Genomic DNA, 72,089 nt, shown 5'->3' on the forward strand with positions numbered 1-72,089 from the left:
TAGTTAATCTGTTGGCATATTGACAGGCATGTATTGACTGCTTTAACTATTGAAAAATAGCAGATATACAAGCTGACAGCACGGCACCGAGTGCCGCGCTGCAAGCTTGTAGATCTGCTATTTTTGAAAAAATCATGAAAATTTGTGCTAATTTTTGAATATATGTATTTTTAAAGCGAACGTTTGTAACTCAAATTTTGCTTCTGGGTGGTTCCTGGAACTAAATATTTTGACCTGGGGGTCCTTGGCCAAATAAATATCAGTTTTGGGGTCCTTCACATGAAAAAGTTTGAGAACCACTGACATAGCAGTCTCTCAAGAACAGACTAACTGAGCTCCATTTAAGTGAAAAGGACCTTTTCTTTGACGATGGCTAGCCAGATTGCTGACATAGAATGCTGACATAGAAACATAGGTTTTTCAAAAAATCTTAGAAGGATTCAAAAGACACTTATAGAATCGGGTCAAAATTCTAATTTTCACAATTTTTCAAAAATAGCAGATCTACAAGCTTGCAGCGCGGCACTCGGTGCCGCGCTGTGAGCTTGTATATCTGCTATTTTTCAATAGTTAAAGCATAAAATAATGATACACAATAATGTGTACCCGTTCTGAATGGGTTAATGTTTGTGTCCAGCATGCCTGATGCTGTAGTCCACACATGTTTTACACCACATTGCATTGTGTATCACAAACTGAATCAGAAGTGCAAAGTGGAAGGCTATTATAAGAGAAGGAGTTTGGTTAGGGTGAGTGTTTAATTGTATTCGGGGCCCCTCACAGATGTTTGAAATAGGTAATCATAGGTCGACCTGAGACAAATACTTGCGAAAACTCTGGAACAGTCCATAATAATTTGAATTTAGCCCAGCTGGTTGAGATTTCCATTTTGGACTCAACATAATTTCCTTTAGCTGACAGCAAATTAATCACCCTGATGGCAAAAACCATCTTAACCCAGCAAGCATGTCTGGACCTGGACCAATCAGTGACGTCTCGTTTGGGGCCAGATCACAGCCCATATGGGGATGATCTATGGGGATGATATCACCTGATTTCAACCAACATAAATCCTGTCAAACAACAAAGTCCATATGACGTCCTGGTAATGACGTCAAGATCATCCCCATATGGGCTGCGATGTGGCCCCAATCGAGACGTCACTGATTGGTCTAGGTCCTGACCGTGCTAGCTGGGAAGTGCTCTATTCTATTTTTAAAATAATTAGAAAAGACTGTTAATTCCAGGTATGTCATAGCTAGAGCTCTAATCCCTCTTGAGGTAGTTAGTGGGAATTACCAATTTTGTCAAAGAAGCAGCAGTTTCAAGTAGAATGCCACGTATAGGGCTGTCACAATTATTACATAATCGTCTAATCGTGATTATTTGACATTATCGCAATTATTTTGTCATAATCGTCATAATCGTGAATGTTGAAAAATTTCCGAAATAGTGGAAATAGCAGATCTACAAGCTCACAACGCGTCGCATCACTATCAAAGTTATTTTTTAAGTAGTACGTTGTCAAATATGTCATTCATTTCTTTGTATATTTAGGTTATGTGTCATATCTACCATGTACAACTTCAAAGCCTAAAAGCCAAACAGAAATGTAATTATCAACGACAAAAACACAATTAAATCGTTAATCGCCAATTATTTAAGTGACAATTAATCGTTATGTAAAATGTCATATCGTGACAGCCCTAGCCACGGAGGAGTATTGGAACACCTTGGAAAGACAGAGAATTGGAAAGCCATGGGATGCCAGGTTGTTTCTATTTCAGTTCTGGATTGCGTTGTCTTGGCACGACAGCCGCTTGCTGGCGAGCTTAGTCAAAGGCTGTTACTGCTAGTCAGCCTGTTACTGTCTGCCAAACAGCATGTGTAGGCTAATTGGAGCCCACACTGTAAACTTCAGAATGGAGAGGTACCAACTGAGGATCTGGTTACCAGTTGAATCCTCATATTATCATATAAACTGCCCCGATAATTGAACAGCCCCACAGCCTTTATTCGAAACATAATTGAATTGGCTCATAATTAAATGTCACAATGAATGTAAAATGAAAACACTTTTTAATGTCTGCTTGTAGGCCTATTGAAAAGAACATGTCCTCAAGTTAATTCTTTGATTCTACAATCATCCAAATTTCACTTGTATCTCAGACCTGATTTGGTCTTGGTGATCTATGCCAGTGGTTCTCAACCTGTGGGTTGGGACCCCAGGGGGATCCCCAAATTATTTTGGGGGGTCCCCAGATGATTAGCTTTTTTTTTAAAGATTTGTTTTTGGGCATTTTATGCATTTATTTGATAGGATAGTAGACTGACAGGAAATGGGGAGAGAGATGGGGAATGACATGTGGCAAAAGTCTTTCGGATCGGGAATCGAACCGGCGATGCCAGCAGGCATCATAGCCAAGTATGTGGTATGCGCCTTGACCACTAGGCCAGCAATATGATTATTTTGGGGGTCGCAGCCTGAAAAGGTTGAGAACCACTGGTCCTATGCCACATGTCAAGGTTTCAGCATTCATCAGTAATGAACCTTTGTAATTATTTATCTATGTGCTAAGAATTGCATCGTGTTATGCGACCCCATTCAGAAGGAAGAACGCGTTTAATTCACCTTGTTCTTTTGTACTGCCGTCTATCCACAGGGGGCAGCGTCAGCCTGGCCGAGGTTCTGTCAGAGTTCTGGTCCAGACTAGTGGAGCGGGTCTTCTCTCTAGTCAACCCTCAGTACCAGTTCAGCGAGGACTACCTCGAGTGCGTCAACAAACATGCGGAACAGCTGCTGCCTTTTGGAGACGTCCCCCGGAAGCTTCGCGTACAGGTGTGTGAACGTCTGATGATTCAAGTTTCTTTATTAGGCTAAAACCCTATTTAATGGAGGAACCATGGGTGTGGGGTAGCTGCATTTCCTCTGCAGTCATTTGTCCGGCCTTACGGCATAGGACTCTGGGTGTAAATAGTGTAAATAGTATATGTGCCCTTTGTATAATAATTATGTAATACTCTTATGTGTTGTGTTAGTGTCAGTTTTTTTTTCTTTTCTGTATGTTGTTGTATTTTCTTTTTTGCTTGTTTCGTCTGTATGTAGCATATTATTGTCCTGTATATTATGTTGTTTTGTATGTCTCTTTAAAAAATGAAAAACAAAAATAAACATATTGTTAAAAAAAAAAGAAAAAAAAGAACTCGAGACGTGCTATCTCGTTTTAGAGGGGGGCCCCAAAATAAATACATGTTACAATTGGTACATGTATACAGAATAGACAAGACAAAATACATGGACAGAACAAAAACAACACACATACAATAACATTATGAACCTTGACAAACATCACAGCATTAAATCAGCATTAAATCCTATAATATCACACACTGAGAAAAATGTTATGTTCAAAACAGTGAGTTTACCGATAACAGGAACATACAACTTCCAAGTAAAAATAATGATTCCAATCTGAGGGAGCTTTGAAAGAAAAGGCACGTGTACCAATTTCATTACTAACCAAATCAACAATAAAGTAAACCTGAGTAGAATGTCTGGCGTTTAAGGTATGGGGGGTAACTGAAATAAAATCCAGTTGAATACCAGTTGAAGCCAGTGCATGTGTCTTCTTTACATTAGGGGGTCTTTATACCAGGACGATTGGAAACGCTGCCGGTCTCGTTTTGGGTTTAGTACCCAAAAAACGTCGCGTTTACACCTGGTTGTTGGTTCGTTTTTCTGTGTTTATACGACAAGTTGACAACGCATGAATTCAAGCAAAATGTGTCATGTTCCCAGCCTACATAGGCCTATACTGTGTATTTACCCTTCAACTATAAAATATATATTGTTTTTAATGAGACATGCTTTGTAATTAGGCTATGCTCCCAAATCCATATTATTATCGTCTGTTCGCATATTCAATGAGTCCCGCAAAAGGAGGTTTTTAGCGAGGTGAAGTGAAACACCAACAAAAGTCACCTGGAAGATGAAGGTCGGAACATTTATAGCCTATGGAGCATATTTCTGGACATTATCTACGGGGATGGGCTATATAAAGTGAGTTCTGTCTTCTATCTGCAACACAGAAGTAGACCTATAACGCAACATGCTGCGAGGCAGCGTCGAACGGAGTAGCCTACAGAGGCACATATGGGTATGGTAGTCTACCATACCTTGATTACAAGGGAAAATAATAAAATGTACTTCTTAAAATAAATTCATCATGCCTGTTGCTAAGTATTGGCAACATGACTGTCTTGCATGCGTGCCTTACACGTGTAAGACCAGACAACAGTCATGCTGCCATACCTGAACTGACGCACTGGTGCACTGGGACGCGGCGCATGGGGGATGATGAGCCGTCGCAAAAAAAACTAACTGACGCCATACACACTGACAGTCTGTTATGTGCAAAATAAACTAACGGAATAAATTGTTATGGCTTTAAGTAAATTGCCTACTTTCTCTCTCTCAGTCTTAAACAAATGTCAAGTTTAGGCTACTGAGTCTGATGTTGATTAGCAAATACATTTGTTTAATTTCGCTGTTTTAATATTTAAATGGTATGATGATGATGAAAGCAACATGCGTGCCTTAAGAGGAGGCTGGACGCACTGGAGAAAAAAAGCGAAATAGCCGATCTGCAAGCTCATAATGGACATGATTTATTTCAGTCTAACAGTGGACTGACACTGGACTGTTTATTCTGTCTGTCTGTCTGTCTGTCTGTCTGTCTGTCTGTCTGTCTGTCTGTCTGTCTGTCTGTCTGTCAGCAAGACTCAGCATATTACAATAACTCACTCATTACCTGAAGTCCGCTCGCTGCTTCTGTGATGTGATGCGGTGCCGGTGCATGAAGAATTAATCCAGTATTTTTTGGTGAGAAGTTGAAAAAGGGGAACGCAAAATAGTCATTAATCATTAGTTTGCTTAGAATTGAATACCAATCCATAGCCTAATGGTTTAATTTAACTTTGCGGAGAGGAGAGCTGTTGCAACTCCGTCAGGCCAGCGCAGGTGCGACTCATGCGTAATTATTGATCTGACCTTCTGCTGGCAGTTGTAATTGATTATTTTGTCTATAAACCAATAAATGTTTTATAGCCAATAGGCTATAGAAATTTTTAAAAGGCTTTCATATACTCCTGACATTTTTCAAATGAGGTTTGGGCTAATAGATCACTATGTGTTCAGTTTAGGCTATTTTCTGGGTTTTAATTAGGCCTACAACAACACAAATAATAATAATAATACATTTTCGGTTAGTCTGACAGACTGCACTGTTATGCAGCAGGGAGGGGGTGCTATGACATCATCGCACTCTCCCTCGCGGCCGATTTCCTATATTACACCGGTGCGAAAACGATGCAAAACCGCAGGAATGCACTTTCAGAGCCGAATTCCGAAAAGTATCGGTTAGGGTCACGAAACCGCGTCTCCGTGTGTCAAAAGGGCCGAATCAATAGTAAAAACTATCGTCTACAAAAAAATCGACCTCATGTAATGACCCCCTGCCATTGATGTTGTGCGAACTACTGAAAACTGTTTCTGTTTGGCAGTTCATTGCTGGCAATTCTTCCTTTGGTTGATTTGCGCCCTATGCTCTTTTGATCAGATGATTGTTTTGTCATGTTTGAACATCTTTGTTCTTGTCTTTGTTTTATTCGTATGCAGGTGTCCAGGGCGTTTATTGCGGCCAGGGCGTTGTCTCAAGCCTTAGCCACTGGTCGAGACATTGTGAACAAAGCGACAAAAGTAAGTTGCTCCAAGAGTGGTCTATAACGGATGTTTGGCTGAGCTGGTTATAGGGGGATGCCACCATGATGGGCGAGTGACAACCAAAAGGGGGAGATTGTTAATCGTATTGTTGCATCTTCCTCCTTGATAATACAAAGAAATATATCTTCTTTTGTGGCTAGCAAGGCATTAAAGAAAGGGAAGGCAGAAGAGATAATAGCCTAATCTCTTCTAAAGATTTCTTTGGAGGTTTTTATGCCTTTATTGATAGGACAGTAGACTGACAGGAGATGGGGAGAGAGATGAGGAGGGACACGCAGCAACGGGGGAAATCTCGCTCTTTCGAACGACCGTCATTTCGACAAAGGAGCGTCGGGAGGGTTAGCGACTCACCCCATGGAGGTTAGGGTAAGGGTTGGGGTTGGGTGTCGAAACAGCGAAGCGCTCCCGCAGTGAAGGTCGTTGGGAACAGGATTCGAACCCGCGACATGCTGTCCGGCTGGCATTGCAGCCTAGTGTGACCAGACAACCACGCCGGCGGCCCGAGTCAAAGGCGCTTGGATCGGACTGAAACCTAAATATAGAGTCACACGTATAGACGACAGACGCCACAGCCTGGCCACACTGGAGCCAAGCTGTTCCCATGTGGATGCCGAGATCTAGCATCCATATGATCTTCTTTGCTGCCAAGTGCTTGCTCACAAGGGAATGTTGGGTCTCTGTAAAGCAGTAGTTCTCAAGCCTTTTCATGTCAAGGACCCCGAACGGACAGGGACCCCATAACAGAACATTTGTGTTCAAATATTTTAATAATTCCAACTATTTCACAAAATGTGAAAATACTGTGACTCATGAGCTTGTACAGGGATTGACATTAAGGCCTCAGAGGCACTTCCCCGTCGGGCAAGTACAGGTCATGTTCTACTTGCCCAAAGGTCATGCCCACTTGCTCGAAAAGCAAATTTAATCCGTTATAATTGATAGGGCAAGATTTTAATTACAGCTACACTTATTTCTTTACTTTCTGGGGCTGTGCGATAAAATGTCATACCTCAATACCTCCAAATCCCAAATACCTACATAGCTATGATTGAATATGTCTATGGTTTCACACTTATTTTATATTTTTAAGTGTAGCAACAGTAAAAACAGCACAGCACTCTAGGTAAACGGTGCTCTTATTTTACATTTCAGACCAGAAGACAGAGCGCTCTGGCCATTTAGGCGTTTAGACAGATCTCTCTTGTTGTGTTTATAGACAGTTGCGTCCCCTCTCAAATTAGCACTTGCCCGGTCGGGCAAACCTGAAAGCCAACTTCACCTGCCCCAAGGTTTTATTTACCTGCCGGGGGCAGGTGGGCAAGCCTTAGTGTCAATGCCTGCTTGTAGATCTGCTGTTTTCACTAGTTTGGGTCCCGGGCAAACGTCTAATTTCTCTTTTGGGTCTCGAGCTAAAAAGTTTGGGAACCACTTGCACCATCTAAATAATTGATTCATTGATTGATTGCTCTTTACTGGCTCTTCAAAACACCATTAGGCCTCAGTTATTGTTTGCCAGAACCATTGTAATTGGCATTGGTAAAAACATAACGACTTAAATGTTTCAATTAAACAAAAGCAATTTCTTGCTATAATATTTCACTTGTATATTATTTTGAATGTCTGACTCTGATACTTGGTTTGCAAAATAACCTCAGCGGTGGGGCCCTGCAGCATTCTTTTTTTGTTGTTTTTGTTTCAAATTGAATTTTGGGATTTGCTGTTCTGACAGGCAACATACGTAGCTAGGGCTGTCACGATATGACATTTTACATGACGATTAATTGTCACTCAAATAATTGGCGATTAACGATTTAATTGTGTATTTGTCGTTGATAATTACATTTCTGTTTGGCTTTTAGGCTTTGAAGTTGCATATGGTAGATATGACACATAACCTAAATATATTTAGGTTACATTACTGACATATTTGACAACTTACTACTTAAAAAATAACATTGATAGTGGAAATAGCCGATCTACACGCTCACAACGCGTCGCATCGCGACGCGTTGTGAGCTTGTAGATCTGCTATTTCCACTATTTCTGACATTTTTCAACATTCACGATTATGAAGATTATGACAAAATAATTGCGATAATGTCAAATAATCACGATTAGACGATTATGTAATAATTGTGACAGCCTTATACGTAGCTACCAGAGGTCACAGTGTCACCAAAAAGACTGCTAAAACAGACGTTAGACATTGATTAAGATGTTAATTGCAGTTTAGTCATCTGTTCATTATTTCACACATTACTCTGCTCATGCTGCTGTTTCTCCAGTTGAGTGCAGGCTCAGAGTGTGTGCGTGCACTGATGAGACAGTGGTACTGCCCGCTGTGCCGGGGCATGGCCACCCTGCGACCCTGCCACGGCCTCTGCCTCAACGTCATGAAGGGCTGCCTAGCCAATCAGGCGGACCTCGACACCGAATGGAACAACTTCATTGGTAAGTGATCAGACCGCAGACCCTATATGGCACTAGCCTGGCGTAGCCAGACTATATACTAATGCAGCGAACTAACTGCAGTATAGTATCCTGCCTTGTTTTAACATGGGTGGATTGTTTAGCGGTGCTAGGCTACTATGGCACACTGTTGCTGTAGTTGTTCATGTGCTGAGTTTTCCTAAAATGAAACTGTCCTTGAGCTCAGCGGTAGAGAAACATATGCTCTAACGTCATTAGAGCATAAAGGGTTCCCGTAGGGTTCCCAGTTCGAATCCAGGCTCCCCTTGAGTTAATGTCGAAGAGTCCTTGAGCAAGAATCTGAATCCCTAGTTGCTCCCGGTGAGCAGGTTGGTGCCTTGCATGGTTTCCTCTGCCATCGCTGTATGAATGTGTGTGCTGTGAATGGGTGAATGTAATGCACAATCTATGTAAAGCACCTTGGATAAAAGTGCGATATTATAAATGCACCATTTATAATATCCTTTTGGGCAAGCTCAGGGATTTGGGTTTTAACCACGCAGCTTCAAGGTACGTACTCACCGGGAGCGTGAGTGTGATTAATTCGCATACATTTAAATTGCTGTTTGTGTTATGAGAGCATGCACACTGAGCACGATTATAACGAGGCGATGAAGCCATGTCATTATTCTTCGAATAAAAGACTGATGTGATTGTGAAATGATTACGACGTGTTGTCGTATCGTTTTATTTACCCGGGGGCAGAGAACAGGTGGTGTGGGTAATTTGCCTGAGAGTAATGTCGTCTGGCATCCAGGAGATATAAAAATATGTATTTGGGAAGAAAATGTATTTCCCCTGGGAAGCAGACAGGACAAAGAGTTATTTTATTTATATCCTTTTGCCAACTGCACAGTGCACACATCACAGCCTCAGTGAGTCTCACACATGTTCAGCTGAACACTACTGTGATATTGTTGCACTAAAACCCAAATACAAGATGGTACGCCACTAAGCCAGTCATCCATGCTGGCATTGATTTCACTGAGTTCCGTGCCGTGACTCCGTCTGTAAAGGACGAGAGAGACAGACAGAGAGAGAGAGAGGTACTGGCTCCAAAAATGGCATTACAGTTAAGTCTCTCAATTCTTCCTCCAACCAAAACAACATGCAGGCATGTCGTACTTCTAAAGCACTGCTGGTTCACACACCTTTTACCTCAGGACCCAAAATAGATTAGACGTTTGCCTGGTAAACAAACCAATGAAAATAGCTGATCTACAAGTTCACAACGTGACACTTCACGCCGCGTTATGAGCTTGTAGATCGTCTATTTTCACTACTTCTTAAATATTAGTTTTCTAATTCATGGAATGTCTTAGATTTATATATTTGTTTTTTTGTAAAAAAATACATTTTATGGATTTCTTGTCTTGACATTTACTCGTGATCCATAGAAATGTGTCCGTGACCCACAATTTCGTCCCGACCCAGTGTTTGGGAACCAGTGTTCTAAAGGACTAAAAATAATAATAGAAATGACAATAAGACATTAATAAATACATTTGAGGACGGTTCTGGGACAGCGGTGAAAAGTTAGTCTGGAGCCCTGCCGCCTGCCACACATGAATCTAGCATCCTCTTTGGTGCTGCTGTGCTGTCTCTTCCATATTCCCTGTGTGCTCCATTTGCTTTCTGCCCTGCCTTCCCCCGATGATTTGGCCGTTCATTAAACATTCATGCCTCCCTCCTCCTCCTTTACAATTGATCCGTCTTCCTGCGTTTGCTCTGCGCTTTCATCAAACCGCTCTGCCTTCCTCCGTGTCCCCTCTGCCTCCACAATACTCCCTCCTCCATCCTCATGCATCACTGGCAGGGGTGTCGCACCAAATTCTGGGCCCTGGGTACAAGGATTCACTGCGGGGCCCCCCATGAATGTTCTTCATAGGGGGAGCGGGTTTAACCCATTTAGCCTGGGAACGCGTTATTTTGTGCTTTAACTATTGAAAAATAGCAGATATACAAACTCACACAGCCACGCTGCGAGCTCTTAGATCTGCTTAAAAAAAAGGAAAAAAAAGTGTTTCTATGTCAGTGGTGCTCAAACATTTTCATGTGAAGGACCCCCAAAATGATATGTATTTGGCCACGGACCCCCATCTCAAAATATTTAGTTTCAGGGACCCCCCAGAAGCAAAGTTTAGTTTTTACAAATGTTCGCATGTTCAAATATTCAATGATTTTCACACATTTTCACGACTTTTAAAAAATAGCAGATCTACAAGCTCACAGCGCGGCACTCGGTCGTCTCGGTGCCGCGCTGTGAGCTTGTATATCTGCTATTTTTCAATAGCTAAAGTACAAAATTATTCCAGGCCCCTCCACCTTGGGCCCTAGTAACTCAGTCTCACTCCCCCTCCCCCCTTGTGACGCCCCTGCATACATCACTGGCTCCATTTTCAATGAGCCAACCACCCTCCCTCCCTCCCTCCCTCCCCCCCCTCCCTCTCTCCCTCCCTCCACCCTGCTCTCCATTTCTTTCTTTCTCTCTGTTCTCCACCTCTTTCTTTCTTTCTCTCTCTCTCTCACTCTCTCTGTCTTCATCTCTGTTCTTTCCAGTGAGTTCTTTCTCATAAGCTGTCAGGATTCATTCTTTCACTACATTATTTAGCCTAGAATTCAGTTCATTTCAGGACAATACACAGACAGAACAATTCCTTTATTTAAATCTACAATCAGGAACTAGCTCAGCTCCAGCTCAGTGGCCTTGTGGTTAGAGTGTCTGCCCTGAGACTGGGAGGATGGGGTTCGATTCCCCGGCCTGGTCATACCAAAGACTGTGAAAAATAGGACCCAGTGCCTCCCTGCTTGGCACTCAGCCTCAAGGGTTGGATTGGGGGTAGGTCCCTGTGACATACTAGTGTCATGTCCAGGGTGTGTAAGTACAGTACATCAAGCTGCCTCACGCTACAGAAACAGGAGATAAGCTGTAACCCTAGTTTCAAGTTGGACCCCGACAATACATTTATTTGAAGCAGATGGCATTGAGAAATTGTGGTTGTTTGGTCGCTTTAGGACCACTATACTGGTTGACAGAAGGTCATTAAGCTCAAAGCGTAACACCTACCATGCGCTGCACACAGGCTTTCCGGCTTAGCTCAGCGGTAGAAATGTTTTGAGCTTGCGCAGGTTCGAATCCTGTATAAGACATAAATCTTATAGACATTGTGCTGTGATTCCCCCCCTACAACATAATCATCAGGTATGATTATTCTTGGAGAAAGATGTTTTTCAAAAAAGCGTACAGAAAGTTAAAATTATGTTTTTATGTGGCCACACCACCCTCTTGTTCACACCCACACAGCTGTTGCTGGATGTAGAAAAGGGGAGGGGATGATTTTACCATGTCATTATATCGGTGTATTTCAATTGGGCCTTTTGACTCAGAGGCTTTCAGCTTTCAGGAAGTAACCAAAGATACAGTTATAACCACACCTGGGGGTCTATTAGAGTAACGTTAACTCCATAGACACATACCAAAACATAAAAAGTACAAAACTATGGCATCACCTCCTTTAAATATTTCTGTTTGAATTTAACACTTTATTACTGCACTGCAAACAAACTAGAGAGATGTCTCTCTCTCTCTCTCTCTACCTCTTCTCCTCACCCCTCTCATCTCTCCTCTCATCTCTCCTCTCATCTCTCCTCTCATCTCTCCCTCAGATGCGTTATACCAGGTGTCAGAGAAGCTGGAGGGGCCCTTCAACATAGAGCTGGCTGCAGACTCCATCTCTGTCAAGGTGTCGGAGGCCATCATGCACATGCAGGAGAACAGCATCACCATCTCTACAAAGGCAAGGATAGAGGGAGGGATGAATAGATGGAGTGAGAGATGTAATGCAGAAGAGGGGGGGGGGGGGGGATGGAGGTGTCACGGGAGGGAGAGATAGAGGTGGATGCAGGAAGGAGGATGGGGAACAGAAAAGTTGGAGGGATGGGGAAATGCACAGACAATGAAGGCATGCTTAATTATTATTAATTATTATTAATTTTACTATAATAAATATAGATATCGTGTTAGTATTTTTGAGCGGCTCTGAAGTGTGGCCAACATCTGGCCTACGTCTTGGCACAAATCGCTCAAAGTTTGTTGTCTGGCCTCTGAAGTGTGGCCTACATCTGGCCTACATCCCAGGGTCACATTGGCCAAGCTTTGCGGGACGCTTAATGAAATTAACTCATAAATAGCTATAATGTGCTATAATAATGTCTTGAATTAGCTGTATGGCTGCGAAAGCTGGACCCTGACACCCGCCCTGCAGAAAATAAATCCCTGGAAGGGTGCTACACCAGAATGCTACGAGCTGTTCTGAATGTGGACCAGAACATCCACATTACCAACAAGGACCTGTACAGGCAACTGCGAGGCTCAGCAAGAAGGTAGCAGCTAGGAGGATGAAGCTGGCCGGCCACTGCCACAGACATCGGGAGCTCCCGGCCAGCAGGCTGGTCATGTGGCAACCAACGCGCGGGCATCGATCGCGAGGACGTTCCACGTTAACGTATGTGGACGTCCTGAAGAAGGATGCCGGAGCTGAAAGCTCTTTGGAGCTGGCCGGGTGTATGGAGAACCGGAAAGATTGGAGACTCCGATGGAAGCTCGTCTGAGGACGACCGAGAGAGAGAGAGAGAGAGCTATTGAATTTCATGTGGAATACGTAACAAAATCCATGGCAAAAATAATCACTTTTCCATGTGGGGTTTCAATCATCTGAACTCCCCAAACATCCCAAACAGTTCAGGAACATGTAGTTCTTCCTGTTTCTGCTCCCTGCTGGACAGGCACCCCAACTAACCTGCAGGAGTCGCTAAAGCAGTAAAGTGATGGAGCACATTCATTTTTATTGATAATGAGCACTTTATCGATCCTGCTTATTGAGCCAGGCTTTTATTGAGCCCACTATTGGGTGTTTTCTAATATTTAGTGGAAAGATGTGGGCCGACAAATTCTGAACAGAACTGGTATCTTTTTCTATTGGCCAGTTGCTGTGACCGTGGGTTTGTGGCTGACCACCATCTACTGTATGAAGATGACAATTGACAAATGTAACAAATACTATCATTAAATATCATTAAAACAATCATTCATTCGTGTGCAATACGTGTTAAATGGCTTTATATTATGAATAGTACTTTCTTGATCGCCTCTTGTCTTGATTGTTTCAACATGACGTCTTGGGCAGCTATGCTCAATAACAAGCTATATAAGCCCAAAGCTTATTGATACCGGGTACTCAATACATCTGTTATAGAGTTTCGAGCTCCATCCCTACTCCTTAACCAGCCAATTATGTTTGTCGAAGCCAGATTCACTGCAACGGGTTCGAGCCACGGTTTCCTCGAATGGTGGGCACGAATCCCGGAACCGCTGTAATATTTTTGACACTATTGTTGTTAATTGTTGTTCCCTCCAGGTGTTCCAAGGCTGCGGAAGCCCCCGGCCGGCTCCGGGGCGGTCTAAACGCTCCCCCAAAGAGCCTGGAGCCAACCGGAGGCCCTTCCACTCCTACAGCCCGGAGGAGAAGCCCACCACGGCCGCCGGAACTAACCTGGATCGACTGGTGGGTGGAGGAGAGAGAGAGAGTCCATTCTTTATACATCCTTGGCACCAACGCAAACATACATGCAGTACACTCGTAAACACTGCAAACAAGTGATTTTAATAAGCCTTCGTGAGTCACCGACTGCAGTTTTATGCTTCCTCCATCCCATCTCCCGCCTCCGTCCTCCAGGTCACGGAGCTGAAGGAGAGACTGCGGCCGATGCGAGGCTTCTGGGTGTCCCTCCCACACACCATCTGTAATGACGACAAGATGGCGGCCGACATCACCAACGAGGAGCGCTGCTGGAACGGCCAGACGCGTGGGAGGTTTGTGTGTGCGCGGCGCGTGCTCGCTCGTGTGTGTGTGTTTGTGTGCGTGTAAGAGGGGATATTAGGGGTCGGGTGCATTGGGGTGAAGGAGGTGCAAAGGTGCAAGGACATAAACAGGTGGAGAACAACAGGGTTTATTTGACCCACACACCCACGTGCGCGCGCTTATAGGAGGGAGGGAGCGAGAGAGAGAGCACTTGGGTAACTAACAGCATTGCACATGGAGGTGTTTGAGGACGCTTGCGTGGGCGCGTTAGTGTGAAAAAGAAAACACCAGGACCGCATTAATAATTCAGTTTGTACATTTTGCATTCGTTTGTGTGCACCGTTTATCTGAGTCAGAGAGATAGAGCATCATTAAATCGCCAAAAAATCACAGCAGTGTGCAACCAGCTTTACTTACGGCTGTGTGTGTGTGTCTTTCCAGGTACCTCCCCGACGTGACGGGCGACGGGCTGGTGAGTCAGATCAACAACCCGGAGGTGGAGGTGGACATCGCCCGGCCGGACGTGCGGACCAGGCAGCTCATCATGGAGCTGAGGGTGGTCACCAACAAGCTGAGACACGCGCAGGCCGGCCAGGACACCGACTTCATAGACAGTCAGTTTGTTGTTTCTTTCCCTCTGACTTTTACGCATTTTACCTATACATTTTGCAGCAGGATGTACAGTATGTCATCACACACTCGTAAACATGACATTCTAATGTTAGGCAGTTAGTTGTTGGTTCTTCCCCACTTGACTCTTGGCACGTAAATGTGCACGTACACACACATAACTACCAGTAAGACTCCCTAATCGGGAGATAAGCGACTGTCAGGTCGGCGACCTCATGGTGGCGCTAGAAGAGGGGCATGTGAGAAATGAGGGGTGGAGGTTGTGGTTTGACAGTCAAAGGGGTGTGTGTGCAAAGTCGGGGCAACGGTGGTGGAGATATGAGTAGGGGAAAGGTTTGATGTGACGTGACGTGACTGACAGACAGACAGACAGACTGACAGCCGGTGGAGGTTTTGATAATAACCGCAACCCCAGTGTCCCATCGTGCATTGTGCAGAAGGTGGGCGACGTGAGCTTGTATGTCAGCTGTTCTCTACACGGTGCGGGTGAATACCCGGATGTGTCGTGTCCCACACATATTGTAATTCTACAGTAAATTCCCGGTGAAACGGGTGGATACATTTTGCTGCAGGAAATAATGTCATCACACACTCGTACACACAACATTCTAATGTTAAAAAAGAACTTTTATGACCGAGATTCCTTCCCGTGGTCTGTCTCTCTTCTTGGGCACTCTCATATCTCGCTGTGTTCACACATTCTCACCCCAAACCCCCATTTAATTAAGTAACACTTTAATATTTTCTTCTTTTCTCTAGTTTCTCGATCTTTGTTGACCCTCATTCTTGTTGGCAGTGACAATGTACAAAGAAACATTTGTGTCTGACTTGTGTACACAACTCAGTCTTAGACCTATTTTCCTCTCTTCTCCTTCCAGGTGAGGAAGGGAGTGGCTCGGGGGGCCTAGACCAAGGTGAGAGGTACAACGATGACTGGCCGGGCTACGGGCCCTACTCCCCGCCGCAGAGCAAACCCCCAAGAACACCAGCTGCCAACCCCGGCAAGCCCCCTCGCGTCAGAGAAAGAAACGGCTCCAAGTGGAACAGGAACAATGGACACGGACGAGCGAAATCGTCCAGCAGCCGCCTGGCATCGTTGTCCCTGCTTCCCATGCTGTTGCCTTCGTCCGTCATGGTCATTGCTGCCCCCGTGTGGAGATAGCTGCTTACTGCAACCTGGAGTTGAGAAGAGTTGATTGAAGGTGATGAGAGGCAGGGGCGTCACACCAAATTCTGGGCCCTGGGTACAAGGATTCACTGTGGGCCCCCCATGAATGTTAACTATTGAAAAATAGCAGATATACAAGCTCACAGCGCGCAAGCTTGTAGATCTGCTATTTTTGAAAAATTGTGAAAATGTGTGCAAGAAACCCATGTTTCCATGTCAGTGATGCTCAAAATCTTTCGTGTGAAGGACCCCCAAAATGATATGAATTTGGCCACGGACCCCCATCTCAAAATATTTAGTTCCAGGGACTACCCCGGAAGCAAAAATTTGAGTTACAAATGTTCGCTTAAAAAATACATATTCAAAGATTTGCACACATTTTCACGACTTTTAAAAAATAGCAGATCTACAAGCTTGCAGCGCGGCACTCGGTGCCGCGCTGTGAGCTTGTATATCTGCTATTTTTCAATAGCTAAAGTTACTAGGGCCCCTCCACCTTGGGCCCTAGTAGCTCAGTCCCACTTTCCTACCCCTTGTGACGCCTCTGATGAGAGGTCGAGTAGAGGGGGGATCTGGGTCTTGTTTGGTATAACTTAAGCACATGATTTCTAAAAAGAAGTCTATTTGGTCACACCAGCAGATGAAAGTCGACATATTGACAAGAAAATTCAAGTTTTTATGGGTTAGCAATAATTGAAGACAACCAGCTCACTCACTGCGCAAAAATATTCAAATAGGATTGTTCCCTGCATATCAGTAGGCCTATATTTTTACCTCCCTTATAAGCTAGAGGGGATGATAATACTGCCATCCATTCAATTAAATGATTGTAAAATAATAATAATAATTAATTGAAATGTAATATCTAATGCTCAGGAGGAGGAATAATTGAAGATTCATTTCACGTTTGAAAGTGTTTGAACACCAAGGAGACAATTATCATGTGTTCATTGTCATTGGTGACAGAGTAAAATGCAGCCCCAAGCAACAGTCTGCTTTGACCACATTGATCAAATTCACATTGCATTAGTTTTCTACATAGTGATTGGAATGTGAAATGCAATACACGCGAGCATAGTTTCTTTCTTTTATACAGTATAGAGTTCACACAATGTGAAAAGGGAAGTAGGGTTGCAACAGTTAATCAAACAAAAATTGATTTAATCGATTAGAAAAAAATATTGATTTGAATAAATATTCGAATTTGGGGGGGAATCTTTACATTTAGTTTTTTCAAAGTAAATAAATGCCAAGCGAGTTGTGAGCGAGTTCGCTGGTCACGTGTTGTGAGCTTGTGGATCTATTCACTTTTTTTCAACAGCGTTGAACAACAAAGTATAAAATAGTGCTTAAGTGGTTAATCAGAGTAATCGGTTTATTCGATTATTAATCAAAAAATGTAATCGATAGAAGAATCACTGATAAAATAATGGATAGTTGCAGTCTTAAAGGGAAGGGACAAGGAATGAGTTTTTTTTATATAAGGATTTCCACTGACGAAGCATGGATTGTTTTGTAGGTGAGATTCATCACAGCACCAGGACACAGAACAGCATGCCCACCTCCCTCCCCATACACAAGTGATATTAAAACATGCATTGCAATCTTATGTTTCAATCACAATATTCACGACAAATAGTTTTGTGTTGGTGTCATGATGCAGCCCTGTTTGGTTCATAGGGTCACCGACTGAGACCTCTGAGACCACGTGGAAGCCTTATGCCGTCCACACTAAGCACCATAACTACGTCATAAATATATTGTTTAAAAAGATCACTCTAACTAGGGGTGCGTTCGGAAATGCGCACCGGGTGTGTGCTCAGTTTCGTGAGTGCAGTGGGCGGTGACGTAGTAGAGTGCACCATTTAAGGAGCAGCGGTGCGCCTTTTCAGTCTGAACCCTGAAAGAAAGAAACTTTCTGAAAAGCAGCAGTTGCTAAGGTAACGCTGCTAATTTAATTCATAACATTGGCCTATACCTGCTGTTAGTTTACACGTTGATTCGTGTGTAACAATAAAGCCCAAAGGACCAATCAAGCCGAAAATGGTGCATTCACCGCCATGAAAATCAACCAATCAAAACACCGCACTGATGCACCACACCGCCAAACCCCAACTTCTGAGAAGGGTCGGTCAGTGTGTGCACTCGGCACACCCGGGGGCGCGGCGCACTGGATAAACAAACGACAAGAGGGCACACCAGTGCGCTGAGTGAGCATTTTCGAACGCGCCCCATATGGCAGGGTGAGAGCGAACACCAAATACAAAGACAACATCGGTGTGGATGCTATATGCTCACATGAATTATCGTTATAATTTAGTTATCGTGCTTTGTGGGGGCGGCCCTTTATTTGGAATGTACATAAAGGATGCCCTCTCTTGGACTGTCCATGTGTAGGACAACTGACTGATCCATGTATATTGACGAAGCTGTTTAATTTATTTATATTTCTGTGATATTTTAATATTTATTTTTTAAAGGCAAGGTTTGACGAAAGTGTTCTTATCCTCTGAATGGAGTGCGTGACCAAACCCAGCCCTGAAGTGTCTCTCTGCTGGTTAGTCTTTAAAACTGTTTCTGTTTGAGAAAAAAATGGAATTGGAAGGATAATGTATTTGTTCATGCCTTTTGAATGTTATTAACTCAATCACGTGAAAACTAGTTATAATATTGGGCCACATAACCAGCTATATGTGTATTCCACTGGTATTTGGAATAATTCTATACCAGGGATTGTTAGTCGTGTGTGTGTGTGTGTGTGTGTGTGTGTGTGTGTGTGTGTGTGTGTGTGTGTGTGTGTGTGTGTGTGTGTGTGTGTGTGTGTGTGTGTGTGTGTATGCATGTTTGCGAGTTTCTTTTCTATACGAGGGATTGTTAGTCAACTGTGTGTGTGTGTGTGTGTGTGTGTGTGTGTGTGTGTGTGTGTGTGTGTGTGTGTGCGCAGGGTTGCTGAGAAGTGTTTTGATGGTTTTGTATCATTCGTCTTTGTTCTTGTGTGAACAATGTTCGGGGTGTTTTTTTGTAACTGTTCATTCTGTAACTTCAACTTTTCTACGTATTTATTTTATTTGGTTGGCTGAGCTCATGGATGCTGTGTAGTGGTAGGAGGGCTTGAATGATGCGAGTATAGAGCAAGAATGAGAGAGCTTCATGGAGCATTTTCCATTTGTGTTTTTAATGACTTGTCTGGAGAATAACGCTAAGGACTAAAGGAATGTCATGGAAAAGAAAAACCTCTGAAGGAAAGAACCCACATTGTTGGAAAAGAGACTGACAAGGAGTTCTACAGTCAAGAGGTTCGCGTGAGCAAGAAACAAACCAATGGAGAATACAACGTATAAATGTGATGCGAGGACATTTTGTTGTTGAATGAGCATTCTTAGGTCTGTAAACACATCTACTCACTGTATACATGTCTTGTCCAAAGTAGAATAGCTGGTGGAAAGTTTCATTCTAAATCACTGTGCATATTTCCATGTTTGTTATTAGCTACAAAAATGAATGTCTGAAATTGAAATTTGTATGTGTTTTAATTGCTTATGATAGCTGAGCCGGGAACCAATCAGACATGGTCGATGCCAAATATTTTGAAATGATGGATGGTAACATTTGGAATGAAACTTTTTAAGTCTGTTAAAAATAATCATGAATGTATGAGGTATCAATTCTAATGTCACTCTTCCACAAAAGACAGCAAAAAAAAAGAAAAGAAACATTGGTCAACATTGCACTTGGTCAAGGAAAAGAATACTAAAAGTAAACGCAGCAACATTGTAGTTGCTTGTGACAATGACATTGCAAACAAACTGAACGATTGTATTAGTCATGCACTGAGAATAGATGAGCTACAAGCTCACAACTCATTGCATCAGCAGTGTGTTGTTTTCTTGTAGATCGGGTATGTTTGGCTGACACCCGACATTGTCGTATGACGGAGTCAGGCCTGGAATTTCGTCATTTTAGGGGCAACAAGGCCACTTGGCCTTTGATTATGTCCATTTTTTGAGGGCACAAAGGCCAAATGCCAGGGCAGGAGGGCCATCAAATAAAACAAGATTTTAGTCCATTGAAATAATTGATTGAATTTAAGGATAAGGAAGGAGTAAATTGGTAGTTACACTGATCCATGCTCAGCCCTGCACAAATCAAAGATACTGGATTGGTTTACAAATGGGGACTCAACAAGACACTGGTGTCTACATGACAAGAAAGAGACATTGGTGTCTAAATATTGACAGAGACGGAGGAGACAGTAGTACAGTCAGCTGGGCTGGGGCATTAAGGCCACAGTGCCACTGTATCCTCAGGTCAAGCCATTGGTTTGAGGGGCACAAGGCCAAACTGAGGGGCAACGATGGCCATGGCCTTCATGGCCTCCCTGAAATTCCTGCCCTGGACAGAGCATAAGTCAAGCTGTTATCGTCTTTTAGTAGAAGTGTTTCTCAACCACTGGGTGAGAATCCAACAGCCAACAGATCTGATCCAGGACAAAGAGAAACTTTGAATTGCAAATGTTACTTTGAACTGACTGTGTATCCTACTGAGAAATCACTTTGATCCAATCCCACTATAAGCACATTCCATTATGGTAATGAATAGCACAATTTTGTTTGGAAGTTGTAACAGTTTTTGGTATTAAATCATCAGACTTTCTTCTACATTAAAAACAAAGGTGGTTCAGCAAATCATTTTATTTCTTATTTTTTTAAGATTTGTTTTTGGGCTTTTATGCCTTTATTGATAGGGCAGTACAAGAATTTAACAAAAAAATGGGGTTAAAATTGTTACAGCTGATCAGCCAAATGAGATAAAGGCATATAAGTGATATTACACTGAATGTACATCTGTTCTTGAGCTAATTTGGCCTTTGGGCGACACAAATAAGTCGGTGTGTCCAAAAACGTAGTTACTGCACTCTGCCTTTGTAGGGCAGAGTAGACTGACAGGAAATGGGGGGAGAGACATGCGGCAAAGGTCGTCCGGATCTGGAATCGAACCGGCGATGCTGCAAGGCATCCATACCTATGTGGCTGGCAGTGCCTACATTGTATGCGCCCACCCCAACACCACAGAGAAAACAATGAAAACATAAAGTACACAAAACTAAATTCAAGGGGAAAAGCAAAGGCAAATGTTCAACAGTTCAAAAGCTGCATTCAAACCCATGCAGCTTTTGAACAGTGCCCTGGAGTGGCCATTGAGAGAGAGAGAGAAAAGATACTAACTCGTGGCCACAAAATACTAACTTGTGGCACTCCTGGGCTCTGTACTAACCCAGTGTTTCTCAACCACTGTGCGTGGGGACCTTTGGTGTGCCCCTGAGAAGGGTCAAGTGTGCCCCTTGAAACTGCTTGAAAGCCAGTATTGTATTTATCATTTTAAAAATGATTTAAACTAGTGAAAACAGCCGATCTACAAGCGCACAACGCCTCGCGGTGCGAGGCGTTGTGTGCTTGTAGATCTGCTGTTTTCACTACTGTTGTGCGACAGCCTTGTATGATGAAGCAGGGCTTTACTCAGCGAAGAAACGTACACATTTGAAACTTGGAGATACAAGATTTCTTCCCGGCAGTGACGATATATTTACACCCCCGTATTATGTTGGTTTGCCCATGGATTCTTGGGACATGAAAAGTGTGCCCATGCAGAAAAAAGGTTGAGAAACACTGTACTAACCTATGGCATGACATTAACCATGCTTGGCATTCTCCCCAGCCCAATGTGCCACCAGATACTGTATGTCCAATGACATTTCTGGTCAGGCCTTATGGCGCCTGTGTGTTTACATTTTCATCCCCCTTCTTGGCATGTCCGGGGCAGTTGATGCAGCCACACTGAGAAGAACATTGGACAGAAATCAGACGTCACAGTATCGTTCACAAGTCAGACATTCAAATGCATGTGTCGAGATACTGTACATAGTGTCCAGACCAAGGGTCTTCAACAGGGGGTCCAGGACCCCTAGGGGGTCCTCAGAGTTACTACAGGGATCCTCCAAATCTTTGAGTGATATAACATTTTTTCTTCTTTTTTTATATTAACCACTTGTACCCTAGCCTAGAGAACTTTAGCCAAAAATAGCTGATCTACAAGCTCACAACGCCTCGCAGTAGTAACGTTCAAGTGGCGGTTCAAGTGGTTAAATATCTGAAAACACAAATTGACATGAATCCAAAATACACTAATAATTGTGCTGAAACTGCATGGAATCTCTGAAAAGGTTGTGATACCTTCCAAAGCAGGAAGCCGATTGCGACCAGCAGCAGGAGCGATGTGATGACGGTGAGGAAGATGATCCACCAGGCCACCTTGGTGAAGTATTCATCCTTCTTTTCAGGGAACACAGTCAGCCTCACCTAGAAACACACCAGTTATAATGTGGGGTGGAGCTGTAGTCAGAACCAGCCAGGCATGTGGCACACATACTGTAGTAGGGCATTAACGACCCGTAATTTTTGCAAGTCGACTCGACTCAGTAAAAAGTTGAGTTGAAGTCGACTTTATCGTTTGATGAAGTCATCACATCACACACAACCCCCCAATTATTTTGGGGGGTCCCCAGATGATTAGCTTAATGTGCAACATTGTTTTCTCACTCAACTGTAAACAAACCAACCTAAAGTTTAAGTGTAAAGAGGGTATCTGCATATTTCTAAAGTGATAATTTAAGGACTTTTTAACACCTCTAAAATGGAAATTAAACATTGTCCAAATTGTCAAGTAAATAGAGGCAGAAATTGTGAAAATAGCCCATCTACATGCTCACAACGCCTCACATCGCGAGGCGTTGTGAGCATGTAGATCTGCTATTTTCACAATAGAAAGTATTTTTTTTTTCAACTTCGACTTTCAACATTCTCTGTTGGCAGTCGACTTGTGTAATGAAGTCGACTGAGTCGTCGTGTCGACTTTTTCGTTAATGCCCTAACACATAGACATCAAAGTGGGCTTTAACCTCTAACCCTTTTATCCGTCTGTAAAAAGTGCCCTCACCAGACCATGAATGCAGTTACCTGAAGGCAGCATTCAAGAGAATTGTCCAAACTCCTGAACTTGAATGCAGTGTCTTATGTTGAAAGAATTGCCCTCTCTGTGTAGAAGTCCATGCCGTTACGCCTCATCTCAAGTATTGACTTGATTATGATTAGTTCTGTGTGGTATCAAGCACCGAAAATAGCCCACCTCCAAGCTCACAACGCGTCACAGTGTGATGCGTTGTGAGCTTGGAGGTCTGCTATTTTCAATATTTTCACCAAAAGGCCCTTTTAGAAATTTCAGCCCCTGCGCCTCTAACATTCTCTGCACGTCCCTGTGTGTGTATAATGTTACATAAATGATCAATTATTAATTATAAATCTTTAGAAATAGAAAGACATGTGAATGGTCTATGAATGTATAACGACCGTTCTCCCTGATTGGCCAAAACAAGAGCATAAACAAAACCTTGTGTGATCATAACCTGTCTGTGCCTTACCTGGGTTACTGGTTTCTGTGCTTTCAGTCCTATATTGGGTGGGGAGTCAGTGAGGCTGAGGCTGGCATCCACAACGATGTCCAGATAGTTCAGTGAACTGTAGTCCTGTCCAGGAAAGAAACTCTTGTGTTATTATGTTTACAGCTGACAGTCACGGGTGCCTACACTACTGTCCCTCTTGGAATACACTTTAATGTGTCTTTAACCATTCAATGCAACATCTTTTATAATAATGGACAGTCAATATAGAATATAGATGGACAAAAGCAACAAAGTGAGCCTCAAGGTCAAAATAGTCATGTTAGCAATTATCATTGGCAAGATCTTAAAGGAGTAGTTCACCCCCAAAATGTTTTTTTTTCCTATTGATTACTCACGCCATGGACTTATTCAATAATATTTTTTGCTATTTGTCGCACTCCTAACACAAGACAGACATTACAATAAATGTACTCCAATTGATTCCGGATATCCACAATCAATGGGGGTAAATTTACTGTAATCCATTTTTTGTCTAATGCGTCAACTACAAAAAAATATTATTAAAATGACGTGAGTAATCAATAGAAAAAAAGTATTTTGGGGGGTGAACTACTCCTTTAAGATCTTGCCAATGACATTTCAGGTCTTCAATTAGGCTACAGGGACAAGTATGAAATGGGGTCACTGGTGAATTGAGACAAAGTAAAAAGCAAGGAACATTCAAGGGAATATTGGGAGTCCAGTGTTAAAAAGAAGAAGTTTAAAGCACCTCTGCCAGTGTGCTGTTCCAGAGACGAGAGTGGAGATATACAACTGCAGTGCTGTCCAGGCCCTGCAGAGGGCAACGTATCTCCACACATTTCACCTCATCTGAGCATGTCTGGGAGAGAAAATCATAATTGAAACATTCACTCACTGCAAGCTCTTCCATTATCCGTGTGTGTGCGCGCGAGCGCGCGTGTGTGTGTGTGTGTGTGTGTGTGCGTTCATGAACTTGCAGTTTATAATACTTTAATTATAAACTAATGGCAGTATGCAATAACAAAAGGCACTCACCAAGATTTTGTATGTCCTTTTTTTGGGAAGAAATGGGATACCATCAGAGGAGAAGGCTTCAAGTTCCGCTTCACGCTTTCTCCTCAATGTGTTATGCCATCCCTTGATAGAAAATAATAATAATAATGGTTAACGGTTACACAGCTTTAAGCCATTTTAGGCTTGAACGCAAATCAGTTTCACTTTAGATTTGAAGCACTTTAACAATTATTTTATGCTTTAACTATTAAAAAAATAGCAGATATACAAGCTCACAGCGCGGCACCAAGTGCCGCGCTGCGAGCTTGTAGATCTGCTATTTTTGAAAAAAGTGTGCACAACAAGTCTTTGAATAAATCCTTCTAAATCCTTCTTCTAAATCAGTGGTTCTCAATTTAACTTTTTCATGTCAAGGACCCCCAAAATTACATGTATTTGGCCGCGGACCCCCCATCTCAAAATATGTTGTTCCAGGGACCACCAGAGGCAAATATTTGAGTTACAAATGTTGCTTTTAAAGAGATATATTACTTTTTATTTTTTATTTTTCAAAAATAGCAGATCTACAAGCTTGAGCTTGTAGATCTGCTATTTTTCAATAGTTAAAGCAGCTCCAATTAGAGTTGTAAGAGCAAAGCTCCAATTCAATTTTCAAGTCAAATGAGAGCTTAGCACCTTTAGGTCTTTCAACGGGTTGATTTCTTTCCCAGGTGAGCAGGAGACGGGCTGGATTCCCTTACTGCTGGTCTGGAGCAGGTAGAGCAGCCACTTCCCTGTGGACGTCTCCTTGGGCCAGAGGATGTTGAGGGACGCATTGGCAAAAGATTTCAGCGGCCGGCCCAAGTTTGTTATCTGGTAGGAAAGTGTGAAGAGGCAGCATTGAATAATCTTCTAAAACATTCTGAAACCTTTTAATTTCAAGGACCCCCATAACTCTAGGAGTGTACAAATGCCATTGCCATGTCCATTTGGTTCCATTTGTACACTCTCAGAGGTACATACCTATAAGGTTCCATTTGTACACTATCAGAGGTACATACCTATAAGGTTCCATTTGTACACTATCAGAGGTACATAACTACAGTATAAGGTTCCATTTGTACACTATCAGAGGTACATACCTATAAGGTTCCATTTGTACACTCTCAGAGTTACATACCAAGGTTACATTTTGAACCCCATCAAGGAACCCTTGAAGGTCCCTGTGGTGATGTGACTCAATTTGCGATCTCCCCCTTTTTAGTATTATGTTAACAACTACATATGGAAAAATCCAGGGTTGTGATTTTTTTTTTTTTTTAGATCTGTTTTATTTGGCTTTTATGCCTTTATTGATAAGCCAGTAGACTGACATTTAAGTGGTCCTTGGCCTGAAAACGTTGAAGACCCCTGTTCTAAACTATTGGAATGCACTGACATGGTTTCCTCCAGATGCCGTCTCACCCTGAATTCATACTGCACCAGGGTTCCAATCTCCTCCTCTGTCTTTATGGCACTCTCACCCACGATGTCCCCTCCAAAAGACACCTGAGAGGGTGAAGCAAGCCTGACACACACACACACACGCACGCGCGCGCACGCACGCACGCACGCACGCACGCACGCACGCACGCACGCACGCACGCACGCACGCACGCACGCACGCACGCACGCACGCACGCACGCACGCACGCACGCACGCACGCACGCACGCACGCACGCACACACACACACACACACACACACACACACACACACACACACACACACACACACACACACACACACACACACTTGTGTTTATGAACTTTGTACAGATTACACTACATGCTTGTGTTAAAGCCATGACATTACAGATCATAGGTTTTAGGGTCCTGGAATATTACTTTCACATTGTTATTTGTGTACAATACCTTCCCTGGAAAATACAGAGCAGTAGGCCTATACTGCCCTAGAGTAAATACATTTTACACACTACCCCAAAGGTCAGATTAGCCTTCATAATTTTGGGGGATAAACAATTACCTTTTTTATAGCTTGTCCGAAATTTGTACTCATTTTATGGATTCTATCTAATCTATTCTCTGCCCATGCAGGCAGGCATTGGAGAGTAAGTAAGTAAGTAAGTAAGTAAGTACATTTTATGTATAAAGCACCTTTCAAAACAAAGTTACAAAGTGCTGTACAATGGACAAAAGTATACACAAACAAGTTAAAATAAGGCACATATATAGTAATAACACAAGAATAAAAGAAACAAAAGGAAAAAAAAAAAGGACTGCACAAGTCGGTCAGTAAAACAAAATGCTGACGGAACAAGTGTGTTTTACTTTGATTTGTCCCTGTGATTGGATTGTCAGCTAGGTTGCTTCTTCTGACTCAAAGGTGATTTGCATAAAGTTCTGCATTAATGTATTTACTGTAGGCCAATCCCCTCATTGAACAGTTATATATTGGATTAAAGTTACACGTGTTGCCAGACTTTCAAGGTCATCAAGGTGTTTTATAGATACTTACCCAAATACTTGGAGTTGTAGCTCAAATACGACTTTAGCAAATGCCTCGACTGGTTGTATACTCTGTACACTTGTCCTGCATCACATGAACATTTGACTTCATTAGAATTGCAAACCCCCGGGTCAACAACATGTTTGGGTTTCAGCTTTTATCAGTAGTTATACAGTGCCTACAGTACTTACGTTTCAAGTTTTAGGGTAACATTGACGTGAGTTGTACTCAGTGAGATGCGGGTTGTTGATAGTATCACATAAAAAGTCACCTAAAAGGAAGCAAATAATCAATAATGCATATTAGTGCCAAAGATGCTTACACAGACACGCACACACACAATACTGTTAAAATAAAAATACTCACTTCAGCGTTCCTTTTGAATGGGTTTCCCAGTTCACAGTCTACTAATGTTCCCTTGTCGTTAGCTGTACATCTAATGTCTGTTTCCTGTTGGCACAGTACGTACACACATGAAAGAAATGCAAATGCCCTCTTTCCATGCCATACCTGAAGAGAATTGCCTTGTCCAAACTGTCCTGAACTTGAATGCAGTATCTTATGTTGAAAGAATTGCCCTCTCTGTGTAGAAATCCATGCTGTCAAATGTAACATCTCCAGTATTGACTTAATTATGCTTAGTTCAGTGTGGTATCAAGCACCGAAAATAGCCGACCTACAAGCTCACAACTGTGAGCTTGGAGGTCTGCTATTTTCAATATTTTCACCAAAAGGCCCTTTTAGAAAAATGTCAGCCCCTGCCTCTCTAACATTCTCTGCACGTCCCTGCTGTGGGCCCACTGAGAGAGAGAAAGCATAAACTTCATTTATAGGTCGTACAATGGTGTCACACTCTGAAAATACCTGATCTACAAGCTCATGCGACACAGTGTGATCTTGTAGATGTACTGTACAGTGTGCGACAACGGTGGACAATGAAGTATACAAATCAGGCTTCAGGGTGGTTTGATCCCAGGCCAGCAGGGTAGGTAGGGCTCCAGAGGCGTGCACTCCTGGTGAAACCACCATGACATTGAAAAAGCCAATCTGTATTCTGTTACAGATGAGATCCTCAATACGGCAGGCTTTCTCAATACGCCCAAGGGCGCCCAGAAGAAAATGGTGAGTGCTGCTGCTTTTATATAAATTCTGCTCATAAAATATGGAAAGTCCTGCCTGAAGACATTCGAGAGGCAGACACAGTAGGCTAGATGTTTTTAAACATTGCCGTTGAAAACGTCTGACTTTATTCGTTAGCCCCCAGTTTATTGTATTTTCATTTTTATTATATTTGTTCTGTGACATATCTGAATTGCTTTGGCTGGTTTCATATGATTTGGTTTGACTTGTTTTTATGTTGTTGTTTTTTTGGGGTCCAATTCGTAACTAGCACTTTTGAGCTACATTTGTTGTATCACATACAGTATAACAGCCGTTTACTAAGTATTATCTAACTATTAATTTACAGAATGTCTGTCCGCCGTCCGTCATCTGACACTGTAGTGACTGACAAGTCACTAGGCCCCCACACAAAAACATGCAGTAGTCCTGGTTTCTATACTACCTCCCCCTAGCCAGCCGGGTGCTCCCCAATGTCCCCTGGCGCGGCAGGGGGAGAGCGGAAACCAGGACTACAGGTTAGGTAGTCACCGGGTGAGAAAAATGGGTTGCAAAACCGTGGGATAAAAAACATTAAAAAAAAAGAGTGCCAGTCAGACAGACGGATAGGTATATTGCACAACTGGACATTGATGGGTGACTATTCTGCCCAACAGGCACCGGTCTGGATTCTCCAACATTACTTCTTACATTCAATTCCTCATCGCACACCCGCAGGCACAGGACTAGTAATAAATAAAGGACTGATTACTTACAGATGCCTTATTGTAGATAAAGGAAGAATATAGCAGTGAGTCGGGCAGTGAGATGACAGAGTGGCTCTGGTGAGCGTCATCTCCCTCTCTGTTGGTCACAGTGATCTCCAAGGCAATGTCCTCGTCAGAGGGGGAAATGACAGCCATGCCATCCTCACTGCACACAGTCACATCCTCAGGGTTAGTTGACCGTTTTTACACTCTCAGAGTTGACTACAGGAACCGTAGCATGACAATTTTGGGCACGTCATAATAGGCAAATGTTTGTTTGTTTTTTGGAAATAGCGGATACAATGCGGGAAAGAGATTCGGTGCAGAGGCTAAACAAGGTCCGGTCAATTGAAGTAAAACATTTTAATGGTTTAAGAAGTGGTTAAACAAACAGAGAATTGTACTGTGTAGACATGAGGTGATCTTTACTTTGCCAGTATACAGTGTGTTGTTAGTATACTATACAGTATTTATACCGTAGGAAAGACATACAGTATGTCTGAAGCCAGGCTAAGAAAAAACATAATTTCTTAACGTTGGCAAAAGTGCCATACAATAACATCACTGCAAATAATACAAATAACACATTATTAACCGATTTAGACCTGGTGTAACCTATAGGTTGTTATACCTTTCAATCTGGGAGCCACCTGTGTGTCACTAGTTGCTGCTATACATACAGTACATATATATAGGCCTAGCAACTTAACTTATTTTACATTTTTTGAATAGGAATTTGAAGGTTTTCAGAAAACCTATGAGGTTTTAGAAGGCGTTTTTAGAATCTGCATTAGGTCAGGTCTAAACGGGGAAAAAAAATAAGTAGACATGATTATTTATATGCGTCAAGGCAGTTTTTCATCTGACCTGTGCAACGAGCTGAAGACATCTTGCTCGTGTTGTGTTTGTCTGGAGCAGAACTTGTACTGCAGCTCCAAGTTGCTCTGGCAGATGTTGTCGCTGCCGCAGCCTTTGTTTATGAACACTATCTGAAAATGAAACCAGTAAATACATTGGAACAGTACTTGTAATGCATGCACATGTTTGCACACACACACACACACACACACACACACACACACACACACACACACACACACACACACACACACACACACACACACACACACACACACACACACACACACACACACACACACACACACACACACACACACACACACACCTCAAACATAACTAATCCATGTGTCCCAAACTAAAAACATGCACACAGACACAGATACCTCAGAGATGTTCTTATTCAGCTGGTAGTGGTTGAGGACAGGGGTGATGTGGGGCAGGTCACCGGTCTGCCCGCTGGTGTGACTGGAACTCAACAAGGACACAGAGACGGACACAGGGATACTGTGTAGTCTGTCCTGGATCTCTCTCTACAGCAGGGTCAGCACAGAAAGTATTCGAAAGGAATGGAATTAACTGATAATAATCATGTCAAGACTTTTACAAGACTGTTAGATTAGATTTGCTCACTTCGTGCACATGTCGGGAAGCCAGTGTATGTTGTATATACAATATGTTTATGGTGTGCCTGATTTGATTTGTGTGCCATGTTTCTATTTTCTAATCTAGATAGTCTGTGTGCCATATCAACATAAATTTGATGCTGGCATATTTTGATTGTCAGGACATTGTTATTATGCTCATTAGGGCAATAACCCATCTATCTCCCCCGACTCCGTCTCCAGTCAATAGTCAAACAGTTGCTCATAACCGATGTGACACGTTGTGAGCTTGTACATCTGCCATTTTTGCTTATTTTGAAATGTTTTGAAAACTTGGACAATAATTTAAATGTTTATAGAATAGAAATACATTTTTGCATGACTATTTTCATTTTTTCTCATGGATGCCCTGGCACCCCCTGGTGGCGCTATGGTAAGGGACCATGACACAGATATACATCTATGAGTGAGTACTAGCCTACCTGGAGTCTGAGATTGATCTCTGTACAGTTTCCTTTGCCCTGCCCTGGTAGATCTACAAGTCCTCTGGACGGGCTGGTGATGTCCACCCTAGGAGGAAGTCTCTGTTTCCTCCTCTCAGCATCCGACTCAAAGGTAAAGTTGAGAGCTAGAGAGGAAAAATAACTCATTGCTGCTAATACTGCTATTAACGTACAGTACATGCCTGTGTTAAGATAATGAAGTCTTGTGGACTGGAAAGGATTTTAATAGACAAGTTTATAAAGCGTAGCAAAGAACTTACTCAGTTTGGGATTGAAGGATGCTGGATGTGCGGTGTAGGCAAAGCATGCCCGTGCTGTGAAATGACTTTAAAATGCACACCAAAATATAATGCAGGATTAATAAACAAGGTTATAGCTTTCACCTGACGGTTGTCTCGTTCTAGCTAGGTGTCTAAACCTGGCCCGGGAAAGCTACGTGTATGGATGGATTATTTTTCTACCAGTGGTCTTCCTGTGGCTGTGAGCCAGGATTGAACAAACATTTTCCTAAATCTGACTTTCTCTTTTAGTAGATTATTTTTTGTGGCTTACAAAAAACGAAACCATACACATTGCTGATTTGTTATGTTGAGGCACATCTCACCATCTGTGTTTATCGCAGTGATCCTTACTGATGTCGACTTGACTTGGAGTTATGGTCAGGTCAGTGGTGACACTGACCACTGGCCGTGCCCTGCACGAAGAGAAAGAAGGTTTTTAGGTGTTTTTGCCTCAAGTAACATCCATGCTGAAAGGAATTTATACTTTCTGGACTATTATTGTGTCCTCCATGTTCCCCTTTTGATAGGGGCTCAATGAGCTTGCTACAGACACAATTCACAACCTTTTTTCGTATTAAAACTGCTAATAAATGTCAGGTAGAGTATATGAAAAGAAAGGCCTTTGCAACGTCATCATTGCTGACAGTTAAGTGAAATGTATATCTAATGATGACCAATGCTTTGGGGAAATGTAGATTAAATACAATACCAACATGCAGACTTCAGAAAATCTTAATGCCTAAAACAGGATTTATAATTTCTATTCTCTTGAATTATCTTGATAATTGGAGATTCATATTGTGCACAATGTGCAGAGCATGATGTTTACTATACTGTATATGATGAGAATACAGTGAAACAAGAAGAAAAATTAGACCCAAAAACTGATAATATCAACAATTGGACAGTGAAGTAATTCAACCAGGGTAGAATTACCTGTAAACAAAGACAGAATCTGAGAGCGAGCCGACAGCCAGATCTGGGTAGTGATTGTCATCCACGTCCAGGTTCCCAGACAGAGAATATCCAAATAGAGTTACTCCAGTAGAACCTGGGGAGAGGACCTACAGCACAACACAACACAACACAACACACATGATGACAACAAAGTCTTCACTGGAGGTCTGTAGCTAAATATTTAGGGGTCTTAAACATTTTCAGGCCAAGGACCCCTTAGTTGAGAAATAGATGAAGCAGGGACCCCCACAGCCTGTTCATAGATTCATAGTTTCATTGTTTGACAGTAAAATTATCAGCTTATGTTGGATTCATGTCAATTATTGTTTTCAGATATTTAACCACTTGAACCATCAATACTTAGTAAACTTGACCTTTCATAATGTACTTAGTCTGCTTTTCCCCCCAACACACCAAAGCACTTAGGTGAGGTGTTGTGAGCTTGTAGATCTTCTATTTTTGGCTAAATGTCTCAGAATATGGACACTAGTGTTCAAGTGGTTAATATAAAAAAATATATATCACTCAAAGATTTGGAGGACCCCCTGTAGTAACTCTGAGGACCTCCTATGGGGCCATATTCATACAGTGGCCATAGCCTATATAATTCGCGGGGGATAGGAAGCGTTAAAAAGGTCAATGTTAGAACAGTGAAGAGTATCAAAAAAGGATACATAGTAATGCTAAATATTCACATTATACACCATTATTATCATTGTCATACACTTAAATATATGCCTGGTGGGTGTTATTGGTAGATCTGAGGGTATCACGATCTCAGCCCCATTTTCCGAGACAGTTTGGGGATTCAAAGTGGTCAACCTTCCTCACCAGACCATCCTGATACATCATCCTCACCTGAGCTGGCTTTTTATTGATGCCACCAGAAGAGCCATAATAGAGGTATACTCGACCAGAACCCTCATAAGGCGCTCCCACTGCAATATCTGTTAAGAAGAGAGATCCATATTCAAACTCCCATGACAAGCCACACTTTCTACTTACACACACATAGAAAGACTGAAATTATGAGAAATTAACTCATAAATAGCACCGCTCATTTCACACTTGGTGTACTAGAACCCACTTTGAGAGCCACTGATTTAACTGGACAGTTGTGAACGCATATCATGATATATACAGAAAGCCAACAACCTTGGTAGCCATCTTGGTTGGCATCTCCTATGTTTTCCACTGCATGGCCAAACATGGAGTCTTTATGTCCAGTGATCTGGATGGGACTGAGCCGGTCCCAGTCCTTCCCTTTGTTGTTGATATAGACGTAGACGGCCCCTCCAACCTCACCCTCTTTGACGAAGAACTCAGGCGCTCCCACAGCCAGGTCCTCCCACCTGCAGGGGGAAGCACAGAGCAACAACAACCATACTGTTCACCAGGATGTACTGTAGTTCACCTCCATGGATCTTGGCATTACAGGTAAAACCATGAAGAAGGTAGAGGTAACTTACTGGTTGATGATCACACAATAAGTCTGTGACTAAACGTCACATATCCAAGGACACTGAAGACTCACCTAGAGAGGTAATCCCTGCTACCCAGCAACCAAATAAGATTCCACAAGGGGTGACATTTCTGTCTGGACCTCGCCAGGCAATGGTGTTAAAAGTAAACGTTCGCATCACCATTAAAGTGAGAATCAAACCCAGTACAAATTTGCAAACCCATCATTTTTCAGGAATTATGAACCCATTCAGACCTGGAAAGCATCTGTGTCACTTTAACCATTATTTTATACTTAAAAATAGCAGATATACAAGCTCATAGTGCGGCGCTATGAGCTTGTAGATCTGTTATTTTTAGAAAATCTGTGCAAATCTTTAAGCAAAGCAAACTTTTGCAACTCAAATCTGGGGGTCTCTGGAATAACATATTTTGAGATGGGGGGTCCGTGGCGAAATAGGCTACATATAGCCGCAAATTGCAACACTAGATTTTTTATAATCGGATGAATCTAGGGTTGCAATACCTCCCATAGGCAGCCAATGCATGAAAACGTTATTTTGCTATCTGATTGTATTAAACGACGTCAAACTCACCAATATTGCGGCTCTATGGAAAGCTTGGAATTTACTCTTGCTATCTGCAAAGTGTTTGTTTCTGAAAAATCCACCGTATAATTGTTATGATTTATTTTCTGTCAAGAAATCCGAGCAGACATGGTTTATTTTCTAAGTGTTGAACTTCGGAAGCGCTTTTCTTCTATAACGCCATGTCCCGCTGCCTCCTGCATAATGTGACATTTAGAACCAGGTGGTCACAGGACCGTTGAGGGATTTTCCACGAGCGCTTCCAAACTCCAGGACTTAGAAAAAATTATCACCTGAACCAAATTTCTTGGATAGAAAGTAACTCATAACATGTCTACTGTGGATTTTTCTGAAACAAACACTTTGCAGATAGAAAGAGTAAATTCCAAGCTTTACATAGAGCCACAATATTGGTGAGTTTGAAGTCGTTTAATACAATCAGATAGCAAAAAACTGTTTTGATGCATTGGATGCCTATGGGAGGTAGGCTATTGCAACCCTAGATTCATCCGATTATAAAAAATCTAGTGTTGCAATTTGCGGCTAGGCTACATATAAGTGTGGGGGTCCTTGACATGAAAAAGTAGCACTAATCATAGAAACATACGTTTTTCAAAAACCTAGAAGGATTTGGAAGAAATTTGTGAGAATCGGCTATCAGGCCTTAATGGGTTGAAACATTTCTTCACATCATAGTGAGAAGCCTCCTACCCGTCTCCATTGAGATCCACCACCGCTATGTCGTATCCAAAGGAGGAGGCCAGCCCGGGACCAGACAGAACCAGCTCCACTGACAGGCTTCTCTCAGCCAGAGGGTCCGTCTTCAGAAAGGTCACCTGGCCGCTGTATCCTCCACGCGGAGCTCCTGAGACTATGGTGAGCTCCCCCTTCCTAACGAGAGCCATCCCAGAGTCAGTGGAGAATCCTGGGTAAAAAGGGAAGCAAAAAAGCTTGAGTTATATTTAGTTGGGCACGGACGTCGCGTACCAAGAATTGCTGATCTACAAGCTCACAACATGTCATATGACGCATTGTGAGCTTGTTGATCATCTATTTTCTGTGCAGGATATCCGCTTGCAACTACGTGTAAAACAGGCATATAAAAGATGGAAGTTTCGAAGTTGTAAGCAGTGGCTGCACCTGACAAAGATTGGCTTGTGTCAGAGGCGCAATTTCAGAAAGAAATAGGGGGTACGTGGCAGAAAAATTGGTTACTAGAACTTACCACTTTAGCCTAATTTCTGAAATAGCTAAAATAGTGGATCTACGAGCTCTCAACGCGTCGCTTGGTGACGCGTTGAGAGCCTGTAGATCCACTATTTTCGCACATTTGTTTGGGGGCGAAAAGAGAAAATGTTTGAAGATGTTCGCCTATAATAATTCCAAAAATGGGGATGCCACTTTGAAAGTGGTTGATAAATGAGTTGGGTACAATATGAATGAAATAACTGAATTTGAGGGTAAATGTGAACAATAGGGGGTGGCAACTGGCTGCCATCGCCTGATGCCCCAAATCTCGCCCCACTATTGACCTTATTCACACCGTGGCCATCTTGGAGCACATGACCACAGGTGGCAGCCTGCATTACAAACCATTGTAAACAATGGAGCGATGGTCCTGCCATCATATTCATTATTTGCTGTTACAATATGCAAAAATCATGATACAGTAAGTTAATATGATGGCAGATCAAGCACTAGTCTGCACAGATACTGTAGCAAGTCTTTGTACAGAGTAACATTGCAACCTAACTACCGAATATCGTGGATGTACCCTTCTTTTGAATCCTTTTGGGGATGCTGATGTTGTCATCTGCCCATTTGTCGATTTGGTCAAAAGAAATTGATTGAACAGAACTCATATTTTGGGACCATCGCTCCATTGTTTACAATGGTTTGTAATGCAGGCTGCCACCCTATGTGGTCATGTGATCTAAGATGGCAGTGGTGTGAATAAGGTAATAGCTTGTGTTTTTGAAGCCTTGCTGCAAACCAACAGAATGAATCTGACCCAGATAGCTGTTGTTCTGCAGAGGGATGATTTTGGGGTCAAAGCGGTCCATATCACCAGCCTCCCGAGGTTCTTCGTTGGAGACCACCAGGTTGTCCAGAAGTTCCATTCGTACAATTCCTGTTTTGATGGTAGAGCAGAAAGGGGAAATACGTTTAAAAGAAATAACAGAACATGAAAAGATAACTGGTGATAACTTTTGGTCTCAGTCACCTTTATTATCCAACTAGTCCTTACCCGTTCAAAGATATGAGCTCCGAAATGATGTGCAGTGTGTGGGTTATGGGGTGTGCACTGTGCACACAGTATATGAGGGATGGAAAGTAACTTTCTGGTGCTTGCATGATAATATGTAGGAGTATCAATGTAAGAAATACCTGTTTCGTTTAAAGGCTACAGAGATACTGTGTACAATATGTAGGAGCATCAATGTAAGAAATACCCGTTTCGTTTAAAGGCTACAGAGATACTGTGTACTAGGGGTGTAACAATATAGTAACTGTATCGAAATATCGTTTTTAACTTGAAAAATCGAAGTATATCGAAATAAAAACAGCTAAAATCGAATCGTATCGTTTTATTTTGTATCGTATCGAATCGGCAGTGCAAAGAATCGATTGTATCGATACTACCTACTTGTGCATTATATTTAGCATTTTAAGAAAAAATAAATAAAAGGAGGGGTTTAAATACTTTTCCATTCCATATAGCTACACTGGTCTATCGATAAATGTGTGTAATCTCTGGGTTCATATCAAGGTGCAGGTTTGTCAACATAAAATGTCCATATATTTGGCAGATCACAGTGTTTACTTATCTATATCCATAATAATACATGTTTCCCTTAAACACCTGCACTATCCACACCTTTCACACAGATTTAATTTCTTTGCTAAATAGTTACTATATCGATTTTAAATCATTGAATCGAATCGTATCGTATCACCATGAATGAACCAATATCGTCCATGTATCGTATCGTCAACCATGTATCGTGATATGTATCGAATCGCTATTAAAATGTATCGTTACACCCCTACTGTGTACCGATCTACATGACAACATCTGAAAGAGGGCCAGCCAACACCCCCCCCCCCCCCCGCCCACCCACCCCCCCCCCCCCCCCCCACACACACACACACACACACACACACACACACACACACACACACACACACACACACACACACACACACACGCACACGCACACACACAGAGCTGGTTAAACATGTTGCCCCATGCTAGATGCAGAATAGATATGCCTCATGCTAGATGCAGAATAGATAGTAGTTACACCATAAAAATGCTAATATACAGCATATGATTTGTGAAAGTGACAAACGGGCTTCACAGTTATGTCATGTGTGTTCATATGCTAATGGTGATGCGATTTCAGATCAATTGCTCCAGCCACTGAGGAGAAACGCTGTGACAGACAGACACTCAGACAGACAGACAGACACTCACTCAGACAGACATTCCGAAAATTATATGTTTGATATTTCAAAACCTCTAAAATGTGTCTGGCCTCTAGCTATGATATTTATATTTAGGAATTAAATGTATCTGGTAAAAACAAACAAACATTGGTTAGGGTTTCTCTGTGGATCTTTGGAAATGCACCGATATCGCAATATATTGCCCTGGGAAATATATCTTCCATATCGCCCATATGGCCTATATCGTTGCCCATATCGTTGCCTTTTGCTACACTTAGCATATCAAAATAACAAGTGTGGGAAATGGGAACCCAATAGCATTAAAATCAAGAGTGATACTGACTTATTATTATGCTGTCTTTTGAATAATGCTTAGTTTTCACTGACTTAAAATATTGAATATGAAATGTGTATGGAAATATTTGGCATACATATCGAGATATGAAATTTGGTCCATATCGTGCAGCCCTAGGTCTAAGTGGTTAAGGCTGGGACTTTAACTGATTAATTGCGATTAATTAATTACAGAAAATTAACGCGATTAAAAAAATTAACGCATTTTAATCGCACTTAGTTTTTGCACCACAGAACCTTCAGTTTCGGGCATACCGATCATAGCGATGCACCAACCAAGAAGAGACAACAGACACAAAGGGAGAAGTAGCCGATCAGAGTGCTTTGCTTGGGCCAGTGGATGCGAAATTTACATTTAAAAAACTCACTCGTTGATTCACTCGTACAACAAAATGTGTTTTACTTGAAAAATAATGCTTCTAAGGTCAAATATTGATGTGTGATTAAAATGTGATTAATTGCGATTAATTAATCACAGAGCCTGTAATTAATTAGATTAAAACTTTTAATCGCATCCCAGCCCTTCTTTTCTCAGGAAAATGGCTCATCATGCTAAATAATAACTGAGAAAACAGGGCCTCCTACTGGAAGCTCCCCACTAGTGTACCTTTCCACTGGTAGGCTCCTGGGGCACCAAACAACACAGTTCTATTGTCCTTGGCGAAGGCTGCCCCGTGGCCCTGCTGGCAGTACGCAAACCACTCGTGGTCCTTCTGGCGCCTGTTGAGGTGTTCTGCATCGCACACCACCCTCCTCCACGTTCTCTTGGCCTGGCCGACGCGGAGGTCCTCTCCTAAGATGTAGCACTGACCCGTCACCAGATGAGGAACGTAAAGGGTCGGGCTGGGACTCCACTGCTGGTATCGATGTCCACAGGTCTGTGAGGGGACAACAGGAGTGTTGGGGGGGAAAAGGGATAACTTGTTTGTTCAAGCAACCTAAAGCCCGAGTTATACTTACTGAAAATATCCAATCTACAAGATCTGTAGATCTGCTATTTTCGGTACAAGATACTTGCGTGCATTCTGCACAACCAAGTACAAATCATTGCGAGGCGTTGTGAGCATGCATATCGGCTATTTTCACAATAGAACCATGTTATACAAAATGTAATGCCTCTCAGTGCTTGTCAGGGTGGGGTGTGGGTGTGGGTGGGGGGCAGTTCAAATATGATTATTTTGGGGGTCACGGCCTGATCTAGATCGACATCCAAATGCAATTCAAGAGTATGGATTACAAGGCTCAAATCATATTAGGGACCCAACACTTTACCTGTGTATACGTATGAATGAATGAATGATTGATAATGAATCCATGAAAGTGCTACTTACCATAACACTTTTCCCAGGACCTTGGCTGGTCACCCTAACTCCCATCCACTGATCATTTATGTATTTACTCTCCTGGAATTCTTGAGGGAGAAACATATACAGTATAAAAACCAAGTCAACCATGCCTGACCATAGACAGTAGCACCAAAACTCGGCAGTGAGTCAAAAACAAATTGCGCATGTGAAAAATGATATATGCAAACAGACCATCATTTTCAAACTCAATGGGCTGACAGCGTTCGGGTTGTTTGGCATTAAGTCCACACTGGTAGACGACACCAGTGACATTTCCTTGGTTTTGATGCCTTGACCGTGGGGCCCCGACCAGCAAGCTGCAGAGAAGGATGAGTTGGTGAGATGTTGGCATGCTTTACGGAACAACCTTTTATTTTATTCTCTTTTCGTCTCCAACAAAACCTCATAAGGCAATCAATCAATCAAAGGAGCTTTATTGGCATGGGATAACATACGTTTACATTGCCAAAGCAAGTGTCAAAAATTAAATCAAAACAGTTGAAATGGGGGAACATATATATAGTTGGAGGGGGTACAGCATTGTGCAAACAGAGCTACAGTATGTCGCATTGTGTCATTTTATATAAATACAGGGTATAAAGCTTTTGGAAGAAATAGCATTGTTTTTCCTCAATACAATTTAGATAGTATAAGAAGAAATAAAGACTCAGATGTAAAAGGCAGTGTATTTCTCTTCTAATAAGACTTACAGACTTGTCTTTTTGAAGAGAATTTCTCGTCAGCCCCACCATACAATTACTCCTTTAAAGAGACAATAGCAGAGAAGAGGAAACTGCTACTGTATTTCTGAGCTTTTTTTATTCGCTTCGAAGCAGAACAACTCACAGTTTCTTGTTGACCGGGTTCAGCTGCTGATGCAGGGCGAGGGAAAACCCAAACAGGCTGCCTGGATCCCCGTTCCTCCTGAGCACGTTCTGGGGGACAGTGTCCATGTTGAAAGCCACAACATGACGCCTCTGGAAATCCCAAACACACCACAGACACACAAGGACTCTCTGCCAGCCTATCATCATGCTGTCACAACATAAAATATGTTACTTTTCCTTTGATTCAGTTGTGTATGGCGGTGCTCCTTCTCTCTAATAAGCACAGAGGGAGTGTCCAGACCAGAGCATGTGCCTGCTATATAGAAACACACACACAGGGTGTGGTGGTCAGGCACGTGCACACATATACATCAAATGGGGCTTGAGCCCCTGCCCTTTTATCCGTCTGTAAAAAGTGCCCTCTCTCCAGACCATGAATGCAGTTTTTACTATGGAGAAAGAAATGCAAATGCCCCTCTTTCCATGCCATAGCATTCAAGAGAATTGCCTTGTCCAAACTCTCCTAAACTGTAATGCAGCATCTTATGTTGAAAGAATTGTGTAGAAATCTGTGCCGTAAGCCACATCCCCAGAATTCACTTGAATCTGCTTAGTTCAGTGTGGTATCAAGTACCGAAAATAGCAGACCTCCAACCTCACAATGTGTCGCACTGCGAGTGCGACGCGTTGTGAGCTTGGAGGTCTGCTATTTTCAATATTTTCACCAAAAGGCCCTTTTAGAAATTTCAGCCCCTGCCTCTCTAACATTCTCTGCACGTCCCTGCACACAAACAGGGTGTGGTGGTGTAGAAATGTGTCTGTGGGTGACAACAAGCAGCACAGTTCAACTTTATGATTTGATAGCCCTGGTTAATATTTTACCTCTTTCCTTTTCAGGTCTGTCTGAGACACACCTATCTGGCCCACTTTTGATTGGAGCGTGTTAACCAGGTTCCCCGGGCAAAGAAGGTGGCTATGGACACGGAAATGGTCCGTTTATGACCTCTCTGTATGTTTGTACATGTAAGTATCCATCAGATGGGCAGGTGAACGCTCTTTCTCTTCCACAGTGTTTCCTATAGATGGTCGGGTTCAGGGGTTCCAGCTGGAAACCTCCAGTCTGGTAGACTGGCTGGCAGCCTCTGATTAAAGTCATGAGCATCATTCAAGTCAATGTCTGTGCTGTGAATGATTAATAATGTATACCATGATGTGGTATGTAATTGTGTCACTAGATGGCACCAAAGTATTCATCTGATAGAATTAGCACACTTAACCAGCCCCTAGCTGGGACATACTGTATACTAGTCTAGGACTTGTAAAACAATCTGTTATGCAGCTTGTATACGTGTGTGTGTGTGTGTGTGTGTGTGTGTGTGTGTGTGTGTGTGTGTGTGTGTGTGTGTGTGTGTGTGTGTGTGTGTGTGTGTGTGTGTGTGTGTGTGTGTGTGTGTGTGTGTGTGTGTGTGTGTGTGTACATGACGTTTGTGTGGAACAAGCATTATTAATTGTTTATTGAATGCATACTTTGGTCAGTTTTAGACCAGATTTGGGAGCAGACAGTTATGCATGCACACAGCAAGTATGCATACTGTACAGTACATGCACAATCAAGTACAAAATCAAATGTGTAAGGCACAAACAGTTACGTTTAAATTGTGGGGTCTTGTCCTGATCTGCCCTGGAAACCGAAACTAACGGTGTCAGAAAGCATAACCACTTCTGACTCAACTTTCCCCATTCTGGGCCTCTGCACCAGAGCTACACATCCTGTTGTAGGCCTACATCACAACATTCAGGTGTATGCATGGTTGTTAGAGTAAACTGCCTCGGTGGTCTGTCAAAGGCACTGATATGTCCAACCGCAGCCTACATCCTGTACTGCTGCAGTACTTGTGGCTTTTCTTCCTTTCTAGACATGCAAGCTATACCACGCTATACACGTAGACAAAAGAACACAATACACATGGGGACCTCTGAGAAAAAGCTCATATTATGCTGTAATGTCTTGTCTTATTGCAATGCTTTATCTGCAAGCCAAATTGCACTAAAGGAACAACAGACTTTTGGAATCAATTAAAATAAAATAAAATAAAACCGACATTTGTGTCAAAATCAATTTGTGTTGATCGTTTTGGCCATGGAGAAAAAAGCTGACAAACAGCCTAAAAAACATGCACATCCAAAGCCATATAGGCTGGGTGCTGGACTAAAAGTAATCAACAATACAAAAGAAAAAAGTCCGCACACCAAATTTGCAGTTCCCAATATAGAGCTTTACTGTGGTAACGTTTCGAGCTGTATGCTTTTCCTCAGACCTTCACAGACAAGTGTTACAAACAGTTTTATAATTGCAGAACACCCACACCTGTGGCCCATCGTCCAATTAGTCCCATCAGTGTCATTAACCAATGACACATCCATAGTACATGTATGTTAATGTATTTGTACATATATAAAACAAAAAACAATACAAAACATCCTGTTCACCCAAGATTCAACAATACATATATACAAAAGGACTCAGGCCAAAAGCCATCATACTGCTACCTAAAGAGGCGCCTTTTGTCTACAGTACAAGTAAATAAATCATGGGACAAAAAACCTTTACATACACTTATCCAACACAACCAGGAGAGACCACTTGTTTTGAGAGACAACCACCCAGCAGGACCCCACATAGGAGATAATACACAGGTAAGTGGTGGAGATACATACAGGGATATACCCAAGTTTAAATGCACCCCCTATCCATTGAAACAGGTATGACAACACTGAGACCCACCAGGCTGTTATCATAGAAAAGGTCTGATATCATAGTCCTCATTCAGACCCTTTGGAGCTAAAGTTTGTAAAGTGTGTATCCAAAATAGTTCACGTTTTAGAAGCATATTGTTAATGTCTCCCCCTCTATGTGGAATCTTTACCAGCTCAATACCCGTGTATCTGAGCATAGATACATTGTGCCTGCAGCTTTACTGAAGTGTGTGGCCACAGGGCTAGTGATAACATTATTGCGAATAGTACTGCGGTGTTCAGCAATACGTGTTTTTAATGGTCTTGTAGTCTTCCCAATATATGAGAGACCACAAGGGCATTTTAGCATATATATCACATTAGCTGTAGAGCATGTGATAATACCTCTTATGTTATATTTTTTCCCCGTATGTGGGTGATTAAACGAGTTAGATTTGCTTGTAAAATTACACTGTTGGCACCTGCCACAGGGGTAGTTGCCTGATGGAATCTCACTGAGGAAATGAGTGGGAGCTTGGGGGGGCAAATCTGCCCTTACCAGCATGTTACGCAAATTCGTTTTGGCCAGACATGATTTATTGATTGATTGAGGACTTTATTAGAAATTTGTATAGGAAAAGGTACAGTTTCATGACAGTACAGTTCACTGGTAGCCTACAATGTCAACTAAAAGGAAATCCAAGAAAGCCTTTTGGCTTATTAATAGGAAACCTTTTTATATCTCATATAACACTGAATGACAGACAGGCAAATATACAATACAGTATACATTGCAGTAATGTTCTGAAAATAAAATGTACACATGTTTCCTTATCAAATGTATTAATGCTCACAATATAAAGCACCCTTCCCACGCAACACATTCTTCTTCTTACAACTACTGCAGGCGTAGAGCGAGTCATATAGTCATGTAGTTCCTGCATGGGTTCAGACGAATTGAAGGTCTGCTTTGAAGTGGTCAATTCTGCCTGCGTTCCCCCATAGTACGTATGGTGGGTTTCTACCGTCAAGCTGACATCCTGGACCGTACATGTGAATGTAACTTCAGGGGCCAGTATCTATAATAAGAATCTCTCTGTATTTTGTCCCCTGCTACTCTCTTTGTCTCCATCTTTTCCAGAAGTAAAGTGGCATATTACTCAACTGCAAACAAACAGACACCAGTAAGACTCCCTAATCGGGAGATAAGCGACCATTGGTCGCTTATCTCCACAAATATCACAACCTCCACCTCTCACGTCATACGGGTAGCCATAGTTACACCTGGAATGTTGAATCTCCATATATGGAGATAACCTACGCATCACACAAAGTCTGACCTCACCAGCCCATACTTGGGCATGGACGACTTATATCTCCATATACGGAGATGGCCATATATGGAGATACGATGACATCACAGAGTCCACAGCTGATGATGTGGCGTGATGTCATACAATACACAAACAAGCCCTATATAAAGGGGCAATTCTCACCAGGGAAGAGAGCATTGCCTGGAATGTTGAATCTCCATATATGGAGATAACCTACGCATCACACAAAGTCTGACCTCACCAGCCCATACTTGGGCATGGACGACTTATATCTCCATATACGGAGATGGCCATATATGGAGATACGATGACATCACAGAGTCCACAGCTGATGATGTGGCGTGATGTCATACAATAAACAAACAAGCCCTATATACTGATGCGATACGATGACATCACAGAGTCCACAGCTGATGATGTGGCGTGATGTCATACAATAAACAAACAAGCCCTATATACTGATGCGGAGATATGAGCAGGGCAAAGGTGTGACGTGTGACCGACCGACGGACGGACGGCCGGTGGAGGTTTTCATAGTAAACTGCTCCCTGACGGTCGCAACAACACATCTCGGTATAACTTGTTTTATACCAGTCGGTGCTGTTTATATCATATTTTAGACGTTTTGCTGATGTTCTTATCAGGGCAACCTATAAGTTGTAGACAGAAACACAACTGCTCTCACACTCCTGGCCTCTGGTTTAGAACAGATTTATTGCACCGAACGAGGAGTGATGTTTGGAGCTCACATGTTCATCATCTTACATGACATGGAGAGAAACCATCCTAAATATAGACCTACATGATAATTGATGCTCTCATGATCTCTCTCATGATGCAAAGCATCACAGGAACAAGTTGCATCTGTTGGCATTTGACATGCGTTAGAACTGATCAATCACTTCGAATACTTTTGACATTAACAAAAACATGATCAGTAATCATCAAGTAGCCTACCATCATGTATTTAAACAAGTTAACACGTGATAGGCCCATAGACCTATAGACACATCACACATGAGAGATAAAGACAGGATGCTCAAGATACAGAAAAACAAAGAAAGTCATACAATATGTACACCACTGTCAGGTTAAAATTACATCATTAAGTGTGAAAACAGACAGATTTACTGTGTCACAAAAAGGGTCAAATATCTATTTCCTCATTGCGGCCCTTTGTTGGCACGGTGTCAATTGTATGGTTCCTCTTACTATAGCAACTTAGAATTATACACACTTTCTGTTCCACAGTTCCAAATGCTCATAAGCAGATCACTAGCTTGTGTCTAACTGTATGACATACAGTATAGGCTACTGTAGGTCTGAGGCATAGAGCACAGATGATGTCTGTGATCCTAGAAGATCTGCAGATAGGAGGAAGTGTAAGAACAGTGACCAAGAGGTTACTCCTCGCAGAAATAAAATGTTTGATATAATATCTGGGTAGAGGCCTCTATAGAGGCCTACGTGTTAATGTGTCCCTGAGCAAGACACTTAACCCTTAACTGCTCCTGAGGTGCTGCCCCTGTAGCGTATAGCACCCACTTTGTCTGATACTTAGGATGGATTAAATGCAGATAACACATTTCACTGCAAATCTACAGTGACAAAATACTAGCAAGGAGTGCAGAGCAAATGAAATTATTAAATTAATTATTATTATCAATGATGCCATCTGCTGTATGTTGCTGCAGAAAAGTATAATGTAACATTTGGTGAGGGAAGTCAAGTTCGTTCACAAACAAACTTTAGAGTGAGCTGGTCAGATTTAAGCAGTTCTTTGATTAATGTACATTAGGCCTTAGTCCTCTAGTGGGACAAGGTTAACAATAGGGTGGCTTTGTTGGAATTGCATAAAAGCCAAGGTAGATATTATTTATTCAGGGTGAAAATATGGAGGCACGCACATACAGTACCTGTACAATACATTTTATTGACCTCTATATTTGTTTGTCATTCTTGTTGTTGTTTTTCATTAAGCCAAAATTGCCTGTTATTTTCTTCTTCTTGTTTTACTTTGTTCGTATCATTATTACACTGCACGGTGTTTTGTGTTTGTTGGTTTCATGTTATTTGTGAAAAAAATATTGAATGCACACTTGTATGTTACCAAAGCAAATTCCTATGTGTGATACACAATGGTAAATAAAGGAATCTGAATCTGAATCTGAAAAGTACTTGTTGACAAGGCCATTTCTCTGATCTTTCCCTCTCAATTGTCCTGTATTTTATATATTGTTGTCAGTAGGCTGTATATTTTTTTATTTTTTATTTTGTATGTGCAAAAGATCTCATCAATTCAAATGGATCCTGAGCTGGCCAAGCGTAACAGGAAATGCACCTTTCAGGTTCCTGCCAGTCTCATGCATGTTCTTACTAAACCTTGATCATGAGACTAAACCTTTCACTTCAGTCGGCTTTCCGTCAAAACACAACAATGACTGATTTTCTTTTTGTTCTGCTTCTTCTTAGAACAGTGTGTAAGTACATCTGCTATTCTACCAAGACTCATAGTTAGATCATATTATTAACTTTGTTACATATGCCTTTATACTCCACTGCATTTTGTGTATATTTTTATAAACATATTACCGTCAGAAATATATATAGAAATATTTTCTACCAAGGAATAGTTTTGATATCAGGATTTTCATTTGATTATTATTTATCTTTTTTTTTGTGTGTGTTTGCTTTTCCTGGCAATTCTTTATTTTATTTTACGGTATTTTTATTTGCCATTAAATGTTTTTCTCTCTTTTTTTTTACTTTGGTGGGAACTACCCTCTGTTCTTCAGCCATGATACAGGTTCCCCAGCAGATCCCTTTGAAAATCGTCAAAATGAGTGAAACCATCGCTTTACGATGCCCACGAATTAAAGGATCAGATTTTTTTTACTGGTATAAGCAAAGCCCTGGACGTATGCTCCAAAATGTTTCTATATTATCAGCCTATAGTCCTGCAAAACTACTGGGAGAGTTTAACAACTCACGTTTCGAAGTGGACATAAGCGATAATGACTCCAAATTAACCATCAGAAATATCAGCAAAGACGATGAAGGAACATATTTCTGTGGAGTAGGATCACCATTTAGTATGACATTCAAAGAAAGCACATATCTGGTTGTAAATGGTACAGTATGTCACATTCAGTCCACTTTCTGATATCTTTACCACATACTTTATGTGCCAATTCTACTGTTGTACATTTGCAAAACACTTAATAATATACAATGGAGTGTAATTGTATTTAGTGTTTACAGTAGGTCTGCTGTATCTTGTCAGCCATTGACATATTTCCACTGTAATATTTCTATTGTATTGTATTGTATTGTGTTGTATTGTATTGTATTGTATTGTGTTGTATTGTATTGTATTGTATCCTATTCTCAGACTATGACCATGAGAGGATGGTCCAGCAGACCTTGGTACCGGTGTCAGTCCCACTGGGAGAGCCGGTGACCTTCCAGTGCTGGCTTCTTGGTGCCCAGTGTTCTGGAGAACACAAGGTGTTCTGGTTCCGATCGAACGAGTCCCATCCTGGCATTGTTTCGGCCTCCTGGAACAAAAGCAGGGGATGTGAGAATAGAACCGAGGCTGGTTCTGGTCCACAGAGATGTGTCTACAGTCTCTCTAAGGATAATGTCCTCCACTCTGATGCTGGGATGTACTATTGTGCCGTGGCTGCATGTGGGGAGATACTCTTTGGCAACGGAACTAAGCTGGATATAAGTAGGCCATGCATTTATTATGCAATTTTTCATTAATGTTTTTTCTTTTTATTATTATAAGCGATCACAAAACAGTATGATCCTTTTCCTGTCTTTATTTTAATGCAAACATTATACTGATATTTATAACTCAATTAGTCTTTTTGTCTCTACCCGCACATTTAATAGCATTTTATTTATCCACTTAAACTCGCTTTGTTTTTGTGAAACGGTTACAACTGTACAACTGTACTTTTTTCAGTCTACACAAAATCTCTTTGCCATCTATAAGCTCAAAACACAATGTGTTGCAATATGTGACGCTTTGTGATTTTTAGCAAATGTTAAGGCCTTTTCCACTGGCAGCGATAACGATGATGATAACGATTTAAAAAAGTGGGTTTTCAATTGAAGTGCGGCTGTTAATTGGCGCCTCTTCACATTGATGTCCGATAACTTTATCGGACATCAATGTGAAGGCATAATTATCGCTGTGATATTTTATGGCTATCGTCATCGTTATCGCTGCTGGTGGAAAAGGGCCTTTACCCCCAGAATAGGCATGCTGGGGTTCAATTGGTTAAATAAACACATATTTGAATAAACAAACAAACATAATCTACGGAAGTGCAACTAAAGTAGGAACATTTAGATATATTGCAGCAAGGGAATAAAAAAGAAATCAAGATCACCCCAATAAGATGATACAAACATATACTGATAAAAGGTTCTGCATTGACATATAAAAATAAATTGACATTAAGAATGCTGTAGTTCAAGTTTAATCTTTAACAAAGTGTACTTTAAATGATGACTTTGTGACTGCCCTTTAAATGCTGATATGTTACATTGACTTGATATCACCTTTTTAATACTTGCTCAATAATGAAAGCTTACTAGAATTTAGAAAAAGCCTTATGCCTCATTCACACTACAGATATATAGTTGAACGTTTAGCTTGGTAATTCAATGTAATCTCAATGGAAACCAGCTTTAAAGCTTTCAAAGCTTTGCTTGGAGCGTCTCCTGTATCTTTAAAGCTGGTTTCCATTGAGATTACATTGAATTACCAAGCTAAACGTTCAACTATATATCTGTAGTGTGAATGAGGCATTAGTATCCCATTATGTGGGCAGTAATATGCCGTCGTAGGATTAGTACATATAATGAAAGCCATGTAATTGACTTCATATTGGATTGTTTTATGAGATAATCTATTATGACAGGTACTGTACATACTTTATTATATTGTGTTGTATTGTTTATTGTTGTAATTATTATTATTATTATTTATTTCTGATTCAGGAGAGGAGACAGATCCAATTGTCATTGTACTGGGGTTACTATTGGCCTGCTGTGTGATCGTGATTGTCGTTCTTATTTGCACCAGAAATCAAAAGTGTGTTTGTGAACATTGCCAAGGTAAAGTTAGACACACATGCATCATCAAGAACATACATTGGCCTATTCATTATAATCAATAATCTTGATTCTTATAACCTGCATTATTGTGTGTTTATTTTGTTTCTCATGACTGTGTGACACTCTTTTTATGATTAAAAGGGAGATGTGTTGTATTTAACTTTTGCGGAGGAAAGCTGAGGGGGAGACAGCATGAGTCACAGCAGAGATGGCTCTGGCTCAAATAATTTATGTACTTAATTTTGCAACCTTGCCGCACACCGAAGTTTTTTTTTTTGTTTTTTTTTTTTTAATCTCTTTTGCAAGGGAGATGTGCATATGTATATCTTTGTCCTGCCCTGCCTCCCCATCTTTGCAAATTGTAGCATACTGTCTCCATACTTTGAATAATTTAATTGACTATACTTGTTTTGTTTTTAAAGATTTAAGAACAACGTATTGTAGCTAAACATACTTTTGGGTCCTGGCTCACAGTTTCAGAAACATGAATGAATCGTTTTACATTATGTTAATTGAATGCTTTTACTTGTAGGAACGCTGAACAGTTCATCTCATCTTGGACACGACCAGACAGCTGTCCATCAGTCAAATGATCTGGTAATTATTTTTCCAGCAAACCGAATCCACTACACACACTAGTGACTTTGTTTTTCAATATGACTTTAAGTCAACATTTATGGATCAAACATTAATATTCATCGTCTAAGCGGTCCATTTTTCCCTAAACTTCAATCTACCCCTACATTATGTTATTTTTCACATTCAGTGGAATCAAACAACTCTGTTGTCTGATCTTTCCACATGGCTGGATGTGTTAAAGCAGAATCAATGGAGTATTTTTTATTTCTTAATATTTAATATTACACAATACCTGCTACGTTGCATACTGCTATGGTTTCAGTGAATTACCACCACAACACCTACACTATAGCTCAACAGTGAATGTTGCCATCCGAGGCCAGTGCCACCAGCCCACCTCACCCATTCTTACCAGTAATCCACACTAAAGCCTGATTTACTTTAATGCAATATCGCAGCAGATCTGCAAGCTCACAACAGTGCATTGTGAGCTTGTAGATTGGCTATCTTTGCGGGAGACAGTGGCATGCAACCAAGTTTAAAGAATAACTTTATCAGACTTACACTTATCCCATGACAGTAACTCCATTTACAGTTTTCTCTTAGTCTTGCCCCAGTGTGTTTTTGTTGATCCAAATGTAACTGCAATACTGCATGATTAATTTTGTGTTATTGTATTACTATTTTTTTCCCTTCTTAATTTAAAAAAGAAGTTCAGAAATCTCAGAAGCACAGGAAGGCTCAGTGGTTGAGGTTAGGCCTGAACCACTCAACCTTCAACTGCCTTAGAATATTTATTATATAGCCTTCTTCTTGAAAGCCACTTATTTGAAATAGACCTCACCCAGACTTGGTTCATATGCATGGTCACAGCCCTGATCTTTGGTGCTATATGATTCTTTTGTCCAGGATGGTAATGACGCCGATGCAGAAGTGAACTACGCAGCGTTGGATTTCCCTGCGAGGAGATCTGAAGCTAAGAAAAAGACGAAGAGAGAGTTGCACTCTGAGAGCATATACTCTGCTGTGGCAGAATGCCAGTGAACTGCTTCAACATGGTCAGTTGTTACACCTAAGATTAGATTAGATTACATAGCACTTCATTGGTCTGAAAACAAAAATCTGACTAAATGGATCGGGTTGTATCACACACAAACAGTTGTTTAGTGTTACCTAAGTGTTTAATGAGATATGTTGTGCGCAGTGTACTCAATAATGTAGTCAATAAACAGTGTAATCAGTTAGTATGCTGTAGTACATTGCTCGATGTAGAACTTAACATACATACTGTACAGTGATAGTTCAGTAGTATTTGATATACAATTCATTATGGTGAAGGCCTACAGATACAAATGGTAAATGGTGCATTTATATAGCGCTTTTATCCAAAGCGCTTTACATAGATTGTGCATTACATTCACCCATTCACGCACACATTCATACACCGGTGGCGGAGGAAACCATGCAAGGCACCAACCTGCTCACCGGAGCAACTAGGGGTTCAGAGTCTTGCCCAAGGACCCTTCGACATTCACTCAGGGGGAGCCCGGATTCGAACTGGGAACCCTTCGGGATCCCTTCGTGCTCTAATAACGGTTTCTCTACCCCTGAGCTATGCCGCCCCCGATACAAGATGCAACATACTGTACATGTAGCCCATATTAGGCCTATAGTAATGTGCAAAGTAGAAAATTGTGAAAGAAAGAGTAGTCACAATTCACAATATAATCACATGTAATGATATGGGCTTAATGGTCGACATTATTGTAATATGTAGAATTTAACATAAAAAGTGTCATAGGCTATATGCTGTCAGTATGCCAGTTTTTATTTCTATATATTCTATAGTTATACTGTCTTTTTTGCAATTGACCTTCTCTTATTTGCTCAGAGATGTTAAAGTGTATATTATGTTGATTTATGTAAATTGAGGTACAGGCTATCAGCGCTATATCTTCATTTATATCATTCTTATTCTTTGTGATATTTTGTAAAGACAAACTAGACAGTTAATCCCTTCTACCTGTTAAAAGGTAATATGAATAAAATACTATATATACTGTAACACCATGTCTCACTCTTTTGTGTCAATATATGAATATGATAATTTTCAATTTTGGAAATACTTCCTTCATAGGTTGGCACTCTAGTCAATCCTCATAAGAACAACTATCAATGCACATTATGTATTGTCATTGTTTGACAACAACTGCACATTAAAAGGGATATGTCACTTTAAACTCCTCATTCCAAATGTTCATTCAGTAATTTTCATGTCTACTAGTAAGAGAAAGTTAGCCTTTTGCTACATCAATCTGGGAACTAAATCTAAATCACTAGCTTTCTTCACAAATGTGTTCATAAAGGTGTCTACTATCACCTCTGAACTTTGTCAAACCCAACTCCCTTGACATACTTTGTGGGAGCCAATCAAAGTTGGGGGTATCGGGATACCCAGGGCCTGGGATTAAAGGGGGGGGAAATAAAAAATGGCCAATATGAACGTATGAGGTGTGTAATTAGGGTATTGTTGAGCTGCTGAATCCATTCCAACCATTAGTTATCAGTAAAAATGACTCCTTGGCCATAAAAAAGGCCTAATTGGCTAAGGCTTAGCCAATCATGTCATTCGAGTTCACCTGTGTCCTGTTAGTCCCTGTTTAAACCCTGTGTTTGAGTGTTCCTTGTCAGATTGTATCATGTTATCCTGTGTGTCATGATGTGTGCTTACCATAGACTGTAGAAAAATATGGACGAAATGACGCCATTGGTTTCTATGCAGCGCAAACGGCCCTTTTCCACGCCTTGAAATGGGTGTCGCCATCATAGAAATAAATAGAATTGTAATGCTACCAGAGATGCTATTGGCTGCCAACGGTCACGTGCAACGCAAGGATACTTGGGAGAATGTGTTGAGCTCTGCCGAAAATACAGCAGACGAAGAAGAAACAACAACAACACACAGCCTATTTTTCCAAGGGTTTCTACAGTCTATGACACAGACGGACCGCAGTGACAGTAAATGTCCGAATAACTTTTTCATTTTGCCACGGAGATTTGAGCACCGAAACGTTTGGACTCTGGAGTAGCCGCTGCAGCCGCCGCTAACCAAGCCTGGGTTCCCGAGGCTACCGCTAACCTGACCGGGCCGTCTAGGACTCTGTACCCCGCATGGAAGCCTTGTTGAGGACTCCACTTTTGAAAGTGCCCGTGTAGTTCCGCTGGGTCTTATAATAATCCAGTTGTCCACTAGCCCCATATAGAACATCACCCGTCGCTGCATACTGTTGTGTCTCGAGGTTATATGGGGCTAATTGTCCACTAGACTTTTCACAAAGCAAAGAGGCATTCGTCCAGAGAAATATGCATGTGTTTATTCATATTTATTAACAGGGATTTGTGATGTTTATAGGACTGAGGTTGCATTCATAGTTCATAGTTGCATTCATAGTTCTCAGTCACACCTCTTAACAAAAGCTGACAACAATTTGACACCTATGTTAACAATGCGATTAATGTAGGAATGGATGCAATATGCATATGAATTGTCCATTGTGACTACAGTCTGTGATTGTGACATGCTAAGTAGCCTACAGTAGAAGGGAAGCTGGATTCACGAATGGATTCATGAACTAATTATTGAGCTGACATGCAGTATCGTGGGTTAATTATTCCAGGAGGCTAAAGAGGTTATTTCAATCAGCGATCGTAAATGCGCTTGATTCATGTCATTTGTTTGATTGAGTTTTTTTTACAGTAGCAGGCCTACATCATTCAGCATATTCCTCTTTGATTCAGTCAATTTCATTCTGGTTTATATTTTGGAAATAAAATGTGAGATCAACCTATGTCTATTTGTGTGCGTTCCTATGCAAATTTGTGTGACATTTGTATGTGTGAGTGAATGTAAGTGCTAACTTAGTTTGACGTGCTGCAGACTGTTCTATTGACAATTATACTGTAGCCTCAGTGTTATTTTCAAATGTTTTAATTAATACCATTTGGTGAGGCTAAATGTTGAGTGTTTCTTTTTAGTTTTATATTATATTATAGGCTATACCACTTTATATACGAGTGGTTACTTGGGAGAAATACATTATTACCTAATAGCCGTTCTAAACCTACAAAAAGCCAGATAATTGCCATAACATCACGTCGCCGAAGTCTGCTATGACCAACTTCAAATTCCAAAAGAGCTCCCGACCGAGATCTCCCATCCTGGCTCCAACAACAGGTATATGAGGTATGGCAATTATACAGGATAGCAGGACATGCAACTTCATATAAAAAGTGCTGTTTTCAGTTTCCAAAATGTTACATGAAATATTTGATAAATGGTCTGAAGTAGGCCTAATGTAAAGTAAGTCTGTGGTAGGCATATGATTGACAAATTATCAAGAATGCCATATGCCAATGTTAAAGAGGAGTTTATAAAATAATATAGGCTTCCCTTGGCTTAGAACAGGCTATTTTGGCTGTAAGTGGCCACTAATATGTTGTCTGGTGTCGATATGTTTATGTAGGGCTATTCGCTTAATGGCATGCCATACTTGCACAAATCAAGACGAGAAAAAACAAATAAAGACGCATTGTTTTGGTGGCATTATATATAGGTTTGTTACACAATCGGGCAGTAGGTAGCCTTCATAATAAATAAATACCAAGTCGTGTATTTGTGGCTGATATGCCTATAAGAGTAAATACATTGTAGGCGAATTAACAAAAACGATGTTTTAACATTTATATAATTATAGAGAATATATGTGTGTTTATTTATGTCCTCACTCATTTTAATAGCTCTGGATTAAGCGTCTGCTAAATGTACATTGTAACCTGGGTTTGTATAATAGATTTATTTTGTAAAAATGTTTACACGCCGTTGTACAAAATAAACCGATCTAGCTAACAGTGCGTCGCATTACGACGAGTTGTTAGATCTGCTCTGCTCTGGGTAACCGAATTGTGCATCAGTGCATGCAGGCTGGCCGCAGATCAGTTTCATCAGAAGTCGGCCCCGCCCCCACCCCGCAACTTTATAATTTATTTTAAAATACATTGGACCAAATTTCGACAAAACGCATATGATGGTGATTGAAAGGCTAGCGATAACTAGCGATAGGAACCATAAAGTATTCATGAAAATGTTAATTAAGGTTAGAACACGAAAGGGGAAAATGAATGGGATCCAATGGTGAACAATTCTTTTTGCTATCGGCCGAGGGGGAAAACAGCGCAACTAGCGGCCAATCATAGGAAGTTTTACTTCCGTATTGGAGTCATTTTAAATCGGCAGAACTTGCCCCTTGGTGCTTACCCACCCGATCTTGAATAGTTTTCATGAATTCAAACCCTACTCCAACTTTTTTTTTATTGCCAATATTATATGTCTCATGGACAGACAAAAGTAGCTGTGGCCTATTTTATGGCCAAGGAGTCATTTTAACTGAAAACGAATGGTTGGAATGGATTCAGCAGCCCCAAAATACCCAAATTACACACCTCATACATTCATATTGGCCATTTTTTATTTTTCCCCCTTTAATCCCAGGCCCTCGGGATACCCAATAACTTTGATTGGCTCCCACAAAGTATGTCAAGGGAGTTGGGTTTGACAAAGTTCAGAGGTGATAGTAGACACCTTTATGAACACATTTGTGAAGAAAGCTAGTGATTTAGATTTAGTTCCCAGATTGATGTAGCAATAGGCTAACTTTCCCTTACTACACTCTGAGAAATGATTCTGCGGCCGAGTATATGGCACTATTAGAAAAAGTTATATTTACTCAATAAAATCACTGAATATCATGTATGTGATTGTTTGAGTAGGTCACACCAAACGAAATGAGTAAAAATCCAACTGTTCGTTTTGAGTTAGATGTACATATATTATTTGAGTTAATTTCGTGAGAATAAATTAGTATTTGACCAACTGATTTTATTCATGAATTATACTCAATTTGTTTTGGTAATTTTCCTTCATAATATTTGAGTATGGAGTACTTATATGGATCAATTTAAAAAGACCCTTAATTATTATTCATTCCAAATAAATAATCTTTCATCTCTCACAACAACCTAAACAATTGAGTAGATATGACTAAGATTCAAAATTGTACACAAGGGTTCATGGGAAAAAAAGGGTTCATGGGAAAATTCTACTGGAACATTCTGTCAACAAACAGCAGCAGCAGCACACATCTTTTTCAACAAGAGACCTGGAGAGTGTTTGCAAATATTGGTAAGTAGATTTACTGTATCTTTGTGCATATAGGCTACACAAATGTATTGGGTATAACTTGTGTTCTTTACAAAGGTTTGCAGCTAGTTAAGGTCACAGTGAGGGTAATGTGCAAGCCCTCTAGTCATGACTTTTTGCATTTATTACAAGCTATGCACAGCTGCATACAATGGTGTGTACAATGAAGATAAAATGCACAGGTAGGCCTACATATTATCTACATGTATCTATTATGGTGTTCAATGAGGATTACATGTGTAAAAAAACTTGGAAAAAGTATGAAGTAAATAAGCAACATGATTATACAGTATTCCTTGATTTTGGTTTGGCCAAGTAATTATTGGAATCATACAGGGCCGGATCTAGCCTTTAGTAGTAGGTGGGGCAGCAAGAAATGATAGGGGGGTCACCTCCAGCCCACGGCGTGAGGCGTGGGCGGAAAAAAATGGGGGGATCAAACCCCCTAAAACACCCGAAATGCATAAAAAAACAAAGCATTTTGGCAAACTTATACCTATAACACGCATTACAAACAACAGGTCTTACACCTATCTCTCTCTATCTCTATATATTCTAGTAGAGATGGACTGATTGCAAAATTCTTGGCCGGTACCGATCCACCGGTTTTATGAAGGTCTGACCTGCCAAAACGATTTTCCGATACAGATTTCTTTAGCTATGACCTAGAAAATAGGGTTGCTCCAATACCCTTTTTTCAGGCCAAGTAGGCCTACAAGACATACTTCAATTTGAGTACCAATAAGCTAGAAGAACACTAATGCCAAATCAATCACAAAAGTACAATATCCATAATCACAGACAATATCCAGTCTAATATGATATGGATATAATATTGATGCCAGCTGATCATTCACTGTAAGGCCTAAAGTTAAAAATACATACTACTGTATATATTGTATAATTGCTGTGCCATTGCTTCTGTCTGTGTCACTGTTAGAGCTGCATGATTAAGGCAAAACCTTTATTTTAAAATTATTGGTATACATATTGAGATCATTTATTTCAAATATTATTAATAATATTATTATTGAATACATATTTTTTAACAAGCAAAACGATTGTCTTAAAAGCTAAAATAAATAAGGTTGCATTCATTGTCTTCAAGGTGAGAAATTTACCTTGTGTCACAGTAGTCTGACTCTAGTCTATTCCTTCCTTTCAAATATTTAAGGGCAAAATATTACCTCATGACCCTGGCTGTTCCTGTTGTTTTGGGTTGTAAAACCTCTGTAAGGGACTTAAAATGTTACATAATACATTTCTGTTGCTTAATGTACTTTGTGAAACTATCGGAGGATACTATAACGACCTTTAACAGGCTTCACCTGGACATGCATTAATTAATCCAGCGTGTGGACAGACACACATGACACCACGCAAAGTGAACTGACTTTTTTTTTTCCAACAACAGAGAAACGGGAGGTGGTTTTCCTTTGAAACTGGCTAAAGTAAAGGGACATTTATAGGATGGCTTTTTCTGTCGCTTGCAACAGCTTTTGCAATGCTGTTGCTTTCTGTTAAATGAAAGTGAAAGTAAACTCCTTCTGCATGGACCGTCTGGACTGGAGGCAGGAAAGCCTTGCGATGCTTTTTTTTTTTTTTTCTTCTTCTTTGAGACTACATTGACACAGGATTATGGAATATATCCTTACATTGCAAAGGTAATCAGCATCATCTGTATTCTGTTGTAGGCTGCCACTAAGTAGACTGGCTGCTATTTGCTAATGTTTAAATTAGTCCAGAGCATCATGCTGTGCACCGGAATTTATGTCAGTGACCGTCCGGTCACCGATGCGGCCGGTTTGATATCATACCGGCCGATTTTTGATTTTTGCATGCCATCATGTTTGGTGGGGCAGACAGGGCATTTAGGGGGGCATTGCCCCCCCTTGCCTATGCCTAGATCCGGCCCCGGAATCATAAATTGACTAAGCCTCACATGGTGTCAGTTATTGTGGGCTCGCCTGGAAGGCGAGCACACGTATGTTATCTTCATTATTTATTTATTTATTTATTTGTTTGTTTCTATACTAGTCAGTATCCTCAAAACTTTGGCGCGATTCATCTCTTAAACGCTTACACCTTTCAACACCATTCAAATTTTTATGTGTTCAGCTTACTGAGGACACGTGTGCTTGTATTTTTGGTTATGAAATGTTTTGTAGTATAAATATAAAAAAATAAAAATGTTTAACTTTAAGCACCCAATGCATTTCCAATGGGTTTAGTGAGTGGGGAGAGAGTGTAGAAGGAGGAAAGGGACCCATGTTTATGTTAAGGCGCTGTGGCTGTAATATTCACACTTCAGATATGCTATTTATATCAATGCGTTCACACAGGTCTGCTCTCTGATTTGATCCAAATATCTAAGCTGTGTGATGTATATATTCTGAGTTAAAACTACAAATATCTATAAATGTCCCTCTCCACTCTACTGATTGAGACAGCTGTGATTAAAGGCCTGTCTGTCATTGGCTGTTCGGTGGTGCTGCAAAGTAACCAAGTACATTTACTCAAGTATATACAAGTACTTGTACCTACAGTACATTTTTGAGGTACTTTTACTCTACTTTCCATTTTTGTTACATATACGCTACTATAAATACAGCATTTGACAGCTTCAGTTACTTGTTACTTTGCAGATTTTATTATTAATAAAAAAACATAGATGGACCACTTAATACTGCTATGAAGTTGATCTACAATGTGCACGCACACGCACGCACGCACGCACGCACGCACGCACGCACGCACGCACGCACACACGCACACACACACACACACACACACACACACACACACACACACACACACACACACACACACACACAACAACTGTTACTGTGTTACCTTGGAGACATTTGCTTGTATTTGTCTTTGAGACATGTTTTGTAGTGTTTTAGAAATTTTACTTAAAAATAATAAGGTTTTAGGATCCCGGGCAATGGGATTTACAGTATATATCCTAGAACCCGCAGGGACACTCAGCCGTATTAGTGGTTGTTGTTGGTTGTCAGGGAGATATCACAACCAATGCATTTTCAAATCAGATCCACAAACACAATAAAAGTCATGCTCCACTCCTCAGTCTGGAGTGGCCACATAGAAGAACGCCTTGGTTATAGACATAGTGGAGGACAGATGTGATCTGGGATTGTTAACCTACAGTATATGCACTCAATATACACCTCTAGAACACATAGAATATGTACAGTAAGGTTCAGTACAGTACAGTAAAAGTACAGTAAGGTTCAGTAGAGTACAGTAAAGTACAGAAAGGTACAGTACAGTAAGGTATAGTAGAGTACAGTACAGTACAGTAAGGTACAGTAAAGTACAAAACAATACAGTAAGGTACAGTAGAGTACAGTAAAGTACAGTAGAGTACAGTAAAGTACAATAAAGTACAGTAAGGTACAGTAGAGTACAGTAAAGTACAGTAGAGTACAGTAAAGTACAGTATAGTAAGGTACAGTAGAGTACAGTACAGTAAGGTACAGTACGGTACAGTAGAGTACAGTATAGTATAGTACAGTAAGGTACAGTACAGTAAGGTACAGTAAAGTACAGTACAGTAAGGTACAGTAAAGTACAGTAAGGTACAGTACAGTAGAGTACAGTAAAGTACAGTAAGTTACAGTAGAGTACAGTAATTTACAGTGAGGTACAGTAGAGTACAGTAAAGTACAGTAAGTTACAGTACAGTACAGTACAGTACAGTACAGTAAGGTGCAGTACAGTATAGTAAGGTACAGTACAATACTGTAAGGTACTGTACCTTACAGTACCTTAAAGTATCCTATTTGTTGGGTTGGAAGCGAGCCCACACTGTTTCGAAGGAACAGTATTTCTAGTTTGAATTATTATCTTTTTTCTTCTTCAGAAATGCTCAAATGACCAATTTACAAGCTCAAGCTCATTGTCATTGTAGTTAACCACTTGTATACCCTAGCATCCCTATCCTGGGGGAAAATACCAGATCTATAATCTCACGTCTTCTTTTTTACTCTCTTCCCCTCATCTCTGTCTTCCAGGTTAGTGCAAAGTTCAGGATGATCACCACACTGAATCTTGAGCCAAAATGTATGGCAATGTTGGACTTCTATACCCCCAAACTACTGTCCATGTTCCAGTCCAAGAAGGGCAGTTTGGGCACAAATGAGTATTCTACTTCAGGTATGAAACTTTCATTTACTCTAACTGCTTTAATTATATTTCACCTGGCTAATGACAATAATTACTACATTAATTTATGCTAAACTCATCTTTATCCCCTGCAACTCTCTCTCCTGATTATTCATTTCTAAATGTATGTCTTAATAGCTACTAAGGACAGTCTCCCAGCTTCCGTTGCTAAAACTGGGTTGTGGAAACAATTGTATTGCCAAAGTTTATGTTAGTTTATGAAAGTGCAGTCATACTTTTTCTTTATTGTTCAAATAATTATGTTTCTATTCTGCAGAGAGGAATCCCCAATCACCGAACACGAGAGGTCATCATCCGATGTCTCGTCGACCATCTGGAAGAAGATAGTGTCAAGATCAAGGACTTTCAAGTTAGTAAAATAAATGTTTTGACGTTTTAATGTCATCGTGGATGAGACCATCACATGCAAAGGAACAGCATAGTGATGTCCAGAGAAGGTTGTGACATTGGCTGAATGGCTGTTGCATCCGTTGCATGTCTGGTCCAACTGATTCAAGATTATGCCCAGGGCTGCATGTGTGGAGACAGCTAGGATTGCTCAATGTGTGTCTGTGTGTCTTGTAACATTTAGCCTGAAAGTGAGCTCTAAACAATTATCTTCACAATGTGTGCAGGAAGGAAGCTGCTGGTGCACCTGTCAGAGCAGAAGAGAAGTTGACAGAGGAGGTGATGATGAAGATGAAGATCTACCTGCTGCAGAACCAAGAGGACTCAATGAATGAACCTACTGATGTAGGTATTGTGATTAAGGGCATCACTGCCCTCAACAATCTTGGGGATCTGCTGCTATCTGTTGGGACTGTTCTATGCCTTTAATCTGAGATACCCCAAGAACCTCAGATATGGTCTTGAGATGTTCCAAAAAGTACTAGTTGAGTTGGATCCCGGACACCTTTCAGCCAAAGTTCAGAGACTGAAAAAATGTCTGCTTGCCGACTACTGTTCAGCAAGATGCTCTCAGAACGTGGGTATAACCTACTGAAAGTGGATTTATTGTCAAAACAGCATTTTTGCAATGGTATTTGTTGCTGATAGTAATTAGTTAATGTAAAGTGTTTGTTTCTGGTGCATTCGAGTCATAATGCAAACAGGTCAGTTTTTGCAGGCATTGTTGCATGTCATTTACATACTAAAGTATGTTGAATGTTCATACTTGATGTGGTGTTACACTGGTCAAAATTAGTTGATTAAAAACATAATTATCTGCATAATTATTTCATGTGTATTCATTTGACATCATGTACTCCTGGAGTAAAAGGTAAAGTAAATGAAAGGGGTAAAATGGTACTATATGAATTAAATCAATAAAAGTAAATGAATAGAGTAAATGTGACATATTTGTTTTGTTAAATCATACTCTAATATTCAATTAGATCTACTTAATATTTCAATTTATTTACTTGTAGTCTTTTGTGGCATTGACTGAATAATTTAATTATATCTACTCAATTTCTTTAGGTCATTGTACTCAATTTTAGTTGTTAATAAGTACGTAAACGTTTTGGTTACTTTTACTCAAATTAATTGAGTATCATCTACCTGATTTCAGAACAGTAATATTTACTCAATATTTTTGAGTGTAAAAATGTTTCACCAATAAAATTGAGTAGAGCCTAGTTTTTGTTCTAAGAGTGTATACTGAGTGAGTAGAATGATAACAATGTGTACACTTACAGCTTTACAACCACTAGGTGGAGACAGCAGATCTATATTATGGACATTCTTGTAGTGGAGTTGACATTCAGGAGCATTTTGCCACACATTGTCAGACACATTTTTTATTGAACATCATTTTGATTTACTCAACCAGTGTTTTAGGGCAACTGCAAGGACATGATATTGTGTGTAAATGAAGGATTTGGTTAACATAACATACAAATAAATACATCAATAGGCTACTGTTGCTCAGTTGATGTAACAATGGAAAATGACCTTATTTGATTGTTCTTTTTCTTTCTTTCTTTCTTTCTTTCTTTCTTTTTTTCTTTCTTTCACTTCTCCTCTCTTTCACATTCCAAATATTATTAAAGTATTCTGAGGCACCCCTGGACTTGTGTCATGGCACCCTAGGGTGCCAGAGCATGGCACCCACTTTGAGAAAGCCTGCTTCATACTGCAGCTGCCTGTCCGTTCCAGCACCTCTGTGTGTGGCACTTTCACAATGATACCCAGGATCTTCTGGTGACATCTGACAGGAAGGCCTCCAGGCTTCAGAGTGTTGCCAAACTTGCCAGTTTGCTAGAGAGCGCAACCACGTCTATGAAAACAAGCCCAAAAGAAGCGACTAACACAAAAGCACTTTAATACCGAAGCTTGTATAGCTGCCATTTGGGGGAGGGAGCGAAAAATCCTGAAACATTTTAACAACACAAATCTGTTATGCTGGTCCCTGGCACAAAAGTGTTTTCAGATGGGGGATACACGGACAATTACATGTGATCTGTTGGTCAGTGCGACCAGTGGTTCTCAACCTGTGGGTCGGGACGCCCAGGGGGGTCCCTAAATTATTTTGAGGGGTCCCCAGATGATTAACTTAATGTGCAACATTGTTTTCTCTCTCAACAGTAAACTACAACGTTTAAGTGTATAGAGGGCATCTGCAAATTTCTAAAGTGACAATTCAAGGACTGTTTAATAGGCTACCTCTAAAATGACAAATTTAACATTAGCCAAATTGTCAAATATTAGTAAATTGTGAAAATAGCTGATCTACATGCTCACAACGTTGCAAGGCGTTGTGAGCATGTAGATATTTTCACAATAGAACTGTGTTAAACAAAATGTAGTCTAATGCCTCAACTCTTTAATAGTGCTCGTCGAGGTGGGGGGTCCCCAGTTAAAATATGATTATTTTGGGGGTCACGGCCTGAAAAGGTTGAGAACCACTGGTATGGGCAACCAGAGGAAGAGAGCCCACTGGTGATGACCGGTGGGCTGCTCCTTTTATTTGCTAATATTTTCATGGGACTGTTGTGGAACTGTATTCAAATACAGTGTATCTGACTGTGGCAGCATTGTGCAAGTATGTGATTATGTAGTGATTGTGAAAATTCCAAATTGTGAAATAAGTCTTGCTTTGATTCAGTGCTATGGTAACATGCTTATAGAAGTTATGAGGCAAGTCAATCAGGTAGTTGGAGTAGAAATGTGGAGTCTAAATGAAGGCTACTTTTAACATTGGGTTGGGGATTCATTCTGTTCCAGCTGCAGCTGATTAATGTAGCCTAATGTGACCTCCCAGCCGTGTCAGCTCACAGCTGCAGCCTATTCAATTGATTAGCCAGTACCTGTAGCAAGCTATAACCTCGCATCACCAGGCTTTCCGCTGGGAGTAGCAAGCTACATGAGATTTGTTGTCGACTCAACGTTGGATGCACCTGCTGTCACCCTTGTCTGGGGAGGATAGGAGAAGTGAGGGTAAGTAAACATTATGAATAGGCCTGGTCTCCTACGACGTCGCTCGTAATGTTTATTGACTTCATAGTTGTGCATTTTTAACTTGTATAAAAATAAAAGTAATAAGGGTTGTGGGTTGTAGCCTATTTGTTTAAGTAGGGTTTGGCAACAGGCACGGCTGAGCTGTGAGTGAGTGAGCCGCTGCAGTGCCTGCCTGCGGACGGACAGGGACTGTAGTAGCCCTGACGACCGTCATGGATGAGGATTCATTTGGGTTGGAGGACGCGAATTGAACAGCGTCCACAAACTACACAAGCATTCAAATTTCACAAACGAGGTGCTTTGTAAAGTCACAACCAGTTATAAATCTTGGCCGGCATTATATAATTACTGGCCGGCATTGTGTTCTTTAATAAGAAGCCTTTTATCCGATCGTTTTATGTTTTCCCATGGCCTTCTAGACCCATTTTGGTAAGGCCACGCCCACATCTCAGTGTTCAATAGATGGGGTTGGTGCGCATGGGGAACACCAAGTGGCGCTTGTTAAGAAACTTTACATCCTAATACAAAATAACCAAGTGAAGTTGTATTGATTGAAGCATGTGCTCAAAACAAAAGATGCTCCTTTTTGTCAAAATTAAGTCACACTAAAGCACAGAGGCTTATTTCCATTGTGGTCCTATAAATACAAGTAAAAAAAAAAGAAAAAAAAATACATACAATTAGTTAAAAATCTATAGGGGCTGTTAACACATATGGTGCCAACCCTGAGTTTCCCGAGTTTGTATTGGTACTAGTGCTGTGCCAACCCTGAGTTTCCCGAGTTTGGGCCGTTTTTGAAAAAAAAAAAAAAAAAAAAAATCAATTTTTTTTTTTCAAATTTTTTTTTTGGACCTCCAGAAATGTATTAGGCATGATCGCGATCGCGAAATTGCATGTTTAACCCCCATACCAACCCATTCTTTCAAACATGGCAGCCATGTTTGTTTACATCTGAAGAAAACATAATGGCTGATAAATCATGAATGCCTGAACGGATTTCCAAGCGGATTTTTTTGTTTGAAAGCTGTGAACAGCATCTACACACGTGGTGCATCATCTAGGCATGGGCGTGCACTTTTTACACACTTGCACAATTACATGGAAGTCTATGGTAACCATGGCAACGCGAGACATTGAAGAGAAAAAATCATTGCAACATAAGTGTTAAGTATGACATCATTTTGTTGGCAGAGGAGCATTTCTGCCCCCAGTTTCCGTGAATCTTTTTACTATTTTTTACTATTTACACATTTTTCTTCTCTTTCTTGTTGAAAGGAAAGTGTTAGAATTATACTTTAGTCGTTATTTTTGTCTCGGATCTGTTGAAAATAGTGAGGGACAGAAAATGCTCTGGGGGCAGATTCTCCTCTGCCTACAAAATGATGTCACGGCTTAAAAGCCCCATAGTGTGTGCCAACGGTGACGCAATTGTAGTCCTTAGCGGCCATCTTTTGGGTAAAAACACAGATGTTTCAATTGTTTGATTGCATAGAACTAATGCTTTACTCCAATCAGAACACCTGTGTAAGGCTGTGTTGACCCAAGAAATGGCCACTCTTAGAACTACATTTGGCACACCCTTATAGGCAAACCATTCCTGACTGCAAAATACAAAAAAGAGGCCTTTCCAATACTGCTTTTAAATTTGCATGGGACACATGGGGTGCTACCCCTAGTGGAGTAGCCTATCTGTGCACATTACAAACCTTTGAAACATATTTGCATAAATAAAAATATAAAAAAAGTTTACGTTTGCAAAGCGACAAGGCCTTGGTTACTGAACTAACAACTATCAGTATCTATTGCAATGGTGATGATCAGAATAACTAAGTAAAATGACAATGCAGAAGAATAATTAAAAGCTCTCAATGAAGCAGTGGCAAACAGGTTTTTAGCTGCGATTTAAAAGAACAGAGTTGCAGCAGACCTGCAGTTGGTTCAGTTTGTTCCAGATACTGTATGTGGTTACCTGACTTTCGCCAGATGGTGGCAGCATTGCGTTGCATTGCTTTACCATCTGGGCTCGGTCCGCCAGCGTTGATAACACTCGTAAAGTCCCGGGCCGGACCAATCAGCGGCAGCTATGGGCGGGCTCTGAGCGGCTCTGAGCCAATAGAGTGACGTTGCCTGAGTGCATGACGTTGCCTGTCTGCAACGTCATGCAGACAGGCCAATATGAGTGGTTGGAGTTACTGTGATAGAAACGGCCACATCCAATCACCTGCTACAGAAATTCAAAAAATGGCCCGCCCCTTACATAGAGTCTGGCCGAGAGATCCCAGATGTAAGGCAGAGCGTTACGCACTGCTGCAACTATCTGGCGAAAGTCAGGTTAGTATGTGGTGCATTAAAAACTAAATGCTGTTTCTCCACCTTTAGTTCATCAATCATCACATTGGAAGATCATCTGTGATGCAGGCCGCCATGTCGCTACCAGTGATCAAGCTACACAGAATAGGTATGTTACTGCAAATATTTAACCTTGTTCATGGTTAATATTAACCATGAACGTTAATATTAACGTTACTGATGTCGACTTGATCTCTTACTAAGGGACTCCTCAGCACACCTGCAAGCAGGTATTTTAGATGGTCATTAGAGAAAAGAAAAGATGAGTGTTAAAATGTTTTCATTTACTTCTTTCTATTGTTTTAGTGATTTTAACGATATTGATTTGCATGCATGCCCCCAGGTTGGGGCATTCATGCAAGTGGCTAAATGTGTCTTTTTAGACAAGGTAAGCCCATTTCCAAGATGCACCTCAGTCATTCATGGGCAGATGTGACTTATGGGGGCTGGTGTAAATAGTAATAAAGAAATGACCGGCTTATTGCGTATTCAGCCTCTTGCACACATGCCCCCAGGTTGGGGCATGCATGCAAATAAAAATCGTTAAAATCACTAAAACCATAGAAGTTAATGAAAACATTTTAACAGTCATCTTTTCTTTTGTCTAATTACGATCTAAAATATGAACCTGTGTTGTAAAAAAACAAAGTTTTCCTTTAAAGATGGGGTAACATGATTTGGGTACACGTTGCCTTTCCGAAATCTCGCTATTCCGACCATTGAATTCCATTCTTCGAAATGGCGGTGTGTCCAAATGTTATATAAGACCCGCCATTCCGAAAGGAAACAGCACCGCCTTTTCGAACATTGACTTTATTGTTCGAAATGGCGGTGTTATTTATTTTTCTATAGCACCCCTCCATTCCGAATAGCCTATAACTCTCTCTCTCTCTCTCTCTCTCTCTCTCTCTCTCTCTCTCTACGCGCACGCACTGTGCGTCGGGCATCGCTGCCAAAGTGCACCAAAAAATGAGAGAAAAAGAAAAAAGAATCATGATCATCATAATAACTCATATTTTCGCTGCCTAAAAATAATCACTGCATGCATGCATGCAAGCAAGCATGCGTGATGCCAGATCAATGGTTGTGATGCCTGCTCTGTTTAATTAATTTGATATGTGGGTGGTGCATAGAAAGAGTGCGCAGTCGGGCACAAAATGGATTGCAGCGGCGGTCTATCTATCTATCTATCTATCTATCTATCGATCTATCGATCTATCGATCGCTCTCTCTCTGAAACGCAGCTTACTTCTCGTTCATGTGTAGGCTAATTTGGGGCTCTTGGACAGCTCTCCAAAAACCCATCAACATTCAGAAGGCCTTTTCTCATCTATAATTCTCAATGAATGTCTGTTATACTCATTTCTAATTCTCTCCCACCGTCCCCGTCCCCTGTGACCCAACACACAATGTGCGCACATCTACCACATAACGGTATTCGAAACTAAGTTATGATGCCAGGCAGAATTTACAGTTAAACGCACACCTTTTAAAACATCCAACAGCAGCTTTCATCCCAGAGCTGTAGTTGCGCTCAACACGCACAGCTGTGAGACGGGACACTTTACTTTATGCTTTTTATACATTGTATTATCTTAACTTATTGTTTTGTCTACACACTAAATTAGAAGCCAAATTAAACAAAGCCCAGGCTTAAAATGTGATCTTTCACAGCTGAGCTGAACTTGTATATTTATTTCAAAGTAGACATGAGATTTACTCCACGGCAAAAAAAAGCAAATAAAACAATGGAATTATGAATGATTATTAACATAAAAATGTAAGTATAACAACGGTATAGGCCTACTCATGCACAATGTCCCAATTCAAGTTTTCAAATGTATAGGTCTACAAATCAACAGTGCACCCCAGCAAAATTGCGGCGCTTATCTCGGTCGGAAACGGGCGATCAAAAAATAAAACCAGCGGTGATAAACCCTGCAATAAACCAGACAGATCATATAGAGCTTATACTTAGTTTAGCAAGATATGAATGTATATTCAACGTCTCTCTCTATCTCTCCTCTCTCCCTGTCTCTCCTCTCGCCCTCCCTCTCTGTTCTATCACTCTCTCCTCGCAGCCCGCTCCGCGCGTAACCTCGCATCACCAGGCTTTCGCCGCGCGTAAAACGTCTCCATTTGCCACGATTTGGCCTGCAATATTCTATTTTAGGCATAGCCTATAGGATACATACAATATTTCTCCTCACTCCAGTGGCACTTTCCTTTTATCTGACTCTCTGAGCAACTCCTCACAAAATAAACTATGCACGATCTGGGGAGTTCCACATTTTCGTGGTAGCGTGCAGGAGAACGAATTGGAGACGTTTTAGTGTCTGTCAAATTGGTTGTACGTGATTAGTGGAGCGCCCTCTTGTAATTGTGGACATCCTTGACGTTTAGGAAGTAGTTATAGGCCTAGTTGTCATGAAGTTCAGGCAGTTCCCTTTTTCAGCTGTGAGACTGTAGTCTAATTAGCAGATGTCATCTCTTGTCGAATCCCCACACCAAAAACTCCACTCATACCTACAAACCTCCAGACATCACCACTTTGATCCTTAATTGGTGGACCATATTCGTTTGATGTCACAGCAGGAGCTAATGACCGGCGCAATTCACACATCTATTGTTTGTTTTTCCTTGAAAGCAAATAATGACCGCGCTAATTGATCCATTGGTAACTGGGAGCTATACCAGTGGTTCTCAACCTGTGGGTTGGGACCCAAATTATTTTGTCCCCAGATGATTAACTTAATATGCGCCATTTTAACAGTAAACAAACCAACAAAGTCTACGTCTATAGAGCAGTATCTGCACATTTCTAACATGACAAATTAAACATTGGCCAAATTGTCAAATATTAGAGGCCCATTTCTGTCTCATATACGTAAGTGCAACCACTTTTAACACGCTGTCTGTGATGAGGGGCTGCCTGCGGTGCTGAACTGACTGACTTCACGTTCTCGTGTGCAATGGGAAAATTATCAATCTGTCTGACTGACTGACTGACTGACTGACTGACTGACTGACTGACTGACAGATAAATGAATTAATAGGCCTACTGTCATTGCATTTCCATTTTTCAATAATAAACCGAATAGCGCAAGTAGGCCTATAGGGTCAACGAGTCAAGTCAACCCAATTAGCGCAGCAGTCCCACAGCTGGTCTGAATGGACTCTGACCAGCTCTGCGCTTCTCAAAGTTACATTAGATAATTTAAACCATTGTGGCACATTCTCAGACAACTAATGATAGCCTAGTCTATTCTGCATTCTGGTTGTCGTCACCCCAAATAACGGATTACTTCTTCATGGACCTTCAAAATGCATCACATCACATCACATCACATCACATCACAGCGGCAGGCCGGCAGCGACAGTAGGTAAAGGTTATTCACAATTCACAGTCTTTATTCAGTTTATTGGATGACTTTTCAGACAGTAATGAATAATGATAATGAATGCAGGAGCAGCACAGCCAGCCTGCAGGTGCACTTACTGCGGGCGACCACCGTGCACCCAAATCGATTATCACAACAACCATTGATCAGGCATCACGCAATATTTTGGCATGCATTCCGTGTTTATTTTTAGGCGGAGCAAATACCGGTAGGCCTACATATTAGTTATTAGGCTCTGAATCTATGATGATGATCGGCTTGGCCTTTTCTTCTTCTTTTTTTATTTTTTGGTGCCCTTTGGCAATGTGTTCCCAGACGCACAGGACGCACAGTGCGTCATGCATATTATACGTCCATATAATTAATAGGCCTATATGGCATTCATATTATTCACTTTATTATCGACATGTTGCAATTATAGGTCAATATAATTAATAATGCAGCAGCACTCTTTATGTGCAAAGCCCTAGTGTTGACGGGGGTTCCGGCCGTTCTGGCTCACCTTAAGCCCTGCTGGTGGAATAATCTGCTCAAATTCAAAATTTCGGAATGGCGAGGTCCCGACTGCAATTTCGAAACCCCACCTTTCCCAAAATTAAAATTCGAAAAGGGGGGGTTTCGAAAACGGGGGGTTTCGAAAACGGGGTGTTTCGAAATGGGGGGGTTTCGGAATGGAGAACCGACCCCACATGATTTCCCCCCCTAAAACATCAGGAATTATTATTATACTAGGAGGAAGATTTCTTTTTTTTTTTTATGTGGCCACACCCACCAGTTCATTAAGTATACCTGGTTGTCAGGTTGGTGACCGAGCTGAAGTTGGCCACAATCACAGTGTTGGGTGTATGGTAAAAGGGGAGGGGATGATTTTATGATCTTAAATCTGTGTTTTTCGATCGGCCCTTTGACTCAGTGGCTTTCAGATTTCAGGAAGAAACCAAAAATACAAAATACAGGGAAGACATATTTACATATTATAACCACACCTGGGAATCTACGTATTAGAGTAATGTTAACTCCCCCCCCCCCCCCCCCCCAAAAAAAACCAAACAAACAAAAAAAAAGTTATAGCCTGCCCTATACAGACTGAGCATGCGAGCGAGCCGGCGGAGAAGCTAGGACCGCCTGCCGCTCTATGCTGCTCTGCTCTGGGCCATGTACCACATGATGTTTGTGACAAGCTCCGAAGCTTGGGCCGTCTCACGGACACAGCTGCAGCTGTGATTGCAGCAGATTCCCCCCCCCCCCAAAAAAAACATATATATATATATGCTTAATGGTGCCCTCACACCAAAATACCTAGAGTGGAATCCGCCAATGCATTTCAATGAGAATGGAGCGGTTTTTGCAGAAATCCTCTACTGGCAAAAAACGCTCCATTCTCATTGAAAAGCATTGGCGGATTCCACTCTAGGTATTTTGGTGTGTGGGCACCCTAACAGAGCAATACGAGCCACAGCTGACCAGTGGTGTAATGTAACTAAGTAAATTTACTCAAGTACAATTGAGGTACTTTTACTTTACTGGAGTATTTCCAATTGTCAGTACTTTTACTTCTACTCCACTACATGGCCGATCTACAAGCTCACAACGGGTCGAATCGCGATGCCTTTTACTTATACCAACAGAGTATTTTTATGTTGCTACTTTTACTCAAGTAAATATTTGAGTACTTTTTTCCACCACTTTCGCTGGCTGCATTTGCAGGCTAGTGCCGCGGTCTTACAACCTTTTCTGTCAACAGAGTTAACTAAAACTTTTACAATATACAAGAAGTCTACAATATGTTTATATCACCATTCAATCAATGCGATTTGACGCGAGTTAACAGAATCACAGTACAAAATCACTACCCGTCTCATCTGGTTTGTTCACAGCGTATGAGCGTACAGTGTCTGAGAAGCGTGCCTCCTTTTACCATACCGCTCCACCTAGCCCCCACCCCCGCTAGCCCCCGCCCCGCCTCCCCGCTCTCCCTCCTCTGTCCCACAGTCCCAGACCACACAGCGCACACAGTGAGTTTTACGTTATAGACATGCAATTGATCACAGCACAATAGAAAATAACAAAAGTGTGCTGTAATAGCAGTAAATGCGTCATTCTCACAGGGTAAAAAATATCGTTTTAAAAACAAATTCTCAACTCATGCAGTGCACATCACGGCCGAAATTGATTATGACTTTAGTGTTTTATAATAGACTAATAATCAAAATCTAAAAAGTAACTATAGTAAATAAAGCATCATGTTGTCGACAGCAGGACAACAGGACGGCAGTTGTTGTTAATTATCGATATAGTTATCTTTATCGTGTGGGAATGACGCTTAAATAATATGTTCTCTTTGTTATTGTTTTCACAGAGAAGCGCCTTTCTTTCCCCTTGTTTGTGAGCGCCGTGTTTGTGCAAAATGCGTCGCATTGCGGCCGAAATTGATTATGACAGAAGTGTTTTGACATAATAATAATAATCAACATCTAAATAGGCCTACAGCGCAGCATCAAGTTGTCAGCAGCAGGACTGTTTCTTCGTTCCATTTTCTTCCGAGTGTGGTCTGGGACGGAGAGGGAGAGCGGGGAGGCGGGGGCTGGGTGGAGCGGTATGGTAAAAGGAGGCAAGGGTCTGGCAAGCCCTAGTCACGTTACTATAGTAACCCGACACTGCACAGATCTACAAGC

The 72,089-nt window shown here is 41.2% G+C and overlaps 2 protein-coding genes across 2 annotated transcripts in view; one reads left to right on the forward strand and one right to left on the reverse strand.

The window, feature by feature from the left end:
• gpc2 (glypican 2) overlaps positions 1 to 15,904 on the forward strand; it is a gene marked incomplete at both ends in the record, with an annotated part of 21,221 nt that extends 5,317 nt beyond the window's left edge. Inside the window, 8 exons of the mRNA XM_080746542.1 lie at positions 2,664 to 2,839; positions 5,678 to 5,758; positions 8,068 to 8,233; positions 11,918 to 12,048; positions 13,669 to 13,815; positions 13,987 to 14,123; positions 14,554 to 14,726; positions 15,621 to 15,904. Coding sequence (XP_080602668.1) covers positions 2,664 to 2,839; positions 5,678 to 5,758; positions 8,068 to 8,233; positions 11,918 to 12,048; positions 13,669 to 13,815; positions 13,987 to 14,123; positions 14,554 to 14,726; positions 15,621 to 15,904 — 1,295 coding nt within the window. The remainder of the gene's footprint in view (positions 1 to 2,663; positions 2,840 to 5,677; positions 5,759 to 8,067; positions 8,234 to 11,917; positions 12,049 to 13,668; positions 13,816 to 13,986; positions 14,124 to 14,553; positions 14,727 to 15,620) is intronic.
• A 5,771-nt stretch (positions 15,905 to 21,675) lies between these two features.
• LOC308302285 (integrin alpha-6-like) lies at positions 21,676 to 47,597 on the reverse strand (the record flags this gene model as incomplete). Its single annotated transcript, XM_080746543.1, has 26 exons — positions 21,676 to 21,744; positions 22,141 to 22,266; positions 23,385 to 23,489; positions 24,136 to 24,246; positions 24,423 to 24,524; positions 25,077 to 25,253; positions 25,845 to 25,947; positions 26,898 to 26,972; positions 27,080 to 27,159; positions 27,255 to 27,338; positions 28,763 to 28,919; positions 29,621 to 29,742; positions 29,998 to 30,144; positions 30,699 to 30,844; positions 30,980 to 31,044; positions 31,324 to 31,413; positions 31,937 to 32,064; positions 32,816 to 32,904; positions 33,113 to 33,309; positions 34,717 to 34,930; positions 36,017 to 36,136; positions 38,417 to 38,687; positions 39,141 to 39,220; positions 39,348 to 39,472; positions 40,002 to 40,132; positions 47,475 to 47,597. The coding sequence occupies 26 exons, from the start codon at positions 47,595 to 47,597 to the stop codon at positions 21,676 to 21,678; spliced, it is 3,237 nt and encodes a 1,078-aa protein (XP_080602669.1).
• Positions 47,598 to 72,089: the final 24,492 nt, after the last annotated feature.

This window comes from Nannobrachium achirus, assembly GCF_963921795.1.
Source record: "Nannobrachium achirus genome assembly, chromosome: 17".
Classification (NCBI taxonomy): Eukaryota; Metazoa; Chordata; class Actinopteri; order Myctophiformes; family Myctophidae; genus Nannobrachium; species Nannobrachium achirus.